The sequence below is a fragment of the Apteryx rowi genome, unplaced genomic scaffold (assembly GCF_003343035.1).
Source record: "Apteryx rowi isolate R43461 unplaced genomic scaffold, aptRow1 scaffold_187, whole genome shotgun sequence".
Lineage (NCBI taxonomy): Eukaryota > Metazoa > Chordata > Aves > Apterygiformes > Apterygidae > Apteryx > Apteryx rowi.
In genome coordinates this window covers 1,154,110-1,226,198 of record NW_020448163.1, presented here as the reverse complement: position 1 = coordinate 1,226,198, position 72,089 = coordinate 1,154,110, and positions in this window count along the sequence as shown.

The following is a 72,089-nucleotide window of genomic DNA, read 5'->3' as shown; positions in this document are numbered from 1 at the left end:
TACAGCAGCGACACTAGTCATCTATTTCACTTTTCTCACTCCTATTCCTACTTCCATACTCTCTTTCCCGCTCCGGTGCTTTAATTTCCTTATCAGCAGCTGAATACTCTCTTTCCCATATCGTAAAAGTCAGTATAAACCCAGCGCGTTGCTTAGGGCCACAGAGATGCCTACTATATCTCTACCAGCTCTTTACTAACCAGTTGGCACCAATATAACAAGCAGTTTTACAGTTTCAAAAGGGGGAAAACATACCAAGTCTCACTACTTCTAGGAAACTAGATGCAAGTCCGATCTTCTTATCCCAGTTATGCAAAGGAAACCAATAATTCAGGTTTGCCAACGCAGCAGCAAGCTGCAGATACCTTGCCTCCGTACATCCTACGGATGCTGGAAGCACATCATGTGGAGCAGACACCACATTAAAAACCATGTGGAGGAAGGAGCTCGGTTACAAAAGTGAACCAGGAGCCTGGGAACCACTGCTCACCTTGCCAGTTTAAGATGAGATCAAGGGTCATGCAATAACATTAAAAAGGAGCAAAGCAAAACTGCTTGAAGGAGTTCTCCCCACCCCAGCTAAGCCAGGGAACTCGCTCCTGCAAGAGGGTGATGAAGCCCATTCCCAAAAGGGACAGATGTTCATATCCCAGTTTCTAAACCTTGAGAGCACACAAAATCCTTGCGGCCAGGCTATGCTGGATCCATCTATCAGGCATCTTTTTATAAAGCAGACAGTACACGCTGCTGTTAACCAGCGTAAGAGGAGAAGAGAGGCATCTGGCCATCTCTATGCTGCTCAGGATCCAAGAAAAACGAGACAGGAAAAAACAAAAGTTGCAGAAGAACTTTCATATTTGTTGCGACAGCAAGGGGATAATGTGGATGCAAACATAGATTTTGCCATCGCGCCCCTGAGAAGCTTCTGGCAGCTGGTAAAACCCATCCAAGCAAGAGTGCGTCACAAACTCCTTGTCTGCTATGTTAATGGTTTAAAAAAAAAGAAAAGAAAAAAAAAAAAGACTTTCTTTAATGTTATTCTCCTCCTTTCCCACCCTCTCAACTACTTATATCCTTTTCTGGCTGTTTTATCTTTTGCCGAGCATCGGGCTCTGCTGCAATTGCAGGTATCTTCTGCACTCTGAAGTCCCGCAGGGCTCAGGTTATGAAAGAGCATTCCCTTCCCCTGTATAAATTGAGGCCAAATTCAGGGTTTAACCGTGGCAACGGTTAGGCAGAGAACGGTCCCGCGAAACACAGCAACACATTTCACGGGGGCTTTCCTTTTTGCTCTCAGCCTACAAACTAAGTGCCATATGGAGAGCCAGCAAAAGGGAGAGGGCAGATGTCTGGAGACGTTATAGCTACTATGTTAACTGCCTGCGAGTTTATTCATCAAAAGGTGATCACCCTTTGTTCTGGTAAGGATTTATTTTAAACTTTCTTTGCAGCTTTGAGAGGTTGACAGCAAATCACTATTACACAGTTCTCAAAAAGTGCTAAGCAGCCTGATTAAAAGGCATGGTTCTTGGCCTGAAATACCAAACATTAAGCAAAAACTACAGAGGCAGAAAATAACTAAAAGGTGACAGCAACAGAAGAGAAGATGAATGGAAACCCTCTCTGTAGCCAGGAAGGCTCTCTACAGGCTCACGCACCTACATGCAACACTGCACCAGGCTGGATGTCACAGGGATGCACAGCTACGCCACCAAAAAAGCTATATGTGAATGCAGAGAACGTCAAAGGGGGAAGTTTGGTGCACTGGAGCAAACAAAACAAGAGTGTCCCCCCTTCTTAAAAGGGTTACTCAGATGTACATGCTATAATAAGATGACAAAACCCACCACAAAAGCAATTCACTTTCCAGCAGTGTTTCGCAGAGACAGAGCTCCCATTTGACATCCTTTGATTCAATCTGGAGTTCATTTCCTGCAGACTAGGGAGAGCATTAAATGCCCATGTGGTTCTTGGATGTAAAAAAAATAAAATTGGAAGGCTTGCTCATTTTGAAAATCTCCTTTCAACGGTGCATCTGCTTTGGGGATTTGCATCCTGCAAGTAACACTCCCTACCAAGAAGTAGCCATTGGTCACACAAATCTGCAGTCTCACAAGCTGAAAAAGGAGGTTCAAGTGACAATTCAGCTCACAGATGGGCACCAAGCCCAAAACTTGTTGCGCTGTTTGGAAGAGCATCAGAGATGCAAACCGAGGTCAGCTTCATCCAGCTCCAGCTGACATGAAGCAAAGCAGAGGCTGCCCAGGCCCCACCTTCACTCAGAGCATTTAATGGATTGCAATGGCAAAATTATAGGTATTCCAGTCAGAGACAAAGGAGAAGTTACAGAATTAATCCTTTTTCCTAGGAAGGCATGTTTTAGAARGGAACTTGCAATGCTACTCAACAGAAATCTCAGAAAACAGGTGATGGAGTAATCTGGCAATAGGGGAAGGACCTGGCAGCATCTTCCTGAAGTTTGCTAGCTAGTGCAAAGTTGCTGCTCTTCAGCTGAACACACCTACTCAGTGTCTTCATCCCAATTACTTTTAAAGGGTTAGAAACTTTTACCCCATCCAAGCATGGCTCTAGAAGACTGTGCAATAAAAAGGATACCTCCACAGAAAACAGCCTTCATCAACCCAGGAGAAGGAGTGAAGCATCTACTCTTTCTTAAGCACCAATGCATCTTGGCACTTTCTACAACATAAACTCTTTTGAGGAGGGACACAACCATTTTTATCATTTACAACTGGAGGGGAAAAGTGGCTGGAAACCACACTAGCAGGCCAGGGGAAGAGCTGTGCAGTTCTCAAAATATAACATCAATCGCCAGTCTCTACCACCCGTTTGCTCTGGCACCTGATCAAAGTGCCTGCCTGTTTCTCCACCAAAATTCAGGTCACTGTCCCTCGTTCACAGTGTCACACAGCTCTGATAATATACGTCAGAGCATTAGCTCAAATTGAACTGCCAAGCACCACTGCAATGCAGGTCAAGCCTATAAACATTTTTCTTTTCTTTTCCTCCCCTCTCTCTCTGCACAAAAGGCCAAGCCTATTCCCACCAGAAGGTCAACCCCGACCACCGGTGAGCAGCCAGATACAGCAGATGAGCAAAAGCGTCCACCCCATTTCCCCGCACACCGACGCTCTCTGTTAGCACCGAGATGCTCGGAAAGAGGAAACCACATGCCACATCCCATAGAGGCTCACCTCGACAAGTGACAGGTATTTTCGGCCACACGCTGAGCGCCAGCGTGCACACGCGCACCCTTCCCTCTCCTCCCCACCACCAGCCTGCTCAGCCCGCAAACAAGCACCGAGATGGCCCCGGGTCCTTAATACAAGCTGGGTTTTAAATAGCTGCTCCTCTGAAGGAAAGAAGAACTTCAGAGCAAAACAGAGACTTTGGTAATTAACCACTCACAAGGGTTTTATCTCCACAGGGGAGGGATTTGGGGGTTTTAAACTTTCAGCCAGCAGATGATGATGAAACTCCTCTCCCCAGGGTTGACTGACCAACAGTAAACAGTGCGTGTACGCACATGTGTGGTTTTTAAGCTCATGTTACCTTTCGCATGGGTTTAACAGAACCCAGCGCATGTTGTGCTTAAGTAATAGCAATGGAGTGACAAATGCAAGACCAAATTTCATGACTAGCTAATTTTTTGAAAGGCATTACCTGTTGCAAAGCCTCCAGTTAGCTGTTTGTGTGTGCGTGCTTATGTACGCATGTGTGTGATATAGATATATAACGTATATATGCAAATATATGCACAGACAAGCACGAGCACAGGACAGGAACAAAAAGCATCTGCAATATCCAAGGGAAAGATCAGTTCCAGGAGCTGGTGCATTCATGCTTGAGGTTGGCCCCCAAAAATGGTAGGGCACAAAGGTAGCCTGCATTACCTTCACTCTTTCAATTCTTTCTCCACCAAGCTATTCTCTACAGCAAATGAGCAGGCAATAGCTCACACACCACTCCTACACTTTTCAGGTGTTTTGCAGAGGGGAGATGTTTCCTCCTACCAGAAAGCTGCCTGATCCTGTTTGGTTTAGGTCAAACCTGAAGCTGTGATTCTCACGCCACAATGAGACTGAAGGAGCTGAGACATCAAGACAAATACCAAACCCAGGAAGCATCCCAATGAAATTATCTGAAGAGGCAATTCTGAACCGTAATTTTCACTACAACCCCTTCTCCCCAGCCACGATCCTCTCTGGTGGGTGCACAACCAAGAGAGGCTCTGAGCTTCCCCAACAAAGCCAGAGCCACCCTCTGCTTTTAAGCAGCAGCTCATTAAACTGCAGTTAAGGCCAAAGCAGCCAACACACCAAAGTAGCACAAACCAGCCTTTGATGGGCAAGGATTTAGCCCGAGTAGACATTCTTCCATCATTTTCATGTGCTGTGTCATGGCCTCATCTGCAGTGCACTCTACCACAATAGAAAAATACTGATGGACATGAAAAAATGGGGAATTGATTCCTAGCTGCAAACACGAAACATTAACTTTATCTCGGCCATCATAGTTTTTTAATTAGAATAATAAATTTTAACAATAAAAAGCCCTATTTCCTGCAGATGCAATGGCTTCTATCGTAATTAAAGAAAGACTGTGAGAATCAGCCAAAATAACCCTAGAAACAGTCTGCAAGCAAAGGGACAACTCTGCCAGCGACAGCAACCTGCCTATAAAACCAGTGTTAGGACTGTATCTCCCCAGATAGGAGGTTCTGGCATAGGAACACGTTATCATATATCAGGTGTTCCCAAGTAAAACTGGGCAAACACTCAGTCTATGGTAAGCACAAGGTGGGATAAACTATCCCAAAGTAGTTCACATTCACCGCAGGACAACAGTGGATGTGTGCCCATAGACTATGACCATGAAGTTCTGGCATGGGGTATCTTGCTGTAGTTCCCTCATGATTCAGATACTTAGCTGTGGGAATAACCTTCGTGAGCAGGCACACCTTAAATTTCCAGATTAAGAATTATACTCAAGAAGAACGGTGCAAAAACCCAAATCTGTCCCTTCCCTGCTCTGTAACTCCACTCCCTCCCTCAACCGGTGCTAGCTTTAGTTACTTGAATCAGGAGCAAAGAGCTATTACATTTCTGGCCATCAGTCAGCTGCAGCCTCTGTATATCACTACTAATAAAAATGCTTTATAAAAATATTCTAGACTTACAATCTATAAAAGTAAATAGCTACAAATAACAGTGCTGCAGCTTATTCTTTATTTTTCAAAAAAATCAGAATAGTGTCACATTTAAAGGTCACCTGGGCGACAAGTTACAGACTCAAAGCAGGCACATAGTGCTGCCCTCACTCCCGCACAACCCACAAGTTTGCACTTTGCTGCAAATACCTATAGGATAAGAGCAATTAATGGACAAAGCACCTCAGTTACAGCACTGAAGAAGCAAGACCAACGGTGGAGAGGCGAGGGGGGGATGCCCAGGACCATGCCTGGAGAGACAAGTCCCCGGCAATGGAAACCTGGGAAAGTTCAGGGACGCGGGGAAGGCAACAGAGCAACCCACTGGCTCCCAAGCAACCCACTAGCTTCCAGTTCCACTTATTCCACAGATGCTGGAAGGCAATTCGAATTGGCGGGGGAGAGACTGAAAGCAAGGCGTTTCCACTCAATTTTTACACCCCTGGCAAACAACAGGCTGCCAAAAGCTCCTATCGATTTCACCAAAAGCAGCTACGGAGGAAGGAAGAAGGTGGCACAGCCGGAGCCTCAACTCACAGGAGCCTTCCAGGGGGGAGCACAGCTACACCGATTTCTTGCCGCTCGCGCCAGCTGGGTTGTTAAAAGCCCCAGTTGTATTTGTGCCATGTTATAAGGTCCCTCAGAGAGGGAAAAACAGGTCAGCAGGAGCATTTAATTTGGACTCGTGAGCTCTGAATGAGAGCGACCCTGGTGGAGCTGGTTCATTCTTGGGGGCTGAGTTACGGTCACCATTATTTCAGCCCCCCGGAGAGCTCAGCAGGCCAGAATACAAATTAAAAGAATATAAATAGCGCCGAGCAAGGCTTTTTGTTACCATCTCCGAGGCAGCGCTTCGCTGACCTGCATTCAAGGTTTCACTACAAATCTGAATTTCAGCCCGAGCCCCGCGAAGAGTTCACCCAAGTGTCAGCACCACCCCACCGAGGGCTGTGAAGCGGGACAACCCCTCGCTTTCTCTCACGGTGCCAGGGAAATATTTACGACTTCGACTCCAAGCCAGATGCGAACGGACGCTTTCGCACAGTCTGAACCCGCCACTGACTCGCAGCGTTTCAAGCAGCAATTCAGAGGGATCCCAGGGAAGAGAGAGAGCATCACGATCAAAACACAGCTAGCGCATCCCAACTGCAAGTTCTCCTCCTCCAAGTTAAACTTCTGGCCGAATCGTGCTGCTTGTCATACCCCGGTGGGAGTAAGAGCGCTTCTTACCGTATGTTGTCTTGCGATGAGAAGGGACACGGAGCATGGGACGAGGCTGAGATTTGGGAACCCAAGTTCTCTCGCCCATGGCATGGCACATGCCTCCTCATCCATCTTGTGGCACAGAGAAGGCTTTCAACCCTTGTCTAGCTACAACTTCCGTGGCCCCCTTAGACAGTCCAAGTCCTCACTCATTTAAAGTGTGGTAAACACCAGTACAGAGGGTTTGATTTTGGTAACAAACCCACCAATTTCTAGCAAAGAGGAAAGAAAAGGAGCAAGGTCTGGATCCTTTTAAGCTCACTAAGGCGATAACCAAGCCTTACCAATTTTGAGGCAAGACAAATGCTAAAGGGGCCTCTCGGCACACCATTTTCCAAACCAGAGGGAGGGTTTCTTGCTCTCGATCCTCCCTTTTTGCAGCTCTCCTGCAAAACCTCAAAAGTGCCTGGTCTGAACAAAGGCATCCTTCACAGTTATCCGGAAACCTGTAGAAAAGGCTGATGTTAAATGTCATGTTTTATACTGCTATCTCGCAGGCCTCAAGAAAGAGCCGAGCTTATGTCATAGTCTCTAGTTGTTTTTCCTTCTGCAGAGATACACACCTCGGCGCAAAGGCTGCTTTCGGAGAGATACATTTGTTGAGTGAGATAGCGCTATGAAAAGAAGAATGCTTTGAAGATCTCCCCCCTAATTACAGAGTTTTAAAATAGCACTCAGGGTAATAAGAACAGATTATTCCACCAATGTTCACGCTGAGCAGGGTTTATCACCAAAACCCCCGGGATTCAGAAAAGCAAGTTGCTGAACACAAGCAAAGACTGCAGAATCTGGCTCAAAGTGCATTTGTAGAAATAACAGCCACCCATCTCTACAGAGATCATTTAATAACACCGAGATGGCCCATCTCCGCCTTAACAACACTGATGCCCTGAGAGGCAGCTGTGCTGAAAGAGGATTCAACAGCTCCCACTTCTCTGGTGCCGCCCTCCCTTCCCTCCAGTCTCCAAAAAGTCACTTTTTCACCCACATTTCTGCCCCACTTGCATCATTCTTTCTTTCTTCAGCTGCTGGAGCAGGTTTCTAACCTCGCAGGCAGGACCAACGACTAACGTGCCGGTTTGCAAACACAACCAGACTCGCGGCTCTCCCCGCAGGCGTTCACCAGCGCGTTTTAGGAAACTGCCTGCACAGATGGCAGCAGATTGCCGGGAAACCGTTTAATCCTCCTCCGTGCGCTTGGAAGAAGGTTTTATTCTTTGGGCAGGCAGCACTGTCTCGAGCTGCTGTACCAAACTCTGCTTTTATCAGCATCAGTGTTATGGAGCGGACATGGGCAGTTGACTCCAACACAGTAGTGCCAAGGCACTTCGCAGATGCATCGGTCAGTGCGAGCACAAACCATGTCAGCAAGAGCACCAGGAAAGCCCAGGGACACGCAGAGCTGGTGCTGCATGAGAGCACGAAAGGGTCCATCTGAAGCGATCCCTTCTAGGCACCGTAGGCACCGTCTAAGATCTCTTAAACTACGTTGCATTTTTTTTTTTTGAAGCCCCTCAAAGATTTAATCTTCTCTGCATGAACCTACAAAACTCCCTCTATCCAAAACAAAATCAAATCCCCCCCACCAGGAGGACCTTCATCTGCCAAGCCTGCTAACATCCCGAACGCAGCGGCACGGAGTTAGCGCCAGGGATGTGTCAGCCAAGGGATGGGAACAAAATATCAAAAGAGGGGGTTAAGTGAAATTGAGGCGAGTACAGCCTTTTTAACACCGCAAAAACATCACATTTCTCCCAGGCAGACCCTCAAGTCAGCTGCCTGATTTGCTGTGTTAGGGCCAAGCCACTTGCAGCTGCCCGCCGTGCAAAGACCAGAGGGTCAGAAAGCATCAGCAGGAGGAGGCAGATAGGACTGAGCAAAACAGCACGGCATGCACCTTGGACATCTCTCAAGGGACATTTGGATACAGCAAATTTCATTTAACTTGGTATTTAACACAACAGCCCTCCTCCCCTAAAAGTAAGTGGGCCCAACCAAGACACGTACTGGACACTCAGGTAACTCAAACGATCAAACTAGATGGACACGCTCCCGTACACAGGCACACATCGGAGCTTCTTTCCTCCAGACTGCACCCAAAAATCCTTAGAAGAGTTCGRTAAGACAACTATAGAACAAAACTACCCAATGACAACGGAGTAAACAAGAAAAACGGAACAAAGTCTAAACCGGAAAGCCCTGCTTTAGAAGAAGTCCATCTCAACTCCAGAGTCAAGCTCAACAGCACCCTTCTCCCACTCCAAACACAGGATCAATCCTGCCACCTTCCCGTACCTGCTAGAGCATCTGCAGATGGCAGTGGATTTAGGATTGGGCTCATAGACTGGAATAACTTTGTCTACTTGTAAACAGGGGGGGGGAAAAAACCCACATACATCTTGTTTCAGTTTCTAGGCTTTAAATAAGATAAGTCGCACACTTCCACAAACCCAGGAGCCTCAAGGCACATGCATTTTTCTGTCAGAGGTGTGACTAACGCATGTCAACACACCTGCAGTATGTTTAATCAACCTAGCTCAAGTGCCAGGAAGGTGACGAGACACCTCTCCTGACATGGCTTCATTGGCTTTGCTGCTCCAAGATACTTCATCAAAACTAGCTCTCACCTGAAAATTATAGTTACAGTTTGCATGTTCAGGCTTCACAGACTTTCAGGAGGACTTAAGCTTCTAGAGGGACAATTTCCTAACTAAAAAGTCAGCTTTAAAGGTGACTTAGAAGTGTAACCTTCAATGGATTTAAGGCAACTACCAGCCCCAACAGGCACGCGGCCACAACCTGAAGGACCATGTGGCCAACAGTGACAAATTTTAACAGCACCACCCAGAAACTGTGCTCACATTGCTTACCTACAGCTCGTCTCTTCCCCTGCACCACCTATTCCCTATTGGCAGCTTCTTCCATTTTTCTCGTGGTGGTTTTTGAGATGCAGCCAGGCGGCAGGGATTAATCCAATCATTTGATTTCCATGATTAATTATCTTCCGATAAGCAGCTTTCGCCCCCCTCCTTTTGCAAGAGCACTTAGTGCCCAGCCCTGGCCCCCACTTTATCACATCAAATCCCTTTTCCTCATACCACGGCTCTGATGAGTTGAGGATAAAGTCACGAATCAGCACCGCTAAGCGCAGGGACCACAGCAGAGAGGGAGAACTGACAACGTGGTTCAAAACTAACTCCAGAGCCGGCCGATGACCGCAGGAAGGCATCCCGTGCTCACATCTCATTTCTTGTCACATGAGCTGGTTGTCCTGGCTCCCTCCTCTGTTATGCCGCYGGTGAAAGGATGCTGCAAAGGAAAACAGCATCTCCTGCCTTTAAAAGGAGGATAAACCTTCACCTTCCTCTTTGCACCGCAGCGCTTCAGTGCCGAAAGCGGGGCCACTGCCCGGATCACCTCGCCCCGCCACCGAACCCTACCTCCGGCGACAAAAGGAGAAATCACCCGCGGGGATTAAAACGCAGACAGCGGTGGTCACAAACAACCTAATTTTCCCCCAGGCGGGCCACCTGTGCTTACTGTTGTTCAGAGCCATCTGCAAGGAACGGGATATTTGCAAATAAAAGGAGATTAGGACGAGGCATTAATCCCACGTCTGCTGCTCATTCGCGCCGTGCCCCGAAAGGGAGCCCAGATACGACSTTTAAATCTTCACATTCAGTTCCAAGCTACTAGTAAATTAAAAGGAAAAAAAAAAAACATAATTAAGATGCACACAAAGTTGGGATGTTACTTTTTATATCAGCTAAGCCCCGGGAGGACGYGGAGCTAAGGAAACAAAATGAGATCGCCTTTGGGGAGCGGCAGCGCCTAAACCCAAACAGGCTCCGATAGAGARGCAACAACACCGCCCAAAAGGGCAGGAGAGGGGAAGTGGGGACRGCTTGCCCCAAAAACCTCGCTCTTCGGAAGACTGCATCCCCATCTTTTGGGAAATCTCTGCGGGCCACAGCACTAGGGCGCAAGGACATCAGCCCGGCAAGCRCCCTTGCACATTTTGCTCGGGGTTTCTTTGTCACCACAGCAACTCCGCGGCTGCTTTTCTGCAAAACTAATCTGGGGAAAAATAAGATACTCGGTTCTGAAATTGGGATGAAAAGCATCTCATCTCTGCATATTGTCTGTTCTTCTTCCAGCAGCTGTTTTCACTGAGGGTTTTGCCTGACAGCATCAACGGGGAGATGTGGGGTTTGATACCTTGCAGATGTAGCCGGCGCGCTGGGCTTTCAAAGGCTCGCTCCACGCGGCACCACCTGCCTGCTCCGCTTTGGGAATCAAGAGCACGTTTCGCATTGCCAACACTCACTGTCGGCCACTGACGTCCGACGTTCCCTCGTCTGCTTTTTCCTTTCCTAACGTCATTTCATTTACGCTAAGATGGAAAAATCACTAGGCACCATGCTTCTGCAACGTGCATTAATTCTAAATTGCTGATGCAGAAATATCCCTTGTATAGCAGACCAAGGTTTCCCCCCCAGCAGAATTGATCTGGCTAACGTCTTTGAAAATAAAGTCATTTTTCAGATGAAAACGATCACAGACCTGGCCAGCTGGGAAGGACTTGGGGAGTGCTGCGGGGAACCCTCTTTAGTGGTTTTTTGAGGAGACCTAGAGGGGTTTTGGTGCACAAGCTGCACAATAAAAGCGGTGCTACTTCATTTCTTAGTTACATTTAAAAAAGAAATAAAACAAACACTAAAACCAAATCAAATGAGACAAACTCTCCCCCATACGGCTACAACTCTAACCCTGTTCAGAAACAGCTCCTACAGAGGCAGCAGCAAACTTCCCCTAGCAGGCAGGGAAGGGCCAGAAAGACAAACAACTTCACAATTTAAGGTTCAAAAACATCTAGGTGCAACGGACTGTGGCTGCTTTCTGAAAGCGCTGGCACCCCCATTGCTCTCAGCTGGAGATTCACTCCATAGCTCCCCCTTCTCCAGGAGCCGCAAGAACCACCTCAACCCATGCAAATCACATGGATGCACCGCTCTACTCTTAGAGGAACGCATAGCAGGGCAATATAAAACACGAGTTTTCAGAAAAAGAGATTTTTCTTTTTTTTGCTTGCAGGCCCAAACTCCCCCTGCAGTTACCACACATGCTTTTCCACCAACCTTCACCATCTAAATTCACATCCACCTCCAACACCCTCCTACCAAAGGAAAACAAGCACTCACCTTTCACATTGAAGCCTCCCATGGATTCAAGGGGAGTTCTCCCCTGGTACACCCATGCTTTAAGGACAAAGGCTCTGCCAAGTCTCCTCCTCAGCCAGACCTCCTGCATTAGCGGGATGACTTTGGGCCAGGTGGARGTGGTCAGCCCCACTCACCACCGGCAGCTTTGGGCCAGGTGGTCACCGTCACCACCTGCACATGCTTAGGGCACTGGCCCCCAACTGCCTTGCAAAGAACAGTGGGAGGAGGAACATCAACATTTGAAGAAAAATTACTATTTACAGCAGCACACATCTCTCCTAGAAGCTCTCTCTCAGCTACGCCAGACCCAAATAAGTCTGCTTCCTCTGAGGAAGACTAGATGGGTGGGCCATAACTCCTGGAGAAGGTGTCCACAGGACACACAACTGTTTCCCACCTCCCTCCTTTTTTAAGCATTACAGAAACCAACCCAAAGTGTTCCTCAACCCAAGCTCTCTTTTGGCATCCAAGTGGCATTACACCCACCCCTGTGTTGTCATGCCATTAGTTTAAATCAGTTTTACAGCCAGTTCATTGATCGATAAAACGCAGAAGCATGACCGCAGAGAGGAATTAGCATCTGTAATCCTGTGATTACATAAATCCCGTTGGTCAATCAGTTATTAATGGCTGTTATATTTATTGGGGTTTATAGCAGGCCTACAAACCCAAGCCATCAGAAGTATGTGGGGAGACACTGTAAAAAAAAAAAAAGCGATTCGATCAGCCAACTGCTCGTGGTGAGTGCTGACAGAATACAGATTTGGCTCTGCCTCCTCTTCGCAAACCTGCTAATGAGCTTGCCAATTAAGAGTCAATGTGGAGACCTTGGAGGGGAAGCTGTCAAGAACATGAACTCTCGGGCCTCCTGGAAACAGCTGCGGGACTTCTGCTGAGGTCCACCTCAAACCCATCTCGCTAAAGCCACCCTTTATCTCCCGCAACGCATTCCCCTGGCCCAGCAAATACAAACACTTGTCACATACACGCACCAGGGGTCCCGAGGCACGGGCGCCGAAAATAAACACACGCCGAAGAAAAATAAAGCCTCCCATGCTCCTCATCATCACAGAGACCTTGCTAGGTCAGATGCTTGGAACCACACAAGCTTGGGGGAAAAAAAAAAATCACTAGTTATACATCATCATGTCTATCTGATAATTTGGGACTAAGTTTGGGGGTTTTTTTGAGGGGGGGGGCTTTCAGTTTTTGCTTCTATTTAAGGAACCAAGGGCAGTTTGGGTGAAAGAATTTGGGCACCTAACTCCTTTCAGACGTTTCTGTGCACCTTCCTCCCCTTGAATCATCAGCAACTAACTTAGCATGGTGTATAAAAGAAAAAGCAAAGGGATGAATACCGTACCGGCTCAAACTCTCCGATAACAAAGTCTCCTGAGTTTCGGTGCAATTGGCTCCGAGCACATATACCAGCAGCTGCCCGCCGTAGCCCGCGCCGCGGTGAACAACTGGACAGGGCACAAACGTCCGACCTTCTGGCAGCTGTTTCCAATGCACCCATCCTCCAGCCCCGGCACGTCGTTCGAGCAGGCCAAATTCATCCCAGACCCACGCTACCCCGTATTTCTTTGCGCACCGCGATTGCATTTCATTGCAACACTCATGTCCGAGGGGCTGCCAGGAACAGAAAGGAGCTGGACTCCTGGTCTAGATTTTCTTCCCCATCTATCAGTCCCCTATTTATTTCGCGGCACCATGCGATGRGGAACCCTCTGGAAATAACCTTTAACAGAAAGCTCTGTTACTGAAATAAAGAAATGCCATCGTTTCTCTGAAACTGTATCCTTCTGCTGAAACTAATTATGAGAAAGCTGTTGCTTAATGAAAGTTTGCTTTAATATGACTTATGCTATTCATAAGTTTGCTTTGGACAGCATCCAGGTTAAAATTAAATATTAGCAGTCTTTTAGCCTATCAAACAAACCTAAGCATGTCAGGTTAGTATTTTAATAGTTTTTTTTTTCCTCCCCTCCCCTCCCCACTCTAAGTTCAGCTTCCTAATTGACTTGCTGCTTTAAAGTCAGTAAACTCCAAAGTCTGCGGAGAAGATGTCACGCTTTCATGGTTTAGGAGCGCCCGCTTCGTCGGGGTGATTGATGGATGAAGCGTGCGCCGAGGACGGCTGCGACGTTTCGTCCATCGTTTCTGCTTCTCGGGGGCGACGAGAACCGCGCCGTCCCCACGGCTCTCTGCTGCTAGCAGCAATAATCAAATTATCTCATGCGTTATAAACGAAAAAYGCATCTCACTGTCCTGCAGGGACGTCACTGAACTGCCACGACCGTGCCAGCCCCGACAAAGGGGCACGTGGGCGTTTGTCGCCTCGGCTGCTGCTGAATATGGGCACGAGGTGGAGCGCCGAGGCGGGCTGGGCTCTCGCCGGCCCCAACCCGTTCGGCGCATGAGATAGGGAAGAGCGGCGCGGGCACCGCAGCGACAGCGCCTTTGAAAATACACGGGATAAGCGAGGCAACATCCCAGGCGAACGGTAACGGAAGGCTGATGCATAAACCGAGGGTTGCACGTCTGACGAAAAGACGCAACTGCAGATAGAGAGCACTTATTAAAGCAATATTTAAGATTTTCAGAGTGCTTTTCAACTTTAATTATTTACTTTCAGCGCTGCCTGATCAAGTAAAGGACTGTAATGCTTTTGATCGCAACATGAGGGCAGAGGGGTAGGAAAGGTTTCAAAACAATACGTCTGCTCTCCAAAGTGACTACCGYGGGCTACATATATTCGTGTTTATATCAAATTTGCTAATGGCGAGAATGGTATTTTTAACTGCAGGCTCTGCCAGTGGGGTGAGAAATAAGTAAAAAGAAGMCAATGCTTTGACAGATGTTTGCTGCTGCCTAACCGACCCTGCGACGCGACCCCACAAAATGAAGCGGCAACGCGACAGTTGGTGCACCCATCAGCGTGACTATCCGTAGTGTCCATAAGAACCGTGCTGTGCCATTCAAGCACGGACGGCTCCTTCCCGACAGCTCTGGACACCCGCTGATTCATCCTTGCGACGATTAGCCACGGCAAGCCATCTCCGTTCACAGGCCTCCCGATCGCTAATGGATTTTATCATCCGCGAGCCTGGCCGTAAAACTTTCTTCCTGCTTCCGATGGCAATAATTTATAGATTATCGACACTGCCCTTATTTACTGGGTCTTCATTTCAATTCGGGGAAGCAGAACCAGAAGCAAATAATTTCCTGCTTCCCGTAAAACGTTCCCAAGCGTTCCTGGTGGCCTTATCTGCCCGTTCCTGAAATGACATTTCCGAGGCGTGTTCTCCGGACAACCCGCCGGGGCCCACGGCCGGGCTGCCTGCGCTACCTGMATCCCCTAGAGCCCCGAGAAAGCCCCAAGGCTGCAGACGCCGACCGAATAAATTCTCCTAAAAAATAAAAGTTCAAGTTCTTCAGCAGAAGGGCTGCTAGGTGCTGCAGTTTGTCCGCATGCGATTTATCCTGCCGGCCGTTCCTGCTGCCGCCTCACCCTGCATCTGTGCCGCTGCGGACAGTGAGTAATGACTCCGAGCCGGAGCTCCAGCGCAGCAGTTTGCACACACGGGTACGTAGGCTGCTATCGAAAAGGACAGACAGGCAGGGTAAGAAATTCCCCTCTTCCTCATGTTTTCAGCACTTCCAACGAAAAATGTTTCCTTTGGCCTCAGGGAATCGACTTAATGATGTAAAATCCACGCATAAAAGTCCACAAGGCGCGTGCAGAAAAATAGGCCTGTTGTTCGCCCTCCTATCCGCTGATCCGCACAAAGAAACAGGGATTTCAAACACACGGCGAGCCTGATGTTGTAATTTATGACTTACTCAYGTTAACTATTCAGTGCTATAAATCAAGCTCTCCATGTTCTAATACTTTGTATTAATACATTGCGGCTTTTGCACAGTAGCATCCTCCTTGCACACATTTGCATCGTTCCCTCGAAATAAATGTATACAGAAAAAAAGTTTATTCCATGAAACACTTGGAGCAATACTCTTAGAGGAGAGTTTAAGGGGAAAAAAAACTAAAAGAGAAACAGCCAGGCAGCAGCTTTAAGAGAAAATATCTTTAAGGCAGATTGGCCAAGCAGGGGTTTCAGGGCATGGTGGCCAACCTGAGACCACAATGCTCCGTATTACAGCGTACGACGAACTGTGACAAGAGAGGGAGACTAAACCCAACAGCCCTGTTTTCCCCACTTCTTTCTACAAACCAACCCACCATTCTCCACGTCGCCCTATGACCACCTACCATGAGCTGGTATTGCTCCAGAGACCCACCAGCGACTTCTACTGACAAAGAAGCTAGCTCAGTTTTCACTGAGAAATTAAATTTTAGGGGACAACTGCGGCACTCACGTCGAGGCAGAATTTTCGGTTGGATGGGAGGAATTATTACGCCCCGGGCCTTGCTGTTTGCCCTCCAGGCCCATCACTCAAGGTGGTGTGCCCAGGACTTTGGAGCACCACCCCATGCCAGGGAGCATCGTGAGCTCCACCGGTCCTGCTGTCCAGCACCTGCACGGTTACGGTGGGACRGTTGGGGCTTACACTTGACGGTTTGGCCGGCAAATGAAAGATATTTGCTCCACTAGACTTCTCCTTAACACTTTCTCCTCCTGTTTTTTAACTGAGGAAGCCACGCGCTTCAGCCACAATAGCATCAAGGGAAACAAAAAGCTTTCAACCAGCTATCATCTCCTCATTCAAACGGCCATGCTAGGCTAGACCAGAGGTCTACACATGCTATTATATCTTCAAACATCACCTACAGCGATGCCTAGCCCAGAGCATTAGGATAGGGCAAGCATACAGCAACAGCCCTCCGTACACTCTCCCACACGCGAGCAATTCAGGGACCCGAAATTAAGCAATGTTCAGCTCCATACACAGGTCCTTCCAAAACTAAAGGTTTTCATTAGTACCAACCCAGCTGCAAAAATATTTGTCAATGCTTCATTAATGCCAAATGAACCCTGCAAGCATGCAGGTTTTCTTAAGAGATCCAGRGACACTTGAAAGGTAGGGGTTTTTTTCTGTTCTGGGTATTTTTTTTTCTCCCATTTAAGCCCAAAAGCTGGTAGCAATTTACAACAATTTGCAATTTGGACGGTATGCACATATGCATRTGCCCGTGCATGCACACAAGCCTGAAAAGTCGGCAAGTCTCTTTTAGGGAAAGAGCCTCACCGCGGGCTTTTGGACTTAGTCCTTAATGGTCAAAATCAGGTATTTGTCGGCTAATCCTAATGAAAGCCTCCGGCAAAAGACTTCATGCAGGCAGATGTTTTTCAGAAAGAAAACAGTGTTGATCAAACACCGCTGTTACCAAACGGGGTTCGCAAATTCTTCAATCTCTCTGCCCCAAAGTCCCAGGCGACACCTGTTTATAGCTACAGGTGCCTACAGACCAGAGCCCTCCTGCACTCCCCAACTCGGCCTTATCACAGCCCCAAGTGGAGGAGGCACTGGTGGTCAGCAAGGTATTTCAGGTCTGGTTTTTATCGTGTATGGACTGCAGTATAACCACGGTTCGGGAAAGCATTAAAGGTAACCTACCCCTATAGGCACAAACTCCTCTGCTTACGTCTACGCCGTGCGGCTGGATGCACCGTCACCACTTTCTCCATTTATACACGTAACATTCAAATATTTCTTCTAGAAAATAAGCAGACGCGCACCTTTGCCCAGTTCGTCTGAAGTTTGTACCTGCAGACAGAGATGCCTTCTGCCAAGGACCAGGCTTGAGTCACCCCAAGAGCAGGAGACAGCCGACAGGAATAATTAAGGCTTGGCCATGGGAAGCCRACCAAAGGGGAGCAGAGAAGATGCAAGTCGCACATGGACCTAAACCCAGAGAGGCCCAAAGCAGCGAGCAGGATTAAAGGCACTGCTTGATTTCACCATGGACTTTGCAGTCTCCATGAGCCAACGGCTCACTCATGGAGATCATAAAAGGTATCATCTTGCTGGAGAGGTTTGTCAGCCCAATAAAACCTGAAACAAAGGGCTCCCGGGATATTTTAATTTCCACCGGAGGTGTCGCCTGTGGGGTTTACAGGGAGCATCAGGGAACTCGGAGCTAGACACGTCTGGAAGTCTCTGACGTGCACGTGCTGGGAGGAGCCCACCATAATCGGCACAGAGCCTGCAAAACTTAGCAGCAGGAAAAAAAATAAATAAATAACACGCTATTGAGTTTGGAAAAAGTGCAGCTTGATGTGCAGCTTGCCAGGCCAAGCACCCTGGTGAATATTAAAAGACCTTCTACACATCGACGAACCCGCTGTGCAAATGTTTTAAACCCTGCATCGGCTCAGCGCCATCCTTTTCCCCAAGCTATTTCCCCAGGCGGCAGAGGAACGGRTCAAATCTCCAAAGGAAAGCAGCCTGCTATTCCCACCCCTCATTTCTTCCAGCGGGAGGAAGGCCAGGAAATACTAATTTCTATTTAAATTGTCTAAATCCTCCTGCAAAAATGTTAATATTGAGCATAACTCACATTGAGCGCATAATGTTCAGAGCTATCTTGACAAAATGCCCAAGAGTTCGGCGTGCATCACTTAAAATACTTCCCTGTCGAGCAACCGCGCTGAAAGCAGGCTAGCGGCTTCCACATCGGAGATATTTCAGTGGGCGATGGGATAAAGAAAATAGCCCAGGGAGGCAAAACGCAGCATTTTTATACAACGCGGCTAGTCAGCATCTCAATAAGCACCAAGGTGCAACGCAGGGCTTGGTTTTTAGCACCGTCGCTATTACGTTTGTCAAATTTTCAAAACATGGCTTCTTGTATCGTCATCGACTGCAGACTGGTTGCTTGCATCTTTGTAAAGTGGCACATTTTTATAGTCCATAAGTCCACAGACTTCAGAGGCGTCACGCGAAGAGAAAAATAGGTTGCATCAGAGTGAAGCCATCACGCTTGCTGCTACGATGCTTTGGACATTGCTTTTAAAGGAAAGAAAGTGTCATAACTCCAAGGTACTTTATCTAATGAGAAAACAACAATTGCTCACGTCGATTTTACTCTACTCCAACAGAGGAAGATTGGTGGAGATTTCTCCCTTCGCGAAGAACGTTCAGGAAATTACATCCCGGCCAACCCTTCCCCCATCTTTTTGTCGGCAAATCCTCTAAACCCCCAAAATGCCAGGAATTAAATGCTAAGGTTGGCAATCTGTCGTTGACATATGTTCCGGCGGCTTTTTTTCCACCGTGTCCCGAGATAAGGCTGCAGTTTCAGCCTTCGGCGATGGAATTTCTCAGCACCGCTCGGTATTTGCCCGTTTTTCATCCTCCCCCTTCCTTTTTCCCCTTCCCCTCCTCTAATCAACGTGATTTACTCTGCTGTCCTGCAAGCCAATTTTTCAGGAGTCCTTGGGAAAAATAAAACAACTCAGAGGGACTYGGAGGCACGCTCTGAAGCAACACCATCAGCTTCCTGCACAGCGCCAGACAGCCCCGGGATATGCTGCCACGACAAAAGCCGTGCCTTCCCTTTGGGAAAAGCTCGGCGCAGGCTGTCCAAACGTTATTTACGGTTTGGAGCGCTGCTGTATTTATTGCTGAAATTCTCCCCGTTGAGAAGAGAAAGGGACTTGGTAACTTAGGAGGAACGTTCCCGGGAAATGGGAGAAATGAGGGGGGAAATGAGATCACCGGTAATGACAGAAACCTTCATGACTTCTCTGCAAAAGTTTCAAATTGGAGCACCATCAAAAAAACCAACCCAACCAACCTCAATGTGGTCGTCTGCCAAGCTACAGGTGGGCTCTAACGGAGGGAGAGAATTCCAGAGTTGGAGRAGAGAGGAAAGCATGACTTCTGGGAAGATGCAATGCTTAAGGTAGATATATTTACACGCTACGTGGGAAGTGTGAACAGATGCCACCAAGGAGGCCTCTCTCACATCAGCGTCCCCACAACGCAAGGGCTGGTGGGTTTTGCTGCCCCCCCCCCTTTTTTTTTTTTTTTAAGTTACCTTTGCCATAGGAAATAGTGACTTCTGAGGACTTCTGATGTCCTTAGACTGCTCCCACTGAAATCACTCATGGTCACAGATGCTCCCTCCACCTGCAAATCCAGCCCAGACGCTGAGGCTCCCAAACCCAGCGGCCCCACAATTTTTTCTTCTATAGCAGAGATTTGCAAGTCGATGGTAGGGAGGTTTTCACTTCCCCAAATTCCCTAGCGTAGGAAAGGCATTGCGAGGCTTGTCCGAGGCCAGATGGGCCATGAAATCAATGGCAGAATCAGGAAGAGCCTACAGGTCGCACGCCACCGGCACCTCTCACGTTTAGCTCATTATAAAGCAGGCCCCACACCGGCAAAGAAATGACATCAGGATTTGTTTGGTTGGGGCTACAGGCCCCAGCATTTCACAAAGAGCTGGCAGCTCCCAAACAGTTGACTTCCAGAGAGTTCAGTTAAATACAACCCTCTTGGCCTGAGCCAGGAACAAAATCTATTCCATTTAATGTGATTTCAGCTAGATCTGAAGAGTTAGCAGCCAAAGAGCTACGTATCGATTATGCCACTTCCATTCTGATGAAAAAGACTTTGAAACAGCACCCTGAATCCAATAGTTTCCTCGATGCCATTAAGTTGTGCTATCAAAGGTTTTCTAATATCCTGTTTATTTTTATTATAAAGTAGCATACTCCTAGGTATCTCTTCCAAGCTCCATGCCCTCTCGGGCATTTATCGACCAGTGAAACAAATGCACACATACAATTACATCCCCGTGCATATGCACATACGCACTCGTTCCTCCACGCACACCCCGCTTACGTATGCTTAGGGTACAAATACAGAGAGACTGAATTGATTTCGGTGGCTCGACCGGAGAAAACGCACGGCTAGATAAGCTAATAAGTGTCCTTCTCCTTCTAATGGGTCGCAGTGATTTAGCTCCCTACCCTGAGGGCTTGTAGGTAGATAGGGGAGAGTCTTCAAATTGCCTCCCTAACTCATTAAAAACATCCATCAGGGGAGCTCTCCTCTGAAGCGGAGTGAGCATCATCTRCATTAAAAGTAATCAAAAGTGCTTCCCACCGAGGTCCACTTGTCCTCTGTCCTTGTGCGTGGCCAACGCAGGCCCGCTTGCTCCTCGTAACGTAGCTCTTACATTGGGAAAATATTTCTTTCCATCTTACGTCACCGCAGAAAGACAGTAGAAAAAAACCCAAGATCCCAGGAAGGTCATAAATCAGACTGTTTTACTCACTGCAGACGCATCCCGATCTCTAACTGAAAAATTACAGTAACGTGTTACTCTTCCAGACACCCATAAGCTGACTTTAAATAGCAGACATGTGGGGCTGAGCTACAGAGAGGAAGACAAGAAAAACCCGAAGAGATAGGCAGCAAACGCACAACTGAGCTCCACCGCTTATCTTCTTGACTGCAAAGTAGCGTTTTGTGATAGCTGATGTTTCCTTGTACTTAATGCGACTCCTCAGAGCAACAAGTAGCAAAGGTAAAAGAAAAACCAAAGAAACCTGTTATTAGGTTCACTAAGATAACGAAGGGGTAAGGGCCAGTAAATAGGACCGTGTGCTGCTCTCACCAGCCTCTCGACCACGAGATGCCCTGAACGTTAGCTCACTGTTGCCTTGTCAACGCTTTGCAGCTCCACTGAATTCAGCCCAGGAACCACGCTCATGACAAAGTAACAGAAATACGAAAAAACAACCTAACAATCCCTATCGGGGCTGTGATAGCACCTAGAGAGCTGCAGACGAGGAACCCAGTGAGCACGGCTCTGTTCAAAGAGGAATGAGCCCTTTCCTGAACGGGTCTTGAGCTCAACAGACACATCAAACTTCCTCTGATTTGGTTCTCGTTTAGTTCTCGTCTTTGGTTCTTTAGTTCTCTGCAGTGCCAGACCATCTTCCAAACATAAAAAGAGAAAGCGGCTAAGAGGTAACATTTATTACCTTTTTAATCCTGTTTCAGCCTCAAAAGAAATCCAAGTGCAACGTAATTCTTCAGAATCACCTTACTGCACCTCCTGCAAGGAAATTCAAAAACTGTAAGGCAAGCTTCAGCAGCGTGTTCTAAGTTTTCCATTTCCCCCTACGGAGAGACGCTTGCCCCAACGGCAGGATGCAGCCGCTTTGCATTTTCTGCTCACTCGGCGACATTTTCCAGAGCCTCTCTGCCCATTTTTAGAGAAGAAAGCCGGAGGGCAAAGCAACTGAGGGGAGAAGCGCTGGAATTTCATCACGTCTGACCGGTTCATCAGCCTGATTGCAAGGCGCACAAGCAGAGCTGCCTAAATTAACAGAATCCAGGTTTAAAAAAAAAAAAAAAAAAAAAAAAAAGAAAGAGAAGAAAAAAGTCCATGCTTCCTAGATCTAGTGCCAAATTAGTCTGCAAACGGCTTATCATGACTGACGCTGGGCTCAAGCATTCTGTCTTCACTAGCCCCATAAGCAGCTCTAACCTTTTTATTCTGAACCTTCAGTTCAGAAATCATATAAATTCAAAACAAGTCGGGTTTTTTTTAGATTTCTCTCGGTACCGTGCAAGCAAAAGTGGTCGCCACGTCAGGGATAAGGTGCTACCCCTGTTCACCACGGCAGTGACTTAGTCCAAGCCGCGACTCGCAAGACGAGAGGCTCCGATGCAGCTCTCCTCCGCGCGGCTTGCCCGTCTTCTGCAAGAAGCCACCACCGGGTCAAAGCGGAAGCACAGCACCTATGTGCGTTTCTGCGGTGCACGAATAATCCTCAATCCTGCACTTAAAATTTCACCACTTTGGCCGATTTTCTGCTCTGCTGCATACACTTGGGTCCCTTCCATGCATGACCTCGGAGGTTCGGGGCAAGTCAAAGCGGAGAGTACCTAGAGTGGGGCAGGAGCAACAAGCTCTCAGCGAATCCAGCGTGCACGCATCCAGTCCCCGGGCCCTCGCGCAAGGGAAGCCAAGCGGGTGTCAGGGCACCCCGCACCTGAGCGGCGGCGCCACGCTTCCACTCCTTCCTGCCTTGATGTAAATAGCTCCGATTTAGGGATCCTTAAAAGAATTAAAAGCACTGGAGGGGCAGTAGGGGGGCTAGTGCTTAAAGCAACTTATTATTCGCTTCCTGGATTAATAACTCCCCTCATTAAAGCTCCCACTTATAATTATTAACCAGATCTTGTCTGACCCTGGAGACTAAGCGGACCTTGGCTTAGCTACTGCTTGGATGAAAGAATAACTCGGGCTCCCGAGCACCAACGGCAAAGACCGTTGAACCGCTGACATCCAACTGGTGAATTTTCAACCATGCGACCATGGAGCACCAAGCTATGCCGCCGCTGCTGATGTACGGGCACCAAAGAGGAAAAGCCAAAAAACAAGGTATCTGCCTTCCTGCAGAGCAACCCTCCTGTGAGTCATGGATCAACATAAGTCGGAGCGACTTTCCAAGGGCGCATGTCCCAACCCACCCCTCCGATGCAGGTCCCACGAGGTCCGAGGAGAGGCCACCAGCTGCAGAGCCCGACCACAGAATGCTTCTCGTGGTTCCCCAGGTAAACCAAGGTGAGAACCACAAAATACGATGGGCCAGGTCATCAAGCACCAAACCAGAACGACAGCGGTCTCTCAGTCCTTGGGTTTAATAGCGAGGCTTTAGCAGCGACCAGAGACTGTGCCAAAAACGGTACTTGGAAGGAAAAAGCATGATGCTCCATGCCATTATCACAACGGTGTCCCTCCTTAAGTGACCAACGCCATTACAATTGGGCTGGCAGAAAACCACCATAACAGAAAAGAACCAAGCTCACAAGCCTTAAATTTTATCTGTGCATCTATAATTTCAGATTTCACTCCACCGTGAACATGCCGATTCAGGAAGACATCCCAGAATGTGATAACTTTGACTATTTGCATTTCAGGGCCTAAACCAAAATGCTGATTCGCTTAACGTGCAAAAATGAAGCAGCTTCAAAATCAATTTGCCTCACTTAACTGAAATCTGTTTGGCAAAACAGTCAAGATATAAAAAAAAACCGCCAGTCCATCCAGCTCATTTCTCGGACTTAAGAAGTTAATGCCTGGTCATATTGCAGGTGACACTGCCTTTTGCATACCAATAATTGCTGATTTTCTTTAGTGCCTTTGCCGGTAGAGAAGTGACCTATAGAGACGCTCGCCAACAGGCAGCGCTGCAGAAACCAAACCCAAGCCTCCTCAGATGGCAACGCCTGCAAGGACGGGACAGGTCTTGGCTCCTCTCTCTCAGAAGCAGCTCACAGATACGCTGATTTTAGGGTGTTGTCTCCTAGTGGTACAGGAGACTCAGTAATATGGTCAGCAGAACAGTCGTCTGCATACTAACCGGTGAGCAGATATTTCACTCATTTATACCAATACATATATATATATAAATATATATAAATTTATTTTTTTATATATGTATATATATGTGTGTGTGTATCTGTATGTGTGCATGTATTTTATATATATGTATCTGTACATGTGCATCTATGCACATATACTTACATACATATACACACACACACACACACACGTACGTACACACACACAGTAGGTTGCTGGCAGAGCATCTTATTTTTTGGCAAATACTTGGCCTGGCCTCTTGCATCCCAGGCACCACATACAAGCTGAAAACCACCCCTAAAACTTTCCCTGGAAGAAATAAAGGGGAATTTCACTCCGCTGCATTCCAGTGCATTTCTCCAAACGGGATTGCTCCGCACGACTGAAGGAGCAAAACAGTAAGTCTACAGGATTTCCCTCCTCCCGCTCCATCTAAGTCCTCTCCTCCGTCTCCCCGTGCCTCGCAAGTCCAAACCATTGCTCCTGGGCAGCGCAGAATTTCACCCAAAGCGTGGAAAGCCCTGCTAGGTCCAGGACAACAGCGGTGGATGGTCAGGCTACTTGAGGCCGGCACGTTTTCTTTTCCCTGCGGCAAATTTGTTTAAACGTGCATGCGACTATGCAGTTTGAATCAGCGTAGATTGATAGCCACAGGGGGAAAAATATGTATATATATATATATATATATATATTCCTTTTTCTTTCCTTGCGCTAACTTACAAGTCATGAAAAATAATAAATTCAGACTTATGTCCCGATAAACAAAACCGCAGCGGAGCATGGCATAATTTCTCCTCCTTTGCTGCCGTCTACCTCGGCTTTCTTAATTCATGCCATATTTAATCTACACGTAGGAAGCCCACATTTGTTTCTAATAACAGGAGGAAAGTAATGAGATGTCAAGGAACAGTTTCCTTAGGCCAGAGACTTCAAAGGTGAGTCTGGCAGCTTGTCCCGCATTTACTGTTTGCGTCAACATTAAGATTTTTCCGAGGAGCGACTGCCCATTTAAAATAACTATAAGCTGCAACTTAAACCTGAACTGCACATGAGTGTATGATAAAAACACTTACAGCCATCATCTGAATTTCAGTGTCAGCCTTATATCAGAGAACACGTAGATCCAGATGCTGGATTAAAACAGTAAGTAAAAGCTGAAAATGAGTGTATAATTCCTTCAGCTAATGGAGAGTGGTCACGCTGCTTAATGCAATAGCAACGTTAAAGGAAAGCACGGTCTCCGTTAAGCTCAATGTACGAGCTGCAACAACAGCTACTTCTGGTATGTCTGTCAGCTCTATCTATCTCGGCGCTGGAGACGGAGACTCCAGTAAAAAAGTAATTCCACCAAGGAGTTATTTTTCCCTGACTGGTCTTTTAGCCGGACTTAGGAATTGCAGAGTTTGGAGGAACAAGGAATATCTTTAAAAAAAAGAGAAAGAAAAAAAAAAGGAAAGAAAGAAAGAAAAAAACCCAAATCCTGCTTAGTGCGTTATGCCTGGTTTTTATCCCAGAGCTCTCCTGGGCTAAGCACTCCTGCAGAACCACAGCGCTCATTGAAGACCGAGTCTTGCTGCTGCTGAGGGCAACCCAAAAGCTTGCCCAAGGCGTTGAAGAAGAGCCGGCTGCTCCAGCCAGCGTCCTCCCCGCCGCACGCACGGTGCTGCCGTACGACGCCTGTTCTGAAAAACAGCGTCGCGGAAGCAACCCTGGTCAGGTTCAAGGTTTAGTACTAAGGAAGGAAAAGCAGGTGATAGCTGGGCTTCCGCAAGCGCAGTGCAACCCCTGCGAGTTTGGGCGCACGTCGAGATGGCCCTTTTTGTTAAACAGGCAGCCCATTTGTGCAGAAAAGGCACAGTCCTTAACCAAAGCACGCACCTTCTAATTAACACCACTATATATATATATATATATATATATATACGTGTGCGCGTGCATGTATTTATAAACACACGCGCTCCTCGTTGGTTGATCATCTTTTAGCACACCCTCTGGGTCAGCAGAGAGAGGGAAATTCGCCTGAGCAGTGTTTGAAACGACACCCTTTACAAATGAAACCGTCTAAATCCGGCGCTAGAGAATTAACGAGCTTCTCATGTAAATCACGCATAACTTACAGGGGAATTTGTCCTGGTGCCAGCAGCCGCTCGCGCTGCATGACAAGGAAGGCCGGGCTTTGGCGACGCAGAGCTATCTGCGGCCTATTTGCGCCTTGCCTCTGCTTTTCCCCGAGTAAGCAAAACAGCACAAGCCACTGCAAAGAGCTGCCAAGAAGACACCTTCCATCTCCAGCTTCTCATGGCCACCTCTGGCTGAGCAACCTTGCAAACATCACCGGCGACCGCAGGTGTTACGAGCTAATCCCAGCGCAGACGAGTTTTGGGTTGCATAGCAGAGATGCTCAAGCCTTCCTTCATCGAGTGTATCTACAGTGAAAGGAGAGATGTCAAAAGCAAAAGCTCCAAAGACCATCCAAGCACATGCTGGAAAAGCGCTCTGCTACCAAAGCAAAACACCTCCTTGGGCCTCGTCCCTTTTTCTTGCCTTTTCCTCGGTGGTTTGAGGGGCGCGCGGAGACCCGGGAAGGGTCCTGGGATCCTGGCCCAGGAGCGGCAGCACAGGGCGGGTAGGAAACCAGCTAACTGTGCTTTCCGTCAAATATAAACCTGCTTCTAGATCACCTCCACCGCCTCTTCTAAATGCATTTACAAGGGCTCCCCTGTCTGTCCCTTTCTGTTATTACAAAGCATTCCTGTTTGATGCCGGGGCAATACAAAAAGGCATTGACCTATCGTTTCCTACCGCTCTGCTTAGCAACGGCACAGAAGAGCTCATTAATAAAAAACTATAAAAACACAGGCAGAGGAAGCCCATATTATAGAACCCGGAGCGATCACACTGTTGCATTGTGCGAGGCAGCTCGACTGTGCGGGAGGAAGTAATAAAAACGGGGTGGGACTTTGGGAGACAAAGGGCACATTGTGCCCGCGCGTGCTCGCGGCTCCCAGGAGCACCAGCCGCCTGCGCCGACAGCCCCGGCAGAGGTGGGAGAGCAGCAGGTGCAGACGTATCCAAGTTAACACTAGTTACGGATCCTGGGCGTCCAGGGAAGGAAAGTCCCAGCAGCTGTAAGAGCTGTCTCAGCTACCAGAGGTTTCCTCCAGCTTGTGCTGTGGGTGCTGTAGGTCCCACCCTTGCCTGCTGGGTTGGGTACTTTTAATTACTGCACAAGGCCATGTATGTTATCAGCTGCCAACCCACAATTAGGTTGGATTTATCCGCATTTCTCTACTTGTTGCCAATGTCATGGCCTGACCAGTCTTCTGCTCCATCCATTTGTCTTTACCCTTCTGAGATTTTCCTCCTTTTTTTCTTCCAGGCCTCCTCTAGGCAAGTCCTCTTCTTCAGGCATGGAAAATCCCACCTTCAGCCAGTGGGCAGGGAAGCAGCAGCAGGTGCCCAGCTCTCATGGATCACTCCCTCAAGGACAGCCACATATGTCCCCCACCACATCAACAGAAGAATCCAGAGTCTGGAAGTGAGTAAGAGCCCAAATTCTCAAAGTTTAGGGTGCTGATGTGCATCTCGCCATATCATTATGTCTCCAAGCTGGCCAAAGATGAGGATCTGGTGGTATTATTCTGAATGAAATCTCAAGCCAGCTCAATCTAATTTAAGCCAGAAGACTCCAGACTAGATTATAGTGCTCCCACGTGCATGAATTCATACAGATGATGTCAGCAGAGCTGATTTCAATCTCCGGAGAAGGAGAATTTGGGTCCACTATAATTAAAATAAATGAGAATTTCCCCTTTCACTATTGGTTTGAAAATGTGATATCCAATGGATGTGAAAGCACATCTCTTCTCCCAGCTTCTTTCATCTTTTGTGTTTTTCTTGCTGAGTTGGCCTAGCAGAACTTGTGAGACTTTTCCATAGTGAACTCTATCCTGCAGGAGTGAAGGCGGCACGATCTGCACCCGATTTTGTACTGCGAAGTAGGCATAAGCAGAAGCGTATCACAAATTTAATCGGTCTAACAGGATGCCTGAAAGTGCCAGGTGTCATCGAAGTCCTAAGGACTGACCATGTTATGCAGGCAGATATGACAGGCGAGCTCTGGTGTGGGACTCCCTGATGTCGCCATGCCAGGAGTCAAGAAGGGTTAAAGAAAATCTGCTGGCCATGGGGCTCTGGAGGGCAAGCCCTCTCCGGAGAAGGCAGGACATGAGAAAAAACCACTGCAGCGGGAAAACGGAAGCAATTTGGATATTCTTCCATGCGTGAAGAGGCTCTGATCAGACTCCTAAGCTGCCCAAGATGATGTGGTCAGTTGAAGGCCAGCGCCTGGCCCCACTGAAGTAAGCGGCAACAAAAGAAAGTGAAATATATATATTTAAGCTGCTATGCATGTGCTCTTTCCACAACACCCAGCAGCAGCTGCCCTTGTGTTAAAGACCAACAGAGCCAAAGCCAGCATCAAGTTGTCTGGGCAATCCTCCCACCTCATCTCCGGCTGCCCATCTGGCAGAGCAGCAGCTAAACAAACTTTCTTCCTCCACCACCAAAAACTTACAGTTACTGCTATGTGCTTTTGGAAAGGTATCTCACAGCCTGGAAGCAAAACGTTCAGGCAATCCCCCAGGGTGGGAAGCGTGTCCTGGTGCTCATCTGAAATACTCATTAAATAAAAATACAGAAATAATGGCCTCTTTGTCTGTAGGTGGTCAGGAAATAATGAGTTAAAGCTCAAAGTAGCCCTGACTTCCCATTAGCTTATCTCAGTGGTCATTAACTGGTCATTACTGGTGTAGATGGAGGCCTCTAATGCTTCTCCAAAACACAGCATTACCTGTACACCTCCACAGCATGCGGGATTCATGGTAGCTAATCAAAGTATAATATCATACCATATGTTCACAGACATTTCCCCATAAAACAGAATCAGAAAGGAAGCGAACGGCACCGCGTGACTACAGCCAGCAAAGGTGGAGCACCTCTCTCCCCGTTTCACTTGCCGTCTGTACTCTTGATCAACTCTTGATGACACATAAGTCAAATTAATTCCCATTGTTGCCTTCCTCCTAACGAAGTTTCTCGGAGCAGTGCAGAACCAAAAACATTTACATACTGATTTTATTTGTTGAATCAACTAGGAGCTCTTGAAAAGCCTTTCTACTGGCGGAGCTCTGTGCCACCAAGCCAGATACTTCACGTTTCTCACTTTTCTCATCGACGCTTAACAACTGGGAAGAAGCTTTCTCTGCCTTTCAGGCGGCAGAAAACGTTCCTTTGGCCTTAATAGCCATCAAATAACAAATACCATAGCTGGGTAAGAAATGTAATTTCCTTGGCATTAAGGTTCAGCAGAAGCTTCCTCAAATTTAAATCAAACCAAAAATCCTCGCTGCCTAGCAATAATTAAGCTTGTTTAAAACTAAACAAAAAAGCCCCTTCTTCTCTAGCCCCCCAGATTTTGCAAAGTAACTTCTTTTGTGCCTTTCCTAAGGACACAAGAGCAATGCCACGGCCCTTTTTTTGGCCTCTCTATTTGTCTCCCACCCCGCACCTCCAAAGCCGCTGGCTGCTTTCAATCACCTCCGAAAGGAGGCTAGGAAGATAAATTGATTTTTCACGATTTGTGCATGCTGGCAGCTGGAGAGCGGAAGAGCTGCCGATCAGCCCACTGACTTGGGAAAGGCAGGTAAAATCCAGCTGGTGAACGCAGCTTGGGAGTGGATGGGCAACTGATTAGTAGACATAGGCGAAAAATTAAAAGCAACCGTGTTATTCAAACGTGAAAACAGTGGAGTAAAACCAAATAGGAGCTACGGCACGCTACACCTGAGATCTTCCGGTTGACCTCCTCTTTCGTGCCATCGTGCAGCACTGAAATGCAGAGTATGAACGCCGAGTGCTTGGCTCTCCAAGGGCTCGGTAACCCCCATTTTGGTTACTGCAGCATCCTCTTCTGCAGCCTCCGAGCAAATCATCCGGACGCATTTCTTTTCTTGCAAGATGCTGCCCCAAAGCTCCTTTCTGCACCTGGCCGCTTTGACCACATCCCACTTCCATGCTTCCCCTCTTGCGGTCACCTCTGCTTCATGTATCCGCAGTAAGCACTGGGCTTTCAGCTGAAAGGTTTTTCATGGCTTATCTCCAGCTGGAGATGTACTTCTGCTCTGCCACCAACAGCAACTTCTTCCCCTGGATATTTAAAAAATTAATGAGGATGCTTTCTCCTATGCTGGCATGCACAGAAGAGCCACGCAGACAGGCAGGGGAAGCCCCAAGTAATAGAAAACAGGTAGGTTCTGCTTTTCATCCAAACCCGCAGGGTTCAGGCCGGCGTGGGCAGGCAACGGCTTGGTGGGACGGCTGAGGACCGCAAAGCAAAACTGCAGGGCTGCTCGCTGCAGCAAGGCCCCCGAAACCCAGCCACTGCTTTAACCATGCCTGCATCCTCCACGAGCGAGCAGCCGTGTTAGGGGAACCGGGATTTACATTAATGTTATTGTCTCCATGCACGCCGTATATCTAGACTAGCTATTTGTTATTCCAAGCCTCGCGTCTGCAAAGAGAATAAAGGAAGACAAAATGTTCTGCAAATGCAAATATACAACCGTACATTAAGCTGAGTATCTCCTGATATCTCTATATAATATGAAAGCAGTACCTTAAACGCTGGCTCTGGAATACCTGAGGTCCATGGAGGAAAGGCAGTTCTTAAAAAGATCCATTATTGCCTAGTCTGCGGGATGACACATCTGCTTGTTAATATAGAGCAGGCTGGGAAGGTTGTGGGTTTGAGTGATGGATTCTGAAGTACGGCCCATGTACATCAAATCAGACTGCTTTTTGGTAAAGAAAAAACAGGTCTTAAAAGCAGGGAGCAGCAGAGGGAAGTTTTAACAGCAAAAAAATAACAGCGATAATTATTACTTTTCATTGTTTCCACAGACAAAAGGGCAATCACTTTAATTCCTTTACATCCTCGCCAAGTCTCTTATTTCTTAACTCCGACAATTAGCATGCCAAACGAATATGAGCCAGGATTCAATTATCTCAGAGCCTGGAGAGGGAGATGAGGAAGGAACGCAGGCATGCTCAAACTATTCCCCTGCGAGGAACATCTCGGGGAAACCGGCTCAAGCACACTATCAGCTGCAGTACGGCGAGCTGACCCACCGAAGAACATTGCAGAAGAGCAGACGTGGAAGGAGACACACCGATGTCCCTACGTCCCTAGCGAGAACCACGTGTCTGCTGCACGCCAGGCAGTTTTGATGGGAACTGATAAAAGCAAACTGTTCTTTCTGCTGCCGTCTTTCTTCGCAGCTGAGGCTTACTTAAGACATACGTATACCTCATGTCATCAGCATCCTCAAGTCTTGAAGGCAAGTCTCAACAGCTTTCCTTTTTTTTTTTTTTTAAAGCTGAACTTCTGTACGTACAAATTCTACATTACCTTCCAGCTGTGTAACTCTTTCCCTCCCAAATATGGTTTCATGCAGATAAAGAAGTTCTGTTAGCAGGTTAATATTGATACCATCTTAAAAACTTTCCATGCCAAAAAACCAAAAAACCCTCCTAACTCAGTTTTCACAAACCAAGATGAAATACTTATATGTAATTGTTCCATTCTAGCTCCAATTGCCTTTTCGCAGGGTCAACATTTCCCCTACAAATTGCTACAAACGGACCCCTTTGGCAAGCGAGGGTGAAGGACGTTCATACTGCCACCATACGGCACTCAGAGCCAGAGGACAAGCTGGAAGAAGAGTCAAAAGCGCTGGAGGGTGGATGGTTTGGGAGCCCTATACACATCCGGCCTGCCTTGATGCCCAGTGCTTGACTCCCCATCCTCGTCTCCCCGGGGCGCAGAGGAAAGCACGCATACAGATGTGCGCAGCTGGAAGCTATTTGGAAACTGCAGCAATAAGGGTGATATCAAGAAACGACCGAGTAGGAAAAACAAAACCACATGAAACCGAGGAGAAATGGTGTGTCCACTGAACCCAGCCACAGACTGATCAAATGCGTTTCCTTTCAGTTAAAAATGATCTTCGATGGAGGACTATCAGTCCATATATGTGAATACCTAATACATTTTTTTTTTTTTTTTTATAGTGCACATGTGTAGGGAAGAAAAAACCCCACAGGGCTCCTCCAGCAAGCCTAACTATGAACTTCCCGACATCGCCGCAGTTAAGTCTTTGCCTTAACGTTGCATGTGTTTTGCGTTATTCTTTATTGACTTTTCAAACTCATAAAAAGGAGAAATTAAAACAAAATCTCAATGAGTAGTCAAACAACGGATCTATCTGGGCCCATAATCCTGCAACCTTTTACAACACGGCCTTATTTTAAACACCCGGGTAATCCTGCCGAAGTCGGTGAGATTATGCAAGTACAGAAAGTCAAAGCTTTGAATCAGGGCACGTCTCTACTGATAGAAAAGGCAAGAGTCCCACCGAGACCCTCTGGAAATGCGGAGCAGGCACCAACCGCAAGGGCCAGTGCCTGGAATTTTTTTCACATTGGTATTTTTTCACATTTTTTCCAGGGAGAAAACTAAAAATCAGAAGCGATGCAGGCATGAGACATCTCAGCCGCGTGTTTCAAGTCGGCGGAAAATCGGAAATGTTAATGCAACCCTTGCCTGACCCACAGTTGCACCGTAACTGCTAATGCCGTAGGGGATTCAGGCACAAAGGAATATAACCCGCAGCATCTTACACAGACTGGCAAAATACAGGAAGGTCACCAACCGAGCGAGCATCAGACGAAGGATTATCTCCATTAGAAGGAAGCCGCTGCAGGAAGAAACCAAACTAGGCACTTTCCGTATCCAAGAGGAACGTGTCTACCTGTTTGAGCTAGAGGGAATCTACTCTATCAACAGTAATTCCCCGTAAGATCAGTAAACATCAGTCTGATGCCTAGGAAGAAACCTATGTCCCACAGATTATTTTTTTTGCCCCTTTGCTTATCTCCAGTTCAAGTGCGGACCACTTCCAGCCCTGATTCTCTTTTAAAGCCGTGTGAACCCAGGTGTAATATTTCCAGCATCCAGGTCTGGCTTCTTTAATTGCAACTTTCTGCGACTTCATGACTTATTCATCTCGGGATGCACTCAAAAGTCTAGTATATCACTGTGATCCCCACACAGCACACTGTTAGCTTTAAAATTTCATAAACCACCGTGTACTTGACAAGTTGAAAAGTTAACAAGGGTTATAAAGCAGCAAAGAAAAAGCCCTCGGAGCTCTGATCAGCTCAGCCCCTGAACTCCAAGCTTTTCAGAAGTGCAGCGCACGGCTTGCTATTAAAAAAGGGAGACTCTACTACAATATTGGCTTTATTGCCCTTATTTTCCCATTCCTCAACGGAGATAAAATACACATCTCCTTTTTAATGAAACCCACACTTATTTCACGCACGCTGGCTGTAAACTATCGCATCGGATCCCGGGCTAATGAATAAATGAAGCCTCACCGCCCGCCTTGCCTACGAGCCTTTGAAAAGAGAACGCCAGGCCCCTCCGTGTCCCGCGGAGGGGGAGTGAGGGACGGCGCTTCCCGCTTCCCCAACCCTCGGTCCTGCGCCCATTAACGGGCTGGCTTAGACACAATCCTACCCGCTCCGAAACACATCATGGAAAATCCTGTCTTCTCCTTCAATCCACAGAAACCTTAGTAATGACTTCACCGGCAGCGGGACTGCAAACCTCTCCTTTTTCTTGCTGTAACATCTCAGCGTGTTGCAAGAACGTGAATGGAGCATCACAGGCACGGGGTAGCACCATGCATCCGAGGCAGGCAGCATTGCAAAATGAGGAATACGTGGTAAACCTCTTCCAGCTCATCAGCCATCGTGCTGTCCTCGCCTACACGCAGAAGACGGCGGGGGTTTGGCCATCCATGGAAAAGAGAGGCCCGTGAAAAATCTGTGCCCTGCGCAGGGACGCCAGGCAGGGCAGCATCCCCAGAGCGGGAGCAGGAAGGGGCTGAGTGAGCTGAAGAAAAAAAAGAGGATGGGAAAGAGCAGGAACCACCACTTTGTGGATCCTCGTCCATCAGTGGCACATCCGCATTAGCGCAGATGGACATTTTGGCCCAAACAGCATCTGCAACACACCCATCCCTCCTCCAGCCCTATACTTCTTGGGTCCCTAAAGAAACAGCCAATAAAAGCTTCATCCCATGGCGAAAGAGAAGTGATTTAAAGCACGAAAAGAAAGAGGGGAGCCTGACAGGCCCCCTTGCTGCCAGGTGCCCGCGGCTCCACAACCAAGCTGCAGCGGCTCAACCAGCCAGCTTTGGTGGACCACCATGAGAAGATCTAGAGGATGACAAAACCGCCTTTCAGTTGCTCTTCAAGGCAATCAGCCGTGTTTCAAAGCCACTCAGCACTTCAGTCGTCCTGCAAATACACTGCAGACTCAGAGGCGTTAATTTAATAAAATGCCAGCGGATTCAGACCAATCAAACATGCCATGATGAGAGGACTGAACAAAATTGCTTCACGGCGCCCCTTCTACCTTTATTTTTGATTACGGAAACAAAAGCTGGGAATCCAAATGTCAGGGCTTTTTCATCCCCGACGGATTCCTACGGCTACTGAAAAGCAAGAAATGCCTCGAATTGCGTAATGATAATTAGCATACTTTCAGAGGAAAAAGAACAGGCAGGAGAGAGGCATCAACAGCAACCAAGGGGCTCACACGGGTATTAAGATCTCCAGATGCGGATACCATCCCTGCCACATCCGCCCAAGTCAAGACAGCGGCTCTTCAGGACCTGCTGGCCTTGGCTGCCTTAATTAAAGGTGAGCAAAGGCAGCCTGTCCCCTATACGTGCACCCCTCTCCTCGCGAGGGTCTATACTTCTATACGGCTAGGGCATTCCCCTCGCAAGAGTGGCTTAACGTTTAAGACTCAAACGCTGCCTGGAAAGGCACCTAAATCGCACTAATAGCTATAATTTTAATAGTATACACGCACTCAGATATACACAGTCAACGCGTTTCTAGTAAATCCCCCTGCTTTAGCATAGCGAGGACGCAAAAGCAATTCGAGCAAGACCCTTTAATAAAAAGCAGAGTCGTGCCGCTACGCTGCTTTCTAAAAGGAGCGCGCATAAATGCACTCATTTCACGCGTTTGCCAGGACGTTTCATTGCTTCCCAGAAAACACTGTGCGCTGCCTCTTCTTCCTTGTACGGTGAAACGCGCATGGCGCCGCTCTCCGAAGCGCGGATCGGAATGAAAACCCCTGCCGCCGCTGGGCGACTCCTTCCCAGTGCCACCCGCGTCCAGAAATAACCTCGCGGCACTGCATCACTCTTAATCGTCACTACGTCGGTGACATCCGGAAGGGCCAAAAATGAGCTCGGTGCCGCAAGCGGAGATTGCTTCAGTCCCTCGCGTAGCAAGGTGGGCAGAGCGCGCGAGCCCGAGCTCTCCTCCTCGAAGCCAGGACGTGGCCGCGCTGGGGGCGTCACGGTTTAGGGACAAAATTTCCGGTCGGATCGCTCTTTAAATTGCCAAGACAACCGTCTTCCGCTAGGACGACTGCAGCCTATACGGGACAAGGTGATGCATCACTTCGACTCCACCAGCCATTATTTCTAATTAAAAACTAACCCATAAATACCTATTTTATTGCTGGGTTTGCGGGGTAAATAAATTCAAGCGGTCAGTAAAACACTCGCGACGGAAATTACCTTTAAAAAATGACTTTTCATTTCCAAGCGTATCTTCCTAATTAAAATGGCTGTTTCCCATACATATCCCGGCAGCGCCGGCTGCGGTAATTTAAGAGGCTTGGAAAGCGCAATTCGCAGCAAAACCATTAAAATCACACGCTCGCGTTTTAATAGCGGCCCGCGCTTCTCCACGCCGGCAACTTCACTGCTCCTCTACCTCTCGGCGAGACGGCGGCCAACGTCGGCGGAAGATTAAAACCCTGCGGCACCTTCCGAGTTTGCAGGATTTTCCGGGCGAAGGAAGGACAGACAGCTCAGCGGAGACTCGTGGGGGGAGGAAAAAAGGCAAATGCTGCAAGCAAAGCGCCAGCTCTGAACGTTTGAATTATTCTCTGCCGCGTTCCAGGACACTGCAAAGGGGCAGCGCTGGGATTTATATTAAAAGTAGCCCTCCGCCTCGGCTCCTGTACACGTATATTGAGGAAAGCTGGCCCTAAACGGCCAACGACGTTGGCCTGAAACATTTATAACACACCGCGTGGATTACCGGTTATTTATTCTCTAGTCTGAACACTTAAAAAATTAATTACACGCTCTGCCAGAGCTGCCTAATATATAGGCGATCTTAACTATAAAACACTGCTGTGCTCTTTTCGTTAACCTCCGACCCCCCCCCCCCCCCCCCCCCCCGCCTTGGAAATTACCTTCGGAGGTTTGTTAAGGGACATTAACGCCTACGAAACCTATCGCCAGCGAGAGGCGAAGCGCCGCGCTCGGTTCAGTGCCGGGTATTTAATTCCTGCATCATTAACCGCCAGCCGCTAATTCTCTCCTTAAACACCGATACGGTTTTATGGGGCTTTTCCCGAGATAAGTTCTTGCAAGTCGGACTTTGGGAGGGCAAAAAAACGCCCCCCCATCCGAACGGCTCCGTCCTGCGATTCTCCGGCTCTTGGAAGTTAGGAAGGAGCAGGTGAAGACGATGGGTTCACAGCAAGAGGCGTCTTCCCCGTTGCATTGCCTGCGGGGTGATTACTGACCGCTTGCAAAAGTTATTAAAGCAACTTGCAACTCAAGGCAGCCGACGGCGTTTAGGCAGGAGGGCAGCGGCGGCCCCAAGGCACCCGATGCCGCTCGCGGCGGTGGTTTTTTCATTTTTTAGCCTATCGTAAGCAAATTACAGGAGCAGCTGCAGGGACGCCCCGTGCCCCAGCCCTGCCCTCGGGTCGCTCGATGCGTTTGCACGTTTGAACAAGACGTAGCGGAAACTACTCCTGCACCCAAGCCAGGTGAAGGCTTGCTAAAATGAATATTTATGCGTCAGCTGTAGACGCGTGTAGATACAACAGCAACAATCCGCCGCGAACCCCTGGCCTAAAGTATCCATTACAGACGATTCACACATATTTGACTATAGGCCAGTATGTTCTCAGCTGGAGTCCTTTTGCAAGGAAAACACTGAAATCTCAATCTTCTGACATTTGAATATAATATTGACTTTTGAATTGCTATTTTAATGGCACGGTTAAGCGGCGGGAACACAAATGCGGTATGCAGAAATAATTTGATGCATTTCTAGCACTGGGGGAAAAAAAAAAAGAAAAAGGGGAATTATTATTTTCACTGCAATGCGCCCATTATTGCCTTCCCTGCTTTCTAAGAACGCTTCTTCTCCTTCCAGGTGCGACAGTAAATCTGTCGTCTTCGCTTCATTTTACAGACTCCAGCCCATGGGCATTGGCTAAGGTATGTGCCTTAATTTCTGATACCAAGTCCTTCTGCATTTCTAAAGGCCTTTTTTTTTTTTCCTTCTTTTTTTTTTTCTTTTTTGGAAAGCCTCAATTGGTTCTGCACGCCTCTGCATCCTCCCAGATGTGCCTCAAGCATTCAAATCCAAACGAAGCGCCCATAGAAACGGCCTCACCGCCCAGCAGATCTGCTGATGACGCCTTTATACAAGACCTCCTTGCAGCCTCCCACGCGTGCCTCTTCCCGTTTTTTTTTGGGGGGGAGAACGATACAACGGCCCCCAGGCAATAAGGGGATGGGGCACCTGATGGGGAAGCTGGGGAGCAAAGGCGCCTCCGCAAGATTCAGCACGGGAATTACTGAGCCCAAATCACAGCCTCGCCTACCCAGTCCCACCTACTGAGCGACCGTTTCCTTTGGAAGCCAAAAAAAAAAGCAAGCAAACGGGAGGCACACGGGCTAAAAAGAGGGTTGCAAAACCCAACGAATAATTCAGCGGGTTTCCAAGAGCTCTACGGCCACAACTTATGCAGGTACTCCTGGAAAAAAAGGAAAAAAAAAAAAAAGGCGCACGAGCCGCAAGACTTTCATTCTGGGCATCTTCTGAAGTGCCTCTTACCGCGCGATACAGCTGCGCTTTCATTTTCGCATCGCGCTGATTTATAGCCTGCCTGGCTAAAGAAAGGACAAAACCTACCTGTTCTCCGCAAGAAGGGTTAAGTCTTTAAACTTGTCAGCTTTTACAGAAAAATTCCCATATGGGCCAGGAAGCCAGAGAGAAATAAAGGGGATAAAAAAAAAAGTCTTCAACGGACAGGCTGCTCCAACCAGCTCCGACCGCCGCGTTCGGAGCGCCGTCTCCTTTGACGGTACAGGGCAAATCTAATTAAACGCCTCGAGGGGGAAAGGCAAAGCAGCTCTCAGGCAGCCTCCGTTTGACCTCTCCTCCTTCAAGGTGACAACCAACCAAACAAGATGCTAATTATTAGCTCAGCTTGAATTTGCAAAAAAAAAAAAAAAAAAAGAGAGTTTTGCTTAGCTCGCGTGATGAAGCTCTTGATGCAAAGCATGAGTTAGGGCCACCTAAATTACTGTCTATACGCGGCGTGCGCGGCCCTAGCTTGCTTTGCATTCGCAGTAGTAACGCAGACTGGTAAAAAAGCCCGTTTCGCTCAGTCCTCAGACTTTTCCCCCATCGACTCCATGCATCTCCTGCTCTTCCAGGAGATGCTCGGCCCGTTGAAGACGATGGCAAACCTCCCGTCAGCTCGAGAGGGGGCCAAGATTGCACCCTTCAAGCAGCAGACGGAGATTCTCCAAAAAACAGCAGGATATCGCTTGAAGGATTAAAAAAAAAAAAGACGTACGTCCCCGATTCTGGATGACACGCTGGGAAAGAGCTTTTGCGCCGCGCAACTCGTTGACGTACTTCTCCCCCGCCTCGATCTATAGGCTGCTATTTAAGCTATCGTGAAAAACAGCTCCGTCCACCTCTAAGTATTTTGCAGTTGGAATCAAAATGGCTGTTGCAGGCCTAAAATGGACAGAGGTTTTCTTTTTACAAGACGACACCGCAACAAATCTCCTAGAAATCTTTTATCACCGTTGCGCTGCGAAACCTCCCTGCTGTAAATTTTACAGTGAGGAATTCATTACATAATTGGATGTAGCTCTAACCCATTTATTTTAGCTTCCTGCGAATCTAAACATAATTCATGATTCATGTATAAATTACACGCAGGCACAAGCGATCTGAGCGCAAACTGCGTATTGCATTACAGAATCCTGCGCTGCTGAACTTCGCCATCTAACAACTCCATTTTAAAACGGGGAATAAGTGCCGAAAAGTTTTTTGAGCTTTCCTTGATTTGGGAGGGGGAGCGAAACACGGCACGTCCGGAGAGTGAAGTCTCCGTTGATCCGAAACAACGGCGAAGAAAAACGTACGTTAGTATGCATGTAATCTATATGCAAACTTCAGTTATGCCAATCCAAAAAATAAGTTAATCAAGACAACCAGGCAGCAGGAGCTTGGAACTGAGAGAGCTATATATTAAAAAAGCGAGTATTTTCCTTTTTTTTCCCCCCCCCCTCCTCTCTCTCTCAGCAGGTTAGTTGAGAAATTAAGTCCTGACTTTTAAAATAGTCAGAATAATTCAGGGATAATTTTTCAAAAGTTCTCAACTTCTCCATTTGGGGCCAATTTTTCAAAACGTGCCCTGGATAGCAGCTCCTATTTAGGACAACAGGAGCTTCTGGGCGCTAAACTCTTCAGAAAGAACTTTTACCCTTAATCTTCAAGGCAGAAGAGATTCAGCAGATGGGGAGAAAGCCATGCAGCCCTTGGGAAGCCCTACGGCAGCTCAGCACGGCGCAGGCTACGTCGGAATGACCTTGGAGGGAAACGGTCCAACTCTTCTGCGTTGCCTCTCCTGCAAAGGTCCAGCTTTTATTTTTGCACGGTGCCATATGGCACCACAAAAAGGGACCTGGAGCAAAAAGAGAGAGACCGCCAGAAGGATACTATAACGACCAATTTTTGCTGAAGCACAGAAAAACACATAAAAAGGGCTTTAAAGCAGGCAAGTCATAACCACCAAAGGTTTTGCTCAGGCAGGCAAAGGAACCTGGTGCCACACTTCATTTTTGCACGGCGCTTCCTATCGATCGCTCCCGTCGGAGCAGGGAGAGCAGAGCGTATCAACCGTAGCCTTTTGCGACTCTGCCACCCACCTCTACTTCTTCTCTTTCACCTCCGAGCGTGGCATCAGGCTGGGTCACGGCCCCCCGCACCTCCCTTCCCCGCCGCAGCCAGGGGAGACCGGCCAACATCAGGCAGCGGAGAACCGGAGACGCTTCCCAGAGAGGCCAGCTCAGAAAAGAGGAGTCATCTTGCAAAGACGGGCGAGGGGGTGGGAGGAGGGAGGAAAAAAATGGAGGGGAAGGGAGTTAGGAAAGCGAGAGGAGATAGTTACCCAAATATCCGGCCTGATGGAAAACAGACACTGGGAAGACGAGAACATCTCGCTATGGGAAAGTCCACGGAGGATATTAAAAGCAAAGGAAGCAGCGAAGGAAGTCAGCCGTTATGATAAATAAATAAATCAAAGAGATAGTGCTTTTGATCTTAGATTTTTATGACGTCTTCATCAGTTCTATTAAAAAGCGCCCAATCCCATACTCTCAAGGGTCCCTCTCCTGAGAAAAGCCACGGATGCTGGCGAGGGCATCTCATACGCCACAGGCGGGCACCCGGCTACATTGCTCCAGAGAGCAGGATGGGAACCATCAAGAAGATCCATCTGCACTGAATCTTCAGGTGGGAAGGGCAAGGAGATGAGAGAGGAGCGGATGCCCACACTGTGTAAATCCTCTCATCCACACCTCCATTTAGAGAAGGGGAAACACAGATTTTAATATTTTAGGAATTCATCCCTAAGCGTTCTTATAGGGCCTGATTCAACGTTCACTGTAGTCAACTAAGCAACGCAGCAGAAAATATGATACTACCTTATAGCTTCTTAAGAGTGAAAGCATCCGGCTCCTTTTACCCAGGTCAGCTTGCAGCCAGCCTTCCCACAGCAACCTCCCACAGGCCGGCGGCTACTGTTCCTACAGGGATTTTACATATTTAAGCCTACACAAGCCTCTTGCGTGTGGTGTAAGTCTCATTGCTGCCAAGGTCTCTTAAATGCCTTCAAAGGAGTGAAGTTTATTTTATTGGTCCGACTGGGGACTTCCTAGTGCACACCAGTTCCACCGTTCTGCTTAAGAAAACGGAAAAGCCGGTAAAGCCGAGCGGTGATCAATATTGCAACTAAAATCATCAGGGTCCGTAGAAATACAGATAAGGGGTGGGGAGTCCTGTGTTTACACAGCATTTCTTGGCACAGTAATCTGTATAGAACTTTTTTGCATGCACCAGCAAAGAAATTCAGACTGTCTGGACAACACCGGCTTGCACGCAGTCACTCTCGTCTACCTGGAGCTGGAGCACGATGCCTGCAGACGGGAGGTCATTAGCCCCTGGCTAATAAAGCGCTCCAATTTCATGCAACCTGCCTGGGAGGTGTACACGGGACTGAACGCGTCCTCCTGCTTTCATTAGGAGACACAGCAGCCTAACGAGGCAGCAGAGCAAAGCGCGCTATTGTCACGCACGACAAAAGGCGCCATTGTTCTAAGGGATGCGGCAGACTTCGGGTGGGAGGGCTGACAAAGGAGCCCTTATATTTGTGGGAAAAAGTAACGAATGCGGGGTCGCTCTGGCTTTGAAGTAACGGCAACTTTCCCCTGCAGCTGACCTGTGTCTGCGGCTTATCCCAACTTTCGCAGGGAGCAACGCCAGCGGCAGCTTGATTTAGCCGCTCCGAGTCACGCCAGGCACTTGCTTGGACATCTTACTGATCCTTTCTGCTCATTGGCAAAAATAATGAAGAAGTAACGGGGTCTAGCTGCATGTTTCTCCTCTTCATTTCAGTAACTTAGTTATGATGTCTAAAAACGTGCAATTTCCTCAAAGGAGTGGCTAACTCCTTCCATCTAAGATGACGTAGGTATGTTCAAACTGTTCTTCAGCAGTTGCAAGATTATTCATCAGTCTTCCCAGAAGGAAAAAAATCGTATGCAGTTACTATCCTGACTCATTTAGCAAGAGGAGGATGAGCTTTCAAGCACTAACATTCACTACGGCTTCACTCTTCAAAAAAATGACCCAGCGTTACCAGGTACCTCTTTCACAGTAAACCGTTTCAAACGTGGGCATGATGAGATTTTCTTTTGGCCAAAGAGCCAATTAGTAGCTCCGAGGGCAGCATAAAGCAGCAGAGGGTTCCCGCTGCAACACTTGGCCGACTGCAAGGTCCTCGGTCCAGTGCAGGGAGGAAGAGGAGAAGCTGGAAAGCAAGGAGGGCTTCCCACCAACAGCTTGGGGTGCTCTCCAGCTGCCCAGGAATGAGTCCAGGCCACAAGAGCATCTCTGGAAACCGCTTCCCTCAGGAGCTGGGCACGTCCATCCAGGGGGTCACGAATGCGTGACAGCCAGGTGTGCTTTGACACCCTGTCAAAATGCAACAGGGAGCAGCAGAGTTTGGTTGGCTGCTTTGTTTTAGAAGGGGAAAAAATATATAGGAATAAAAATAAAGGAAGAAGAGGGATGTCCTCTCCTTCTTCCAAATTATTTTTGGAGCTTCGGACTTAATATCTGGAGGAGAAAACCAAGTGCCTTCTTCAAGGGGCTATTTATAATTGGAGGCTCTTGCATTGTATCTCCCCCTCTTTCAAGTCCAGGGTTGTCCCTTTCTGAAGAAAGTATGACAGCTGTAGGGGACAGAGAAGAGAGGCTGGTGCTGACTAAAGGAGCGCTTCAGTAAAAAAAAAGATAAAACGAGAAATCTGACCCATAACACAGATAACAGTTTTCTCCCGACATAGCTCCCGCTGCAACAGATTGACCTGGGAGGCTGTCGGACTGGAAGATTTTCAGTGCAAGTTAGACGAACATCTGCCGGGGTTGTGGAGATGCGAATGATCCTCCCCATCGGCTGAGGGCCAGCCTGGGTGACCTCTTCGGGCCCTCTCCGGCCTTATGTCCCACAGTGCTGCACCAGAAATAAAAACATCAACGCAATTTCTCCAAAGAGGGAAGATGCAGAAGTTTTCCTTAGGCAGAAGACTTCATGCCGGCTTGAAGGAAAACAGACAATGACTGTTGGCAAGAGCCACTCCTTCATACTGCTATAGCGGAAAATTATCTGGTTAAATATACACATGCTTCCAATTCCTTATTTATAAGCACCAGGCATAATTTCTAATATAAATTAGGTCTTCACAAATCAATGCAGAATCACAGAGACCCACTAGTAACATCAGCAAGCAGCTTGACTTACAGCAGTTCAAATGAACCAGATCATGGCACTCGGATCATAGTAAAGTAATTTTTCTATGGAAAATTGGTTTTGCAATTCTCCGGCTCTGCTGTAATAAAATACCCTATGGTATATTTGTGTGTCAGCTGACGGCAGGGAATGATTCGTGCTGTATGTTTGCAATTATTGGGTAAGGGTACACCAATGACATAATTCTATGACTACAAAGGCTAAGCTCACCTATTAAAAAACAATGCTTGAAGCGTTTTTCTTTTCATATTAATCCTCCACGCACTTTAAGTAGTTTATGGTTACTTAAAGTTTTACCATTCTAAAAATTCTTCCTAGACTGAACCAGATGTTAATCTTCATTTTAAAAAAATGTTCTTGAACCCGACAGAGAGATAGCATCATTGATTAATAACCAAATTTTCCATCATGTCATCTTTGAAGGATAGTTAAGGAAAACTCCCTCATGAAATGTACTTTTAAAGCATCACTGATGTCTGAATTTCTTTGATTTTCCTCTCTCTTTCAGTGCTTGCACTCCATGAAAAGCTTCTTTGTATCCTTCAGAAATGATCTTGGTAAGACAGCTGATCACTACAGGAAGAAATCCTTATTAAAAAAAAAAATAATAATGCTACATTAAGTCACTAAATAAATCTGGTCTTTCAACTAAAATTACAAATAACAATTTATGAGACTGAAAGCGGTCTCTAATCCCGATTCCTGATCCTGATGAGGTAAATGGGAATAGCCGCCATTGGATCTCAGCAGGGCCAGAATTTGGCCTGCTGCAAACTTTACAAGAATTATTGCAGAATTAAGTAACCAGACACCCATCTACAAATCAAGCACACATCTTGTACTCTGGCTTTACCTTGATAATATGAGAACCACGATTAGGTATTAGGCTGGGAATTTGTACGGCCTCAATAGTATCACCCTCTACAAAGCAAAACATACTATGGCCAACTATTAACAAAGGAGCATTAAATATTTAGACAGCTTTGCTGGCTTGCAAAATAATCCAAAATTAGTGCCTAAGAGTATTGCATTCCGCAGCAATGTTATTCTAAATGTCGCTATATGTAGCGGCAACCTCTACAGCTGGTACGCAGGCAAGTCTTGCATTCATCTTGAGGGGAGATTTCCCAGAGTGAAGAATGAAGAGTTTTGGCCAATGACATGTGAATTTACATTTTGGAATCTGACACTCACTCTTGAATTACTCAAATGTTTACCCTCCTCTTTGTCATTTTCCCTAAATCTTGGTAGACACAAAGCATCTGCCACAAGGTTATGCTGAAATCAGCACACGGGTCCCACGGAAGAGCTAGCACCAGTCTACAACTGCTCCGGTGGTAACGTAATCAGCGCCTTCTCGAGATTGCTTGGCACACACCGGCCAAATGAAAATGCCATGTGATTAGAGACTGCGTTTCAAAATGTTGAAAAAAATAAAATTTTTGCCTTCCAGAGGGACGCAGATTATTTATTAGTAATCATTTCTCTTGAAAAACTCTCTTTTGCAGTAAATCATCTTTTTGCTTTTCACTTCAGAAAGTTTACATACAGCTTTCCAGGATGTCACTGAAGTGCGAGCAAACTATTTACATTCCTGCCATATGTCTACCGATATCCTGCAGCTGTCTATCTAATTTACAATTAGATACCGAACTTCTGCTTGCGTAATCATTTGCATACTTCACTAATTGCATGTTTTTAACACCAGTTAAGTAGATTAAATAATTTTTTAAAAAATTAGACATGTTGGTGTTTTTTTTCTCCCCTGCTACTTATCCAAGTCTATGCATTTCTCTTACTTTCAGCATTCCCTGTAGGGGAGGTACAGAACATCCTTCACTGCATGGGAGCCAGATATACTTTTCTCTGTTTAAACATCCTTCAACCCCTACCTTTGTGTCTTTGGGTTAAACACTGACCAACACATCTGCAAGAAGCTTCTCCACCTGGAATACCTTGTCCAGTTTTGGGTTCCTTGGTTCATAACGGATATAGAGATGCATATAGAGATGCTGGAGAGGGTCCAGTGGAGGGCTATGAAGGTGGGCAGGAGTCTAGAGCACGTCCTATGAAGAGCAGCTGAGGTGGCTCTGCTTGCTTGCTTTGGTTGGAGGTGGCTTGAGCAGGGCACTAGCAAGGCCAGTGGAGTCCAACACTCCTCGGTAGCATCAGATGATATGTGTATAGCGAGGGGTAACGTCACAGATTTGCAATTCTTAAGTCTAGGCTGAACAACAGGAATGACTTTCTCACCAGATAGGTGGTTCACTCTTGGGACAGGTCATCAGTGAGACGGTGGTACCTCCACCTCTGAAAGTTTTTAAGACAAAGCCACTGCTGAGCCGTCCTTGCACAGACAACAACCCTGCTTTGAGCGGGCAGCTGAACCGGTGACCTCCACAGAACCCACCCCACCAGCTCTCCTACGAGCCCATCACGCTGTCACCATCCTGGCACAGAGACAGCAAACATCATTCCCTATTTCTTCCCGAGCAAACCCAAGCCACACACCAAGAGACGCAGCCCTCCCCCATACAAGACGGCGCAGTTACGTTTTCAGACGCGTAACATTAAGACTTCAATTCTGCAGGCATTTGTATACACCCTTCTTGCCTTTAAGCATGCTACGGGACCTGCTTCATGACTTGACCCACTAAGTGCAATAGCAACAGTCCTTAATTAAAGCCATATATGAACGGGAACATACTTTACCGCATGAGGACCTGCACGTCCGCTATCTCCACAATATTTCCTGGGCGTAGATTCAATACTCGGCCTCCAAATGCCCAGGGTGACTAAAACCTTTTATAGCTCCAAGCCAAGATGAAACGGAGCCAAAACGTAAACTCCAGGGCTGTTGTTATTCAAAACCATCTCATGCAAACATATCCGGCGTAGCCTCGTCATTGCCCTGCAAGGGAGGGCGCGATCTCTGCAAGGCCTGGGGAAAAGCTCAGCGCCTCCGTCTCCGGGATGAACAAGCCAGAGACCCGGCGGGTATTTTCCAGGGTTCTAGGGGGAAGGCGGCTTGTCCCGGCGACTGCTGCTGCTAGAAACAAATCATTTTCTAACCCAGAGAAAAGTGGCTGAGATTTAAAACTTTTTTTTAAACCTGATTGGTATTAAAAAAAAGGCATGGATACTTAAAAAAAAAAAAAAAAAAAAAAAGCTAATCAAGTTTCCTTTTTTGTGAAACAGCACGATAGAAAAAAAGTCATTTCGGGTTAATTAAAACAGCTGCATTAAATGACAAGGAAAAGTCTCACTTTCCTCTTTTTCTATTAAAACAGACTAGGAGTCGCAACTCCAAACCAAAACCATTTTATATAAAATAAAAAAAAAATCAATTCAACAAATATCAAAAAGACGACATTCTGACATTCTCAGAATTGTTTTTGTGTTATTTTCTCTCAAAGAAAACGCCATTAAAATTGATGAGATTTAACAAGCCGTTCCGTTCTGAAGAAACGGCCTTTTCTAAGAGAAAATTGTTTCGATGGAATTTTTTTTCCCGTTTTGATCGCTAATTATTTGAAGACACTGGAGTTCTCTGATCCTGGACATATGACATGGATTATAGTGAAACCAGCTGGAGATTAAATTTCTAACTCACATATGGAGCTCATGACCCTCTTTATGAATCAACACACCGTTTGTTTAATATTTAATGCAACTCTTAGTTACTCTGAAGAAAACGTTGAACAACAGAGGCCCATAAAATTAAAATCACACAGCAAAATCGCAGCTACTTGCAAATCCTCTCCCGTCTTTGGGCCCTCATCACAAATCTGTCTGATCTAGGCTCATTAAGTTTATTTTTTCACTCCTGAGACAGCAAGATATGATGGAACACTGAAATTTCATATAAACATATCTGATTACAGCTCGGCAGCCTTGAGAGATCCCAGCTTCGCCTTTCATGCAAACCTAGCCACGGTAATATCGTGAGATTAAAAAGAAATATTTTTCAGTGCGTTCATCTACTGAAGTCTTAGAAAGAGTGGGAAATTAAAACCGTGCGGCAGAAGAGAAGCACCACTTTAGATATAATTTTGTTATCTTAAATGCTTTGAACATACATGCTGGAAAAATAACTGCCTCACTCATGCTGTCTTTTTCTTCTTCTTAACTCATCGGCTTGGGGAAGAAAAAAAAGAAAAAAAAAATCAGAAAACTATCAGTAGGTAACTATGTGTCTCCATGAATGCAAACCTGGAGTCGGGAACATTTTATCTACCTATTTCTCCAAAGCCAAAATAAATATATTTTTCCAAATGCCTTTGTGTAGCTTTTAAAAAGGGTTGTCGCATTAACTGCTATTAAAGCAGTTGTGCCAGATGTTTAAAGCTTCTCTAGACCTCCTCATACGAGCATAGGCAGCAAAGTCAAGCCCAAAGCCGGTTCCCATTTGGTGAACCCGAGTCTGCCTTTGGTTCAAAGTCCACAGTTTCTACACAAGAGGACTACAAGGTCCTCAGCTTTCTGCAAAGCAGTTATATTAACACAGTTACTGCTTCTTGGGCTTACCTGCAAGACCACACCTAGAGAAGCCTTTCTCCCTTTGATGGAATCCCATATCAGCCTTTCCCCGGCCCTCAGAGCATTCAGAAAGGACTGGAAGCTCACGAGCCAAATGCCTATCTCAACCTGAAGCTGACTGATGCAACACTGGTCAAATTATGTAACGGCTTCGTGATTCACTGCTAATTATTTTGCACGGAAATCCCAAATCGCCTGGTGTCCCTACGCAGAGCAGCAACAGCAGGGAGCTGCCGCGTCGGCTTGCGGCCAGGTCCTGCACCCCGTTCCTCTGGGAGCCACGAGCACCCACCCGGTGGAGAAGCAGGCATCTAGAGGAGGTTTTTTCTGTCATGAAACCACTTGCGGTGGAGCGCTCGGCAGACCTAGGGATACAGGTTGGTACACACAGGCCTCGCGAGCGGGAAAACCCGGTGCTCGCCATCTCTCCCCGCTTGGCAGCCTGCGTAACTATTCCAGCGGCACTCGCTCGTGTGCTCCCCAGCAGAATTAATTAATGTTTGCACAGTACTTTGAAGATGAAAGTACTAAGCGAGTGCTAAATATCAGGCCAGATTCTCAGCTGGCTTAAAAACTGGCATTTCCAGCATGGCATCTGAGCCCACGATCATACTGCGATAGAGAGATTCTGCAGGTAACTAAGTAAGAAAAAAATAGCAATGCAGGAATCGCTTTTTCCAGAATCACTCTTTCTGCAGGCAAAAAGCTCCCTGTGCAAATCTGCAGAGCCATGACACCGTTCTCCTTCAAATCTCCTCAAACCTCACCTCTGCGGCGATGCCTACAAATCATCCGACAGTGATTAGCTGGCTGATGTACTGTGACTTCTGCACGTTACGCTCACCATACCCATCCGATCGCTGTTTTGGTCCACCCCAGCTGTTTACTGAAGGTGCTGCTGCTTTTTTATACGCAAACTGGAGGCTCCTTGGGCAGGCACAGGTTTTTTTCTTACATGCAAGTGCCAGGCCTAGCTCACTACGCACGCAAAAAAAGTCTTTCCAACCCTTTGCAAACTCCGCATAACATTATGGATGTGCAAAAGAGTCCTAAGACTCAATGGGGGCAGATCCGCTTACCAGGATGTGCATGTTCACATATAAAACCATTGGCTGCAGAAGGCAACCAAGGAGGTTTAACTTGTGCACTTTTATATGTAAAGCAGCCAGGCGCTTTCACAAAATCCATGGTGCTATTGCAGTGCATGGGCTAAATTTACTGCTTGGGATGGATTTTTTATTTTATTTTATAATTATTTTAAATATCAGGAACCACTCTTAAAATTGCCAACACATGGTTCGAAACCAAGTTCCACCAGCAAAGCGGGCTGTCATGGGAATAAACTACAACAGTTATACGGAGCGACAAAGTGACTCTTTAAATATGATAGAGCCTGGCAAGGCTGCCTTCCTCAGGGGGCTTGCAGTAATGTAGCTGCTGCCAGAGGAGGAGGAGGAGGAGGAGGAAGCACAAGCAGCTTGCATGCATCTCGCACCAAGAAGCTGCGGCTTACCCAAGCGCCACCTTCATCCGCCCAACATATGCCAAAGGCAGGTTCTTCAGCAGCCCACCACGCGTTCCCGCTGCTTTTTATTCTGGTGCGTTAGGTAATGAGCTGGAGCCCACGCGCCCAGTCCCGCCACCAGGCGCGCGGAGCACCCATATATCGCCAGTGTAAATGAGAGCCGGCTCAGACCTGCTGCCAGCCTCAGGAAACAGACTTATCTGCTCTCCATTTTATTTTGGTGGCTTTTTAAGATGCTGGCAGCATAAATGCCACTGCATGTCCTTGGCAAGCACAACCGGACTGGTGTCCAGCGCAACCACACATCCAGGCGGAGTCTTCTTGGTTTTTTTCTGCCCATGTCAAAGACCATCCAACAGTCTCCTCCCGGGATGCCGGGAACGAGGGCCTTCGGCTGCACCTTTCTAACAGCAATTGCTGATAGTGTCACAGGTATGATATTGGTACGGCAGATATTGGCACGGGCAGAACACGTTCCTCGAGCCCTGGTGAGGCAAGCCTGGGTATCTCGTGGGAAAGACGTGCCACAGGGAGCCTCCTCTCCAATTCAGTAGCTTCCAAGATAACCCAACTCAATGTTTGCAATGGTCTGGTCACTCCAAAAAAAACCACACGGGACCACCGTGTCTTCCCATCTGTGCGGTAAAGCAGAAACCTGGCTGCTCTTCACCTAGGATTTATGGTATTTCATCTCCTCTCCTTCTCAAAAGCGATTCCAGGAAGGCAACAGCATAGTTGGCTTGTGAAATCCTGAGCCCATTTCACAGACGAATTATACAGATGAATGTCTCTATGGACTGTTATATAGAAACTTCCCTCTTGAGCACCTGAATTTCTTAGTGCAGGATGAAGCACTAACAAATTGTCAGGTTAACAGACTCTGAGATATGCGGTTTATTTGCAATTGGGTGAAAATCACACGCGGGCCCTTGGGCTTGTACTACCCTGTATCAGTGACCCCCTTCCCATTTTGAGTACATCTGTGTTGATTTGTTTCTTCAGGACATCCCCAAGCCACAGGAGCAAGCACGACCCTGTCACTCAGTCTCCCACCATCCACACCACTAGGCAACGTCACTTTGGATCCAGGCAAACCTCAAATGAGATGCACGTGATCTAGGAGCCAAACTCAGACCTTGCAGGACTCTCAAAGAATCAGCCACAACTACTTCAGTAGGAAGGTGGGCAGGCAAAGGATGTCGATACTCTTTCCATGGCCTTCGCTAGACCTTTTCAACTGCTTAACTAAATCAGGCACAGGCACTATTCACAGAGACACAACAGAAGAGCCCTCAAGCCTTTTCCAATCTTTGACAGCAACACTCCACTCACTCGAATACATAAAATAATACTGCACTTCCAGGTAACAAAATGAAAAAAGTAGTTAAACTGGAAATGAGTTCCCATGATATGAAAGTCCAGTGAGCGTTACCAACTCCCCAAGATCCAGGCTTTGCAACTACCCTTCTTTTTCGAGAAGGCCAAACCAAACAGAAAAGTGGGGCTGTCAACCTGAAGTCTCTGATCTATGCTCCCTCAGTGCAGCAGTATTGCCCAAAACACAGGAGGTGACGATAACCTCAGCCCATGGCAGGGCCCTTGTTGCCTACCCCAAAAGCAGGGGTTTGCCCATATATACATACTGCAGGCAGCACCGAGTCGAGGATGGACCGAATCTGTCAACTTTCAGCCTCCAGGGGCTCGTGCCATGGGCGAAGCCGGCTATTTCCCCATCTGGCTGCAGACTGTTCTTACCCCTCTGGTCTGCTGTGTTCCCGATTTCCTACCGAAACCTCTCTCCATTGAGAAATGGCTCTTCTGCTTCTTCAGCATGACTGAGGCAGACGATGCTCTGCATTAGTAGCCTTAATCTCTAGAGAGCCTGGATGAGATTTTCAAAAGCACTTAATGTTGACCTACCTCTGCTCCAAATCAGTCTGATCATATTAGGTTAACTGTATTTAAGTTTGGCCATGTATATTTTGTCATAATAAATTTACCCCCAAGGAATGCTGCTGCTTTAAAATGAGATTACTAGATTCAGGGCTATATTTATGCATCTCAGTAAGAAATTTGATTTTCCAGTTCCAGTTCTGTGGATTTTTGGACCATCTTAAATACTTAATACTGGTGGAACAGAGGTCAATACAGTCATATCTCATATCCATGAAAAGGAAACAGTCCCCTATAAATTCAGTGCTAGAAGACTATACTGGAGACCTAATGGCTCAAAACTCCAAAAACTAAAGCTTAACATTAGCAGCAGTGTCAAACCAGCCAGAATACTCACATTTCAGCATCTGCAAATGGCTCTGCACAGTCACGACCCAAATAGCTGGACAGGACCTTATCTTTCACCTCCTGCCTTTTTTTAAGCTACCAGGCAATGTGTGTTCCTAATGGTACAATAAATGACTGTCATCTGTCATCAGCCCTCTTACAACACACAAACAGAATCACTTCGGAACTTAGTCCATAAGGCACTTCCAGAAGGACCAGAGGAATAGCTGGATGGTTATGGCCATGAAGCTAATAAAACGTAGCAAGAAACGTGCCCTTTACAGATCTGTTTTTTTTAATTCATATATTGGGCCTTCTTCTACTGCATTTTCTCTTTTGATATATATTTATATTTTAACAGAATCCATAATTGGTCCATCTAAGTGATTGACAGGGCATGTGAAGGAACAGCCTGTTAGTCTTGACTGCTGGAGTAATGAATAGAGAAGCTGACATGTTAAATTTCTTCACCTCCAATTGGAATTATAAATTATAGACCTCTTTCACATTATAATAAAACTAAGTTCATCTTAAAAATAGAATGATTCCTTGGGGGTGTATTTATAGTGAAAAAAATACATATCTAATCCTACCATACTTAAAATACCTTCACATTTTAATATAATTGGATCGATATTTTTCCATTCTGTTCTTATTTTGGGGAATTAAGAAGCAGTACTGGTTCACCTTACATTTTCAGAAAGGTCCATAGCTGGACATTCAGAAATGCTCAAAAGTTGCCTGTAATTTAACCTCTCCTCCTGTTCTCCCCATACAGCCGCTTGACAGGTTGCTTCTTCACAGATTTGCCAAGCGTCACTTCTTTGCAGTAAGCTGCACCAAGATCTGAAGAAGCCGCAAAGAACTCAAATCTCCAGCCCGTAAAAACCCTTAATTCGGCTGCCATCCCTATGCAAACAACCCCTGCAAAAGACATCATCAAGTTAAAATTAATCAGTTTGCGTGCTAGCAAGCACAGTCCATCAATAAAGCCAAGCACTAAACCGCAGGGAAACACCCCTGGGCCAGACAGGCTGCATTTAAACTCTCCAATTTATTTTGCACAGGAGGGAGGGAAGATAGCAAGTTCAAAAGTTTCGAGAGCTCCAAATCGTGCTGCTACGAAACCTCGAGGCCCAGCTCCCAAGAGCCTCCCCCCCCCCCCCCCCCAGGTGGAAGCGGGGAGGAGATGCACGTTATCGGCATGGTGGGCCACCCAATGGCGACAACAGGCTTGGGGGAGTTGCCACCTTCCCCAAAACTCCTTCCCCTGTTGCTTGGGGGACGTATACAACCTCGTTGGCCATGCCTTGTCCTACTGCCTGTTCCACAGGTAAAAATACACCTCAAACACTACCACATGATTGCCACGTTTTCTATCTCCAGAAGAGTCTCGACACGGGGAGAGGAGAGAGAAAGGGACAGGGAAGAGAAATACCCTTCAAATAAAATCTGGCACCGTTCAGGATTTCCGTCACCTCAGCAAAAACCCGCTTGCAGCACAAATAAATGTACCTTATTAATTTTGTGGGATCTTCTCCTAATAGTGCAATTAGCTTTCATAGGAGACAGGCCCATGTACTGTCTTGAGAATAGACTCTCCAGCATCCATATCTACATAATTTCAGGAACACGCCTTGCAAATTAAAGAAAGTACTGGTTGTTTGCAGCATTTACGCTGAAAAAGAGGCGCTTTAAACACTGTGTTAGCATTGAATCCCAAAGGATCCCCTGAGCAACCTCCGGCAAGGAGCATGCACCTAACCAAGGGTCCATAGAAACGGAGTGTCTGGTCACAGCTTGGATATCCACCACACCAGCCCAGGCAGAAGATGACTGGGAAATACAGCCCTGGGCTCACCACCGCATTTTGCAGCCCCGTACCGCCAAAAAAAACAGCACAACACCTGCTGCTCTGCGGATTAGGCAAAAGCAGCTTTGTTTTATATCAGTTACTGCGGGGTTGGTAAATCGTAACCCTTATCCATCAATAGGATGGTCTTCATTACTCTGTTCCCCATCATTTAACATGCCTATAAGCCATCGCCAAACAGATTATAGCGACTATTCCGTTAATATCCTGTATTCAGCAAACGGGGAGGAAATTGTATTATTCTGGTAGCTGTTTAATGTTTGCCACCAGACACACAAGGCAAATGGGTCCAGGAAATGCTTCCTGGCCCACTGTCACCTGATGAATAAGTCCAGACACTCTATTCATTTGCGAGGAAGCCACAAGAAATAACTGCAAAGAAAGTAGAGCTACTGCACACAGTAAGAAGTAAATGAGCTAATAAATACTGCCACGCTGTATCCTAGCATGCAAAGTAATGTTTTATGGCGTGCTTTAAAATTAATACGTGCTATTTTGTTGTTATCAACACACGCTCACAAACGCCTGATCCTTCACACTCCACAAACGCAACACGGCGACAAATCAAAACCTGCTGTAGGCACTTCGTCACCCAAGCAGAGGAAGAAAATACAACACGCCAAGCCCCCACCCGGCTCTGCCCTTCGCAAAGAGCCAATATTAAAAGCGGCATGAACCATTTTACTCTTGTCAAGATCAGTTCTGTCGTCTGGCTCCAATAAGCCACGTCTGCATTTCCCTGTAATACTTCCCCCCCCCCCTCCTACTTTACCTAAATATAACCTTTCAACTGTGTCGCTGGCCTGAATTTAACAAAAAGCAAGCAAACAAGCAAAAAAACCCCGCAAACTCCAATCCTAATACACGCATCCAGGCACATAGCTGGTGGGAATATGCTTCCTGCAGGCTCCCCCTCTATCATCAGAGGGGAGGCAACATTTACAGAGCATGACTCAGACCTTAGATGGCCTAAACCACCTTCTGAGGATGTCCAAGTTTCTCAACTGACTGGGAAGCACTTGGAGCAGCCAGGCTTTTCATACAGGTGGGATGAATTCCAACCTACATAGACCCAACTTCTTATTTTCCCCGGTCAAGGCTTTGCATGGAGGACAGAGGCATGGTGGCTCCACCACTGGGGACAACAGCTTTAGGACTAGGTGTACAGCGTATCGAGCAAAGGCCCCCAAAAGACCGGCTCCCACCAATGCTCAGCTTCGCTTCGGCCTACCATCGAACATCTAATAATTATTATTCTATCAATTGCACCCGGTACCTGCAAAACATACGCTGGAGGAACGCACAAACTCACTCTGGCATCTCCCCAGGTCCGTGCAAAATAATACGGGGGGCTGGCAATTATTCTGCTAGACCTCTCCGTCAGTGCCGAAATCAAACGGAGCAGCTCCAAGGAGAGGTGGCCACGCAGGATGCATGCGCAAAAGCAGCTGTCCAGGTCCCACGTGCCACTTGGGACAGGACAACGCCGCCCGGCAGAACGGCGATGCCTGCACCCAGAGGTGTTCAAAGCGCTGATCGGTGCCAGGGGTAAGGCGAGGTCCAAACCTGCACGGGTGGCTGGCAGCTCTGGAGCATCTGCCTCGTCCTGCCTAATCTGAAATAACTTGGAGGAGAGGCCTTTCAGAGAAGAGCCAGGACCCATGGCGTCGATCCATAAAACCAAGCCCCCGTAAGGCGCTTTAAGCAGTGCACGAGGTAACGGAGGCCCCCAAGAAAAAATGGCCATTTCAGCAAAGAGAGTCCCAAAGGTGAGATTTACACAAGCGCAGAGAGGACTTAGAGTCACTTTAGCTTCCCAGAGGATTTGCATTCTCAAATGCCTCAAATGGCTTTGGAAATACCACTCCAAATCCTAGAGCCTCCTACTCCAGTGGGGCTGCCGGCTCCTAGCCGGAGCAAATCACACTTTCCTTCTCAACGGAGTCATTTCCGTCTGAGTGTGGAAAACGCGCATCTATCCCGCCCGTGGCTTTTGGCCACTGAGAAAGACGGTCAGCTCAGAATCATCCACTGAAGATTAAATCCAACAGACATTGCATTTCAAGGGAAATTAGGAAAAAAAGCACATGATGCCTTTGATGGAGCGCTCTTAGGAGCCAGAGGACTCTTATTTACTTCTGGGAAGACTGAAGAGGCAGCTAGCAGGACTACGCGCCGGCACAGCCGATGTTCATTTTATTCAGATTTATAATGGGATGTTTAACTCCTCTATTATAGATGCGTTACAACCAAGCTTTATAAAATCTGTCAAATTGCAAGCCTGGGCAACAAAACCAGCCAAAGATATGCAAGCGGCAATCCGAGAAGATACTCCCCAGGAATTAAGTTTTGTAAACAAACATTTCGGCTAATTGCCTTCTTGTTCTCCGTGCACGGAAGGCACTATTTAGCCAAAGCATTTGTCTACAGAGTTTAGTTTCTTCCATTTAATGAATGCTGATCCTGTCCTAGCCTCAACTGGTACATCATCAGGATCAACATGAAATGCTAATGGAGGAAGACACCCAATATCATTGCAAGTGTTTAAGTTATGGCCACAGCTATTAAAGCTAATCCATTTTACCTGTTCCTCCTCAGGCCCCCCAGTGAGACAGATTTAAAAGTTTCCGTGGGGAGAAGCGCTTCGTACAAGGCTACGCAGATCAGAGAACAAAGCTTTCAGCTGTTAACCGCAGCCAGGGCTTTCCAAACCAGCAAACCCAAGCTGGTCCCTTCGCCGGCACAACGCATAATTAGCAAGGCTCGTTTCAGAGCAGTGCCTCCCCAAATCGGCTCGCTTTCGGAAAGCCAGACAGCAAAACCGCTTGCAACCCACGGCAGAAATTGCAACAGGGTCCCCAGTTTTTGTTCCCTTGCTCCGCTGGCCGGGTAGAGTCCCCACCTCAAGGCATCACGAATATTCTCAGACACAACCCGCATTTTAAAATAGTGCTGTTTCTTTCTTTCCATTGATCTGACTGTCTCTCACCTCCTCGAGGAGCAACTCCTTTGCTGCCAACGCATCCGGTAGAAAGCGTGCCAAGATCCCGGTTTTGACCCCAAACGCCGCTTCGGGCCCCGCGTGCTCGCCGGACGGAGCACGTTCCCCCCCCACTGTCGCGCTGGCAGCTATCGCTCCCAACGCTGAAGTTATCCGCATGCAGATTTGCGAAGGCCACTGGTTAGGCACGTAAACTCTGAAGGGCATTAGCAGCATAGCTGACACACGCTGACAGCGCGCGCAGCTCCGGGAAGGGAATAAGCAGCGCCGGCTGCTGCCTGAATAATTGATGTGCTTTTACTCTGCCCCATGGCCCAGTTATTACATTGTTCGCTCTCCTCAACTGCCTGTGGTTTCCAAATTAATTAGAAATCTTAATGTCATGGCCAACCGGTCAAAAAGAGGGGAAAAAAAAAAAAGAAAGAAAAAGAAAAGGCACTGACTACAAAAGGAGAGCGTGCTATTCATGCCCTCCAGCCCTGCTATCTCTTACTTCGGCCCGGTCACGCAGAGAATAAAAGCGCAGGCTAAAATTGCGGGGCCGCTTGCTTATGCCTACGGCAGGAGCAAGATTAGAGCGGGCTCTTGCAAAGGGGGAAATCCACTCCACCTGCAGAAGGCCCCCAAATCCTGCTTTGTGGAGTAAAAATAAATAAATAAATGAATAATTTGAAAAAATCAAGTCTGGGTGCCCTCTCCCAGAAGAGGGGACGAAGCCTTTTCTAGGGGGTAGCAATGCCGCGCTACGCTAAATGCAAGTACGCCGCTGAATCCAGGTCTCGAGGAATCAGGGAGCTCCGAGCTGGCCCGGTCTTGCACTCGACGCAGCTAAGTGTCTCCCTTTCCCAGCCGAAAAAAAATTGCACGCAACCGCCTCAACTCAGAGAACAGGCAAAAACTACACATCGATCAAATGCACCAGTACGAGCGGCCGTTTCTTTGCGGCGTACGTAGCCTTATCTACTTACAATATTGCTCACGCTTAAACTTTAAAACAACGTCTAGAGCTTTTAAGAAACCCATTGGGAATAATTCGGCTGCTTGAGCCACATCGCATTAAAGCGCAGGGAGTTTCTTTCCAAGTCCTTGGAAAGCACTTAGCCATGATGAAACTGGGGGTATTTTTAGTTTCTTACTTGAGAAAAAGACAGATTTTTTTTTTTTTTTAAATCTGTTTACAACAACCGTAGGCTTTCCAAAAGCGCAAATACGCACACACGATTGAATTCACTGAAATCATTTCAAATTGTTCGGCTAACTTAGAGACTAATATTTCACTTATAAAAGAGCACCAACTAATCAAAATACCAGTGAAATTCAATAGCGCAGCACAGTCTTTCTTTTCGCCAACCCATAGCACGTTATTGCAACCCACAGGATATCTAGAGGGGGAAAAGGCATATAATACCTTTCCATGATTCCCCTTTTAAAATTCTTGATTTTAAAGAAATGGGATTTTTGAATCTCTTTTTGACCTGGATAAAACAACTTACACTCCGAGAAAGTAATGTCCGAGCCCCCGTTACAGTTATGCTGCATTACTAGTACACAAACTGCTGGAAAACGACAGTCCCGGGATAGGAAAGGGAGCTGGCAATGGTGACACAAGTCTTTAGAGTTTTAAATGACACTGTAATTCTTAAAGGAAGCATCCAACAAAAACAACGCCACTCATGGTCTTTCGCAAGGCAAACCCAAACACCATGAACCAAAACTACAGGAAAGTGTGGTTCTGTAAAAGCTTAACACGTTTCGCTCAGATGCTTATTTTGGTCCTTGAGCTTCTTCCCCTCCCGACTGTTTTCTTCTTGCCTATTGTAATTTAATATTAAACTGATGCATGCAGAGTCCACTACAAAAAATACATGAGGATCAGCGCACCTTGCAAATTAAAGCCATTTTAGGGCATTGCAACATCTTTCCTGAGAATGGAGGTGGCACTTCCACTTATAGAGAGGGAAGATGTTCTTCCAAAGGGTCGTAATACCGAGGAAGAAGGGGGCACGGGCCCACTCCTCCGACGGGGGCTTGCTGTCTTTGTGTACACGCTGCCTCTGAAACGCATATGCTAATCATCAGCGGTACGGCATTGCAGATGCACTGAACACAAGATGTCACTCACATGCGGTTTTCAAACCAAAGCAGCGAAACAGTGCCTCGCAATAACATGTAAAACGTTCATATAGAAACTTTCCTGAGCCCTTTTCCGTAAAGAAATATGCTAAAGAAACGACCGGGCCTACGTAACTGAAAACACGCAAAACCCACGAGCCAAGACAGCATTGCAGATTCACGCAGTACGAGCGGGTCGAGCGCTTTAATATTTTAGCGCAGCCAACAAACAAGGCAAGACTATACGGTCTAGTAATTACCTTTTCTTGTTCTTCGGGTGCTAAAAATCCATACGCTACTTTTTGCGGACTACTGAATTCAGCATTTCTGGAAACAAAGAGAAAAAAATAATTAAAAAACATTTATACTTGCCGCCGAGGACTTATTACACGCTCATGAACTTTTTGCTATACAGGCAGTAGAGGATACAGCAATGAACAACTATTTTTGGACAAACAGATCTGATTTTTAAAAAAGCCTGTAAGAATAGAGAGAACAGAGCCAATCATCTCATTTGGAAGAAGAGCATTAAAATGAGAAAAAGAAACTAAGACCCGAAAAGCCCGTGTAAGAAAGGATCCAAATCTAATGGGGTCTGGTCGTTCCCCAGGAGCCACGCATGGCAGCGGGTCCCTAAACCTTGGATGATGTGGAGCACCAAGGTCCCAGTCCCTACATCACACCCAGGTCACTGCACAGCCTAAAAAGTGGCCCTTGGACTCCACATTGGGCACAGCTGATCCAGAACAATCCTCGTTTAGTCTTTGATGGCAATAAGACAAGTTTCACCCCAGTCCTCCTTGTTCTTTGGCAGATCCTCCCATGGGAGTATGAAAGGAAGGAGACTCCTATGGCTAAGGCATTGGTCCCCAGCACATAATTTACTAAAGAACCAATCACTTGTGCTCAGTAACCTTGGAAGTCATGTGAATAAATTAAAACTTAAGACAAGACTTAAGAGTCCAACATGCATGCTATTTTTGGAATACTTTTCCTGTAATGAGCAAGCATGGATGCTCTGGAAGAAAAAGAGACCTGGTCCAGGTCCATCCGTCAGCAAAACTGCCTCCATAAGCAATAAAGATATTTTGGACCACCTGAAAAATTTACAGGCAAACTCAGGGTAAGAGCAGCTATTATTTCTCACTGTACAAATGAAAAAAAAAATCCCCAGATGTTAGCTGTTTTTCAGCCATGGATTTTTATCAAATATATACAGCTTGAGTAGGAAAAACAGTTTTACGGCTGCCAAACAGACCAGGCAATATCTCATGAGCAGCATCCATATACCTTATTTCTAGGAAAAATACCATTTGCTCAGTCTATTCTGCTTATATTTTATAGCAAAAACTACACCTCATTCCAAGCAGCATTTGGAGAATAACTCTGATTTGATGGCAGCGGTATACAGCCGAAACTGGTTTGCCTCGTCTGAGGACGTTAATGTTTGTTACCCCATTACTTGCAACAACTATTTAAATGAAATTAAAACAAGATCTCTGCTTCATTTATGACACCCTGGATTTCACTTCTGCTTGGGATATAAAGGGAGAGAGAGATAGCACAATGTACAGTGGTTTATGGCTCTACTGTGCCGCTTTAGGATGCAGCACATGCTTTCCTCCCAGCGCACCCTTATTTTATCATAATGTGAGAGTACTGACTGGGAAATCTTTCTCCTCTTCCCTCCCCAAATACAAATTGCATAACCTTGAGTTGGCCTCTGCCATAAGCCATTTCTATGCAGATGTGAAAGCAAGCTTGGAGAACGCCTGCTCGTGTTTTAACCGCATAAGGGAGCAATACACGGACTCCTGCACAGCAGAGGTTTTGCAAAATACTTGTTAGAAAGGCAGCACTCACTAGCAGCAGAGGCAGCGCAGGGATCTGCAGCTAGCTGATGCCCTAAAACATAGTATAAACGCATTTAAGAAGGGTTTTGTCCGCTACCCGTTGAAACTCAGTGCTACAGTGCTTTCCCCACATGCAGAGGAAGCTCCTTTTATTTTTTTTTTCCTTTTACTGCTTTCCATACCACTGCACTAAGCTACTCCCAACTCTCTAACATGAAGACAGTATTTCTTCTCAGAAAGCATTTGTCATTTCTTAGCTGGCTGTATTCAGCCTGGACTACGGGCTCCGGGTTGCATTTTCAAACCGCAAGTGCTATCTGGCAAGTGGTTTCACTTAAGACTCTGATGAAGTGGGGAAATCATCTTATCTCCCTTACTCCATCCCACGTCACCCTGCAGCTCTACCTGCAGAGATTAATGCTACATGGATGATGCAGATACTTCAACACAGCCCACTCTTACTAATGTGACTGCTGGTGCTCATAAGGCCAAATATTTCTAAATCCTCTGCTATGGTGAGCGACGCATCTAATAGACTAGGACAAGGGCGCACTGCTCTGCATCACGAGATGCCAAAAGGAGGGCAATTAATCTGCAAACCAGCACGCTTCCTCATCGCCATGCCAAAACAGAAGCTGCTGTTAGGGAGAGCGATGATAAACACTGTCTGCTCGGTGACAGCAACGTCTGGGAGGAGCATCCATCACGGCGTAATGGCTCGCCCTCGCCTTGCCAGAGTCCGGCAACACCTCAAAACACGACGACGGGTGGCCTTCGTTAATGCTCCTCAACTTTCAAAAGCCACGCAAAGGGATTAGGTGGCCCACCAGGCGCACGTGAAGAAAGCTCGATGGCTAAGATGGTACCAAACAGCCCCTTTCTGGCTTGGCTGGGATACGGGAGCGAGCACCCAGCATTGTGCTGCTGGAGAAAACCACCACGGAGCAGCACAACGTTGTTTCTGAACGTCCACGTCCCTGCATCAGCCCTGGGAAACCAAATAAGCAACTTCCACCTACAGTGACTTAATTAACATGCGCCCTACAGATCTTCCCAAATCCCGCGCATTACCGTCCTCCATTACGAAGCTCTTTTGATGACAGTGATTAAAGCTAACAATTATAATTTGTGTCCCAGAGGTCCCTGGAGGCCTCAGCTAAGCTCAGACTCCATTGTTCACACAACACAATGAAATGAAACCTCTCTCCTGAAGAGCTCATACCTCCAGAAGACAAGACAATCAAGGCATAAGAGAGAGAAAGGCTCAGAGACAAAAAGTTGCTCAAGGTCAAACAGCTGGCCACCGGCAGAGCTAGAATAAATCCCATCTCCTCTGTCATTCACGCACAGGTGCTGACTCTCCAATACTAAGCTTATCAACTAATACACTTTATTTATCAAGTGTCAAGAGCAAAAGTAGTGATTCATAGCGTTCTCTGCTCTTCTGTGTAAGAATATACATTTCTGTGGTGGCTCTCCAAGCTAACCATCACAGTGAGAATTACCTTAATATGTTCTGCTTGTGAAGTCTGCTTAAGTGAGATTTCAGCAAAACACGCAGTGCACATGGGCGGAGATGGAGTCTGAAGAGCCCTTAACTTTGATTATATGCCAAGCCTACACAAAAGAACACCTTCTGCTTTCCCAGGCCCTTTTTCCCCTGCAAGAGCCTCTTAGACCTAAGCAGAGACCAGCTGCAAAACCATGACCTGTACTGATTGCCCCCGTGCTATCTGCTTTGCCTCTTCAGGATCCCAAAGTACCTTTTTTCATTATACTACAGATATGTATCTAATGAATCCATACATTGGATCACTGAGCTGTCCACACCACCCTATGGTGTGACCAGATGAACATGCCTCACGTGACAGAGGGTGCCGATGGGCTGGTCTGTGACAAACCAAAGTTGTCACCTGCTACACAAGCGTGGCACCACCTGATGGAGGCCACATCTGTATTTTTCAAGCAATAGGCACGCCTCAAAGTGTTGCACAATACAGTCTTTGAGTATCTTCAGAATAAGGAGCTCTCCCCTGGGATGCTCAGCTACAACCTGGGATCATCTTGACACAGTTCCATCAAAACAAGCAGAAAGGCGTAACAGGGCATGGTCACGTGAGAGAGTCCACATTGCCCAGCTCATGGGTCAGCTTTTGCCCCTCTCCCAGGACGCACTTCTGCACGTTTCCTTCCACCTTCCAGAGAAAGACTTGCCACACGTCTTGTGCACGTTGCAGACAAATTGATCCCGCTCCACTTTTTATTCTTCCATCAATGCTTTCAGCAAAGAGTGATTGCTCAAGTGCTCTTCCCCACCTTGTGTTTCCAAGTTTTAAGGAATGGTCAATCTAGATATGCATAATTATAATTGCAAATGGATCGCTTTATCTTGTACTCATATATTTTAATGGGATTACGTACGGTTAAATCTCTACGGCAACATTTAAAGTCAAAACCTCCTATGTCATTCACATGTGTTTTAGATACTTAAAGATATTAATATGCAATGGGTGATATTACAAAAGGTTAGACTTCTACCTACCTAGCACTGTTATGACACCATAAATCTCATACAGTTTTCACTGATTACTAGAAAAATCTTTCAAAGACAGTATAGCTGAAATTTAATAAAACTTCCTGCTACACAATTAATCTGCAAGAGAGTGCTGCTGTTGTGCACCTCACAGTGAAAGAGCAAATTAAGAGGGTGCAAAGTGAGCAAAGTGAGCAAAGCTTTTAGTCTTTGCAAACAATTTTAGCGCATAAAATATTAAAAGCAATGCTAAACTAATCTTTGGCAAGAATTAGAGGCAATTCACTGCAGCTCGTATTATGAATTCCTTTGGTTTACCATTTAAAAAACATTAGAGTCTACCATTATGGTTGTGTATCACAGTGCTGCACATTAACCTCTGTAATTTTCTAACATGCTATATTGCAGGAACACAAATGAGACTATCCGGCAAAAAGGCTTAAAAAAAGACGTAATATTTAAAGTGAGCAGGCAGGAAAGTTCTTCGCTCCTTCCTGCCAAAGACAGCAAGAGAAAGTCCAGTCCTCTCCTCCACAAAGCAAATGGCAAAATCCCATTAATTTCCCCAGGAACAGACAGATCCCCAGCATCTGGGAAAGGATTCAGTCTAAATACATCACAGACATAACAGATGAATGATTTGGGGGAGAGGGGTCGCCTGCTCTCATTTTAACACTTCTGTGTAACAGGCACAGAGCAGGTCATTTCTGTAAGCTTGAAAATACTTTGTGGGCTTGCAGTAGGATTTTCCCTTCAGCAATTTCTGCCTTCTGTCTCCGTTTTCTTCTCGTTCAGATGCCTAATGGCTTTCAAATCTGTTCTTTGAGTGCCCGAGAAGCTTAAAGCCTACCCTTGACACCTACTGTAGCAGGGCCCTCTTGGAGGAAATTGTGTTCTCCTATAATTAATAGGAAAATATTTACATTATATGTGTTTTAGAACAATTACATCCTTTCTGCTAAAGAATCAAACTGCAGGCTGAATTTTCACCTGCACATAATATATGGGAGCTTTCCTCCTCATAGCGAGACATCTGTAATAGGCACAGAGAAACAATCACTACACAAGAAGACACATCGTGATTGCAAATTATGCTAATTTCCAAGATGAAATTTGTCCCTTCATAAAGACATATAGCATCGAGCACCTAAACAGGAGGGAGGATTTTGCTTCCTAACAGATTTTGAAGTAGCCATCATTTCAAGCTAGCTTCCCAGTTTCCCAAGCGATATACTGGTCCCAGGTGGGTTGAGGAGCACGCAACCAGTTACTTGAAGCCCAGGCCCTGGTATGGGAAGACCCAGCGGGTGCACTGCACTAGCGAGTCATTTCATGCGAGGGGGGAGGCAGGGCGCCTGTGGTCCCCCCAGCTCTAACCTCGGGGACGTGTGCTCCAGCGGCATTTCTTCAAGGATGGGCTGTTACGCTGGCACAACACTGACCACGCTCTTCTGTTTCATGCAAATTCCCAGCAAAGACCTTAGGAGATAAAACTGATTAATCCTAATTAAAATGAAAATCAAGGAAATGACACAGTCTGTTGAATCTACTTGATGAATCAAAAGCCTCCCTCATTTCTATGTTAATTGTCTTTTTACAAATGTGCAATACTCTCATACACACAGAATAATGTTTTCATATTTTTCTTCGCTGGGAACATTAAGGGCCAGATGTTAGAAAGCTCTCGGCGAGCCCGTCTGAATATCGGGCTCTGGCACAAGTGCCTAAATGGATGCTGAGTACTCTTCAGTCTCTGATCCTCAAGCTTGGGTCATAGCTTAAAAAAAATAATCCTGGCCTGCAGCAGTGGGCAGAGGGACAGCCCAGTCCCTGCAGTAGGGTAGGACCCAGCATCTCCAGAGCGTGCCAAAGAGTGGGCTGCACCTCTCCCAGCTGCAGAGAGAAGGAGCAAGCAAGCTATGACCCATCCGTGGGACACCGGTGGTGCAGGTTGGCCCTGCACAAAGCGAATTTTGGGGGACAGGGCTTGTCTTGGCAGAGGTGGCGTCTACGTGGGGCAGCAAAGCGAGCCATGTTTAGGTGAGCAAGGAAGCAGAGCAAGCACGGCTGGTGGGGCTGGGAAAGCTCTGGGGCTCATGCATTGCCTTCCCAGCCCCAGAGAGAAAACCAAGACCTTCTGGAAACAAGAGCAGATAGCAAACGGCAGCTTGTCACAGATGGTTTGGCAGTGCAAAACCTGAGTCTGAGTCTAGAAAGTACGCTGCAGTCCTAGACTCAGCGTCCCCAATCCCATGCGCAAGATACCACAGTAGCATCGGAAAGACAATATCAGAGGAGTTAAATTTAACCAACATAAAGCCACCAAATACCAACTCTCAATTTGCATGAGTTAGGGAAAACATGGGTGGAATATCATTGCTCAGGTTTTCACAAAAAGGCTACTCACACGTAACACTATATCACCAACACTATATCACCGTGAAGACATTTGGGAAAGCAATCAAAGTGCTAAGGTATTCTTGAAATGCAGGAATGCAGAAAAGACCCCTTCAAAGGAGGTCCAATTTAGGATGCGAATGAGTTAAAGAGGAAGGAACCTAGTACACCGCTAACTCCAGCAAGTTAAGATGTGGGATGTGTTTGGCACAAGAGGGTTCTCTTTCTCCACTTTTTAGATACGTACACAACACATTAATAAGATCCATGTTCAACTTGTATACAGTCAAAATAGTACGTTGCTTAAAGTTGGGGAGGGAGAACTAAACCGAGATAAGTGGTGAAGAGAAACTGGACGAAATCCAGACTCTGCTGCGTTATTTGCTTAGACACCATTTATTATGGTTACATTTTATTATACAGTAGTAAAAAATTACAAGGCAACATCCTGTGTTATTTCCCACTGGGATAAATGATACAGATGCACTATTAAATCTCAAAACCAGCACCAGTCTGCCAGGCTACATTCCATTTGTGTCTTTATAATGTGTCAATAGGCTGACATTTATGCCTTCTGATGGTAAAACTATTTATATTATAGGCATTTAAATGTGCCGTAAAATGCATAGTGCAACACAACTCTAGATACCTTCCAACCCTTACCAAAACAACGCACACAAAGCAAAAAGCCCACCACACACAAACTTAGGACATCCTGGCTCTGTTTTTTTCCATGCTAAGTCACTAAGTTTAGCTTTTTTGTGGATGTTTTAAAAACATCCTTAAAAAGGAGGGTTAATGCAGCCTTTTTCCCTGGGCACACATTCAACGCACAGTTACATTTGATTTTCTTTTATAAATATTTGTCCTTTCCTAAAACGGTGTTTTTTTTAAAAGCTAAACCACTGACTTCCTGGTTTGTTGGACGATGGGACATGCCCAGACCTCAAGCTGACCTGTAGGCCAGCCGGCAACCCTATGCTGATATTTGTAACCAAAAAATAGTAGCTGCAGGGCACCTACCCCAGCTCTGTATCCTGAACCATGCAGTCACGCCAGCAAAAGGGGGTCTGATAGCGATCTCATTGAACTTCGTGGAGAGCAGACACCGTGGGCCACAGAGAGCACGTGAACCGCGCCAAAATCTCAGCACGGTCACATAATGCTGAGATAGAATGGGATTTCTTTGTTTAATCCCCACCAGGTCCTCCAAAAATCCCAGCCGTATGAGAGATCACGACTAAACACCCAAAGATCTGCTACAAAACGTCCCGTTTGCAGGAAATTCCAGGATGAAAACATGCAAAACAGCAGATACGACTCATCTCAGCCTCCTCAACCACCTCTCCATAGCACCATCCCCAACATTTTGTTAATCAGAAGCAAGGTGAAGGGCGCTCAGCAATGCAGGTGGGGGAACCAGATGGGGGCCACCAAAATCCATCTTCACCGCTACATGGACACAATTAAAAAGCCCATCTGTGGCCTGATTAATTACAAAGGCTTCCCAGGCCAGAAGCAGCCCGGGGGTCACCGGCAGCGATGCACGGAGATGTATAAACAGCATCGCCTAACGGTTGCTTGGACCAAAGAAACCAACCTCTCATGCCCCAGGGCTGCTGTCCACGTACAACTTGCACATATCAAGTTTCTTAATATTACAAAAGAGAAGCTGGCAAAAGCAAAGGCAGCATTTATAAATACGCAGCCTGGGAGGACACCCTAGAAGGAGAGCTACATGCTCCACTTATTATCCCCCAAGCAACGGGCACGGGAGGATAAAGAAAAGGCACAAACACGCCAACGCAATACTTTTCTGCAGGAACCGTGTCTTGAAATAATTATGGCTGAAGTAAACAAGCCCCTGAAGTATCAGTGGCCCTTAAAAAATCCTGGAAAGAAAATGACCGCTGAAAACAAGTTTGGGGATTTTTTTCTCCTAGAACAACTTCGGAGCCTGAAGGGTTCGAAGCGTGACCACCCCGCGATTGCGCGCCGTCAACAGACCCAGCGCTAGGGTTGTCCGCGCTCGAGCTTCCAGGAGGGAAAGGCCAGGCTGATCCACAATGTGACAGCGGCTACAATCAAAACGAGGCAGAAAGCGGGTGCTTCTCCACTGTGACAGGTTTTTAATTGCTCCTAGGTATTCTCTTCTACTTCAAATCTCATTCCTAGCTTACGCCTCAGAGAGGCTGCTCAAGGTGAGCTTGCCACACTTCTAAGTAATTATTATTAATGTGACACTAACGTTCTCCACCGAAATTTATGCCACCTAAAGTGCCCTTCAAAAGAACGCATTTAACGTTAAACTTAGCAACGAATGTGACTGAAATGTAAAATTATCTTGACCTTTTATGTCCAAGCGGTTCAGCAGGCGCAGCTCTTCCTTCAGAAGGAGGCCCATCACCTTCTCCATTCTGGTGACATCAGTAACCATCTTCCGAAGGGCAAAGGCAGATGTCCCCACATCTGGGGTTGATTAACTCGCATGCACGCGCCATCTCAAACAATGTTAAGAGCCAACGCAAGAATAAAAGTTACTAATGGACCGCCCTGTCTCAAGGCGACGCGGACCAACGCCATCCCCCAAACCCAGGGAAGCTCTCCAGGCAACGACGAAGGGGAAAGAACGCTCTCCTGCTCCTCTTGAAGCCGCAAGCACCGCTCTCCCAAAAGGAGAGGTTCGAAGGAAAACGCGTAGCCTTGTCCTACCTCCCCCAAATTTTCTTTAGGTTTTCAAAGGGGAAAGCGATCCACAAGCTGTTAAAAGCTCTGTAAATGCAACAAATCTGGACACAGAAAGTAGCGGATTAAGAAATCCACCTGAGGAAAATGTTCAAAGTGTCTCCCCAGCCGATACACAACGCTAGTGTTCAAAACCTTTATTCCGAGATGTGGGGGAAAAAAAAAAAAAAAAAAAAAAAGACGACAGACATATAAAGACATCTCTGAATACAGCTATTTTGGAACTGACTTCAAGCATCTTTGGTTTATTACCCCAGAGAGTATGATGTCATCAGAAGCCCTTTAATGTCTTTTAAGGCCTTTCCCAGTTATCCTTAAATTATTAAGTGTGAACGTGTGCATGCGTGTGGTATTTCTTTACTTCTGCAGCCATGTGATAAACTGCAGTGCCACAAGACAAATTGCTTTCAGTTTACACATTTGACCTCCTCACTTGAACTCTGCCTGCTAATCCATTTCAGCTGGGACTATTTCTAATACACCATACTTCCCAACAGCTTTCAAACAGCTGTAGGGTTTTTTTTTGTTGTTGTTGTTATGTTTTAAAATGGATTTTGCATTAAAAATATTCTCTGCTTTGCACCCAAAAGCGGGACAGATTAAAAACAGAAAGACGCTCCACCTGGCTTTGGCTGGCTGACAGCGCTTTAGCTTCCAGCCTTGCAAGACGCTACTCGGCACCCCACCAAAGAAACCAGGGTCTCTGCTCGCCACGGTTTTCATTGCGCATTTCAGCAATGCGCAGGCCTCGCGGCTCGCAAGATGTCACACCTTAAATCGATAAAGAGGGTGATTTATAGCAAAGCTATCTGAACAGCCGCCCTGGCTCCTGGTAGCTCCGCGATTGAGTGTCACGCACGCCTTGAGCGAGCGCGCAGGTAGGCGTGCGGCAAACGCTTCTTGCCGCGCATCTCGCGTCAGCCACTTCCACCTTTAACGGGTGGAACAGCGCTTGCCAGGTTGAACACCTGAAAGCCCATCAAAAGCCTCAGCGGCTCTCCTCCTCAAGCAGAAACCGCCGTGCCGCAAACGTAACGAAGACGGAGACGCTCGCGCCTGGCCTTCACGTGTCCTGCCCTACCTCGCACGGGCAATGCCTCGCTCCAACGTAGGGAGAGGTCTACCATGACCTACCAGGCGGGCGTCGAACTCAACAACTGAACTCAACAACCGCCGCAGCTTCCGGAATTAAGAACAAATGGCTCAACCTGCCCACTGTGATGCAAAAAGCAGCAGATCACCCACATCTTTCAGCTCAAAGAAGATAGCTATGGATTTTAACAGTCACTGCCACCCAGGAGCGGCAGGGAGAAGCAACTCGCGCTAACACACGTCTTCTCCGTGCGTTTTGAGAAGGTCATGGCTTTTCAGCAGCTTAAAGTTTTTGCCTTTTAAATTCCCTTGCTTGGTTTCACTCTAAATTTTTTTTTAAGAGGTAAACGATAAAGTTTTGTTTGCAGTTAGCCAGCACAAACAAATCATCTCGCAAATACTCACCACAATTTTTCCACGGAAAGGACAGGAATAAGTGCTATAATAACTTGCTTAAATACCCGTGACAGAAGACTTCTTCTGTTGCAACGGCGCAGCTTGCATTTGACACACCTGACCAAAGAGCAAAAATGCGGCTTTCTCTCCTTTTTTTGAAGCTCGGGCAAGACGGATGCCAGAGGTAGCACTCCTCTTTCATTCCATTCATGGGTGCATTCACCAGCCACGGCAAATTCGGGAAAACTTGACGTATGCTCTAAAATATCCGAATTCACTGGCATATGCTGCCACATCATCTTTAATAAGGGGTTTAAAACTTGGCATTTCTGCCGCAACAAGGCAAACGAGACAGCCCCCGCTCAAACAAGCGAGCAATCTCATCAGCCTCTGCAAAACTACCGGTGGCTTAAAATTAAGGGTGTAGGCAAGCGCCCTGCTAGATTGCGGCCCGACTGTATTTTTCCAAGAGAAGGCTGATCACATCAGATATATAAACACGGTAGGCTTAAGCAATTAGACCCGCATTTGTTATAAACTGGGTAATCAAATATTCATTTCATCGTGCAATGTCATCAGTAGTCTGACACAAGCCAAAGCAAATTAAGATGCAGGAAAGTATTTCAGGTAAGCATCCACTTTTTAAAGGAGCTGTCTTACTCATTTACATTATACAAACATACTGGATGGGACGGGCACAAGAAAAAATCCATCCCAGCAACTGGCAGACACACTGGGATTTTTTTTTTTTTTTTTTGGAAAAACAGAGCTACTGCAATGCATCAGCGCACATTCATCTCCTCAAGGTTACATTTCTGCGTCCATTTTAAGCCCCCACTCCAGACGCTTATAACGTCCCGAGAACTATTCATTCAGAGCCAATACTTAGTGCTCAACTACCTTCTACACATGTTGGTTTTGGCTGATGGGTTTTTCCCGAGTTGGGCAACTGAATTTAAGGCAATTTGCACAAACAAGTCCAAATGGATACCCCACTTTTATTCCTACTTGGCTTGTTTTTAGATGCAAGAGAGAAACTGTCAACTTTTATGCTTCTGAGCGCTGTTCAAGCTTTTCCAAATATTGAGCCCAACAAAGTAAAACTGGCGACAGAGACTCACCAAGGGGAAAGGAGGAGATTTTACTAATGGTTTGACCTGAAAAAAGAAGATAGACATCTAGTAATTAGAACAACCCAAAAAAAAGAAAAAAAAAAGCTTTACATTTCTTTCTGCATGAGCCATCAGAGGGGTCATTTGGCCAAAAAGCACCAGCTGCTGAACATCACAGAGAAACCCCAGTCTACACCCATTCCTGCTGGTGCTTCTTTGGTGATATGGAGACATATAAACAGAGAAACAGTGTTCAAAACGTTTTACCAGAGCAAGAATACGAGCTGGAGAAACATCAAACGAATGACAAAGGGAGAACATAATCGTTTAAACAGCATGAAAAAACAGGGGTAGCCATTTAGCAGAATATTGAGAGGCAATATGTTTTCACCCAGTATCAGATTTATCAGTAAAAAAAACACTTTGAAGGAAGCTTTGCTATCTGTTTGAGCGGGGTTTTTTTTACTACAGTTGTAAACACACAAAGGAGGATAAACTTAAAATATATATATAAAAATCACAGTGAAATATGAATCCCCCTCAAAGGCAAGACACAAACCTGACCAGCATCCAGCCTCAGGAGTAACACACAACATCCTTGAATTTTAATTTATTAGTGAGCGCCGGTTGTGATCTCCTAGAACAGGTTTCACAGAAATTCACAACTATTCCCACGTCCAGAAGAAGTGAATGAAGTAAGCGTACCTTCCAGGCAAAAATATGAGAGCAACTGGTCTAAACTGGGTGACCAGCAAGTCCTGGCTGCTCTTCGGTATTCATCATTCTCATCTTGAACCTCCACAAATGGTCCCACTGCCCTAGGCGCTAGGCAAACCCACAGCAGTAGGTGGTCCTAGATTATCGATGTGAGAAGCTATTTGCAAAAGATTGTCTCAAGCCCTTGCTCAGGGCCAGCAACACAAGGACTCCTTTGTACCTCCTATCTTCATAACTCCTCTTCTTTTCCCTTAAGATTATATTCCCATTATTCATATGGTACCAGCAAAGAGAACAGCAAAAAAACAGGGGCTGCAGTAATAAACAAATGTAGTATATAAAAGGAGTTGCAAGGAAGGCGCGTTTTTGCTGAGCAGCGTTGGAGAAATAAATTATAAAGAAATGTAACTGCTGCCTATTAAGAGACAGATTTATATGATAGCTAAAGCTTTCAGAGTTTATGAAACAATGTCCAATAAAATGGCACAGC